Raw genomic sequence first — 72,089 nt, 5'->3', positions numbered from 1 at the left:
AACACTATATGCACTGAAATGAGATGATAAATGATGTCAAATCATTTAAATAGCTCAAGGATAGCATGCGTGAATCACCGCAACACGAAGCTTGCAAGGCCAATTACACTACAGCTATACGAAGCATGAAGGATATGGTAAAGGCAACCCAAAACAGTCCTAGTACATGTTGATATGAGACTAAAACATGCAAGGAAGTAAGCCAAAGCAAGCTAGCATACAATGCTAAAACACAGGACATGCAAGGCTACGAAAGAGGCAATGCACTGCACCTATTAGAACCAATCATGGCACGACTTGGACAAACAGAAATAGAGTTACATCATGGTATATTAGGACCCAGAATGTACTGAAATGATGAGCCAAAGACTTAGGCTAAGTGGCATGCGCAAAAGTCCATTCTTGAGGCATAAAGCACAAGCTATACAAAGCATTCAAGGCATGTCAAATGCAAGTGTATGACAACATTTCATGGACTGAAATGGCATATGGAATGAGGGCAAAGCATGCAAACATCACATGTATGGCATGGTAGGGGCCTCAAAACCCACGACTAGCCTAAGCATTTACACTATAGCTATACAAAGCATGAGTGATATGGCCATGGCAGCCCAAAATAGTCCTCGAGTAGCCCAAAATAAGCATAAAATCATGTTAGAGCAAAGCCAAAATATGCTAAGATGATGAGTCAAAGCATCATGCACAAGAGGCTAGTAAACAAGATTTGTTCTACACCTATATGGAGCAAGCAAAGAATGATCAAACCAACTATGGATAGGGTCATGACATGCCAAATGATGACCAAATACATGCTAAAATGTAAACCAAACAAGCTAAAATGACATGGCAAAGCATGGAGCATATGAAGCTAGTTTAGGGGATTTACACTACAAGTGTATCATGCAAGCATGGGGTAACAAAACCAACCCAAAACAGGTTCATGGAATGGTAAAAAATCACCAAAAATGGACTGAAATGGACTCAACAAAAGCCAAGCACACATGCTACTTTGATGAGCTATGGATGGAGTTACACTACACATGCTATATGCAAGTAAGACATGACCAAACCAGCCTTGGACAGGGCCAAGGCAGGTCCTAGAAGTCACAAAAATAGGCCTGAACCAAATCTCAAAGATTCATGGAGGGATGGTCCTTTGGAAGGCCAAAAATGCAAGTAAAAAGGAACACAAAGAGAGGGGACTCCCCCCTCTGATTTGGGACCTCAAAACCACACCTTTACCACCGAAAATCCACTGGATTTCAGTGGTAGGAAGGCCAAACCAGGGCTAGCTCGGAGGCCTCAAGATATGGCTTAAAACTAAGCCAAACAAAGCATGCAAGGGGGCTACACACCCCAAACAGCAAAGTGACCTTAACCAAACTTAAAAAAGCACTTAAAAACAAGACTTTTTCCAGTTATAAGAAAAGCCTAAATCAATATGCAAAGAGGGCTAAAGCAAGGTGCAAGAAAGTGCAAAAATGGGGGAAATTCTCACACTTGAAGACCCTCTTCGAAACCAGCAATTTCAGGGGGTGGAAGCTCACTTTTAGACCTCAAGAAGACCTCCCAAGAAGCTTGGTTCAATGGTGGTGGTGTATATCTAGGTGTTGTAGTGTAAAAGTGCAAGGAAATCCAATTTCTAAGCACTAAACTCAAGCAATATAGAGAGAAAGGGAGTTTTTCCTCTCCAAATGTTCAGAACCCCTGGCTAAGGAAGAGGTTTCTTCCTTATATAGAGGAATGAAAAGCCAAAGCTTCTTCAAGAAGCTTTGCAAGGCCTCCATCCCTCCATACACGTGTATGGAGGGGAGCAAACAAAAATCCAGCTGGCTCAAAAGAACTGGAGGAAAACTAGCTGAGATAAGGGGGGTGCCGGCCATTGCACTGATGGCCGGCAAGAACCAAGACATAGCCGGCAGTGCCATGCCATGGCCGGCAGTGCACCAAAAGGTCCACTCTGACAGGACCTAGTCAAGGTCCAAAAAAAGGGCAGAAAGGATACAGGGTCCGGGAAGCCTGAACCGGTGATGTTCCGCCGTGATAGTCGAGTACTCAGCGAGCAATCGAACTAGTTGTTGGGTGTACCTGAAAGCACAACCAAGTCTCAAGGACGGTCAAAAATGGGGTGTCTACAGTTGCCCCTCTTTGACAGAACTCAACAGTCACAAAGTGACGGGAGTGAGTGTCAAAGCCCAGAGACGAACCATTTCTGACAAGGCCGAAGACTCAGACAATCAATCAATATAGGCATGCAGGGATGCGCCCGGAGGCTGGGGCAAAATGCAAACGACATGCAAGATGCAAGAGCAAGACTTATAATCATGCAAAGAAAGCTGTAACGAAGCATAATAATGCAACAGTTTTAAGCAAGTAGAAACCAAGCTACATTACAATGCAGAAAGGATGTAAGAGAATTATTGCAATTCTCATTGCGAATACAGTGTACATGTGTGATAGATACACAAAGCGAATGTGTGTGATGGATACACAAAGTGAATGTGTGTGATTGATACACAAAGCGAATGTGTGTGATTGATATACAAAGTGAGCGTGTGTGATTGATACACAAAGTAGGCATAGTGTGATAGATACAAAGCGAGTGTGTGATAGATACACTATATGAACAAAGTGTGATTGCTACACAAAGTGTGAAGTGACCAAAGTGTGATGGATACACAAAAGGTAAACACAAAGTGTGATAGATGCACTAAGTGAACAAGTGTGATGGATACATAATAGGTGAACACAAAGTGTGATCGATGCACTTAGTGAACAAGTGTGATGGATACACTAAAGGTGAACACAAAGTGTGATAGATGCACTTAGTGAACAAGTGTGATGGATACATAGTAGGTGAACACGAAGTGTGATAGATGCACTTAGTGAACAAGTGTGATGGATACACTAAAGGTGAACACAAAGTGTGATAGATGCACTTAGTGAACAAGTGTGATGGATGCACTTAGTGAACAAGTGTGATGGATACACTAAAGGTGAACACGAAGTGTGATAGATGCACTTAGTGAACAAGTGTGATGGATGCATAATAGGTGAACACGAAGTGTGATAGATGCACTTAGTGAACAAGTGTGATGGATACACTAAAGGTGAACACAAAGTGTGATAGATGCACTTAGTGAACAAGTGTGATTGATACATAATAGGTGAAAACGAAGTGTGATAGATGCACTTAGTGAACAAGTGTGATGGATACACTAAAGGTGAACACAAAGTGTGATAGATGCACTTAGTGAACAAGTGTGACGGATACACTAAAGGTGAACACAAAGTGTGATAGATGCACTTAGTGAACAAGTGTGATGGATACACTAAAGGTGAACACAAAGTGTGATAGATGCACTTAGTGAACAAGTATGATTGATATACTAAATGTGAACACGAAGTGTGATAGATGCACTTAGTGAACAAGTACGATTGATATACTAAATGTGAACACGAAGTGTGATAGATGCACTTAGTGAACAAAGTATGATTGATATACTAAATGTGAACACGAAGTGTGATAGATGCACTTAGTGAACAAAGTATGATTGATATACTAAATATGAACACGAAGTGTGATAGATGCACTTAGTGAACAAAGTATGATTGATATACTAAAGGTGAACACGAAGTGTGATAGATGCACTTAGTGAACAAAGTATGATTGATATACTAAATGTGAACACAAAGTGTGATAGATGCACTTAGTGAACAAAGTATGATTGATATACTAAATGTGAACACGAAGTGTGATAGATGCACTTAGTGAACAAGTGTGATGGATACACAAAAGATAATGAAGTGAATATGTGCATGATAGATACACAAAATAAGGATGTGTGTGATAGATACAGAAAATGAGAATATGTGTGATAGATACAGAAAATGAGAATGTGTGTGATAGATATACAAAGTGAGAATGTGTGATTGATACACTAAGTGAGAATGTGTGATTGATACACTAAGTGAAGAGAGTGTGATTGATACACTAAATAAATGAAGTGTGATTGATACACTAACTGAATGAAGTGTGATTGATACACTAAATAAATGAAGAAAGTGTGATAGATACACTAATGGTGAATGAGGTGTGATTGATACACTAAATAAATGAAGTGTGATTGATACACTAAGCGAATGAAGAAAGTGTGATTGATACACTAAGGGTGAATGAGGTGTGATTGATACACTAAATAAATGAAGTGTGATTGATACACTAAGCAAATGAAGAAAGTGTGATTGATACACTAAGGGTGAATGAGGTGTGATTGATACACTAAATAAATGAAGTGTGATTGATACACTAACTGAATGGAGTGTGATAGATACAGAAAATGAGAATGTGTGTGATAGATACATAAAGTGAGAATATGTGTGATTGATACACTAAGTGAAGAGAGTGTGATTGATACACTAAATAAATAATTTTAAATGGAACTTCTTTGAATGAACCGTACATACAATATCGTGCATGAATGAGAAAGAAACTTGATAGGTACAATGCAATACAATGCATGATGTTTAAGGAACGCAATAAACAAGCGTAGCGGCACTTTAGAAAGCACCTCATGGGGTGAGTGGCGGTGAACCGCTCTTCTCCGACGGGGATCTCCCCTTGTGCTCTTCGAACACTTACCTTTCTTACAGTACAAAGGCTCTGAAATACTGACAAGGGTTCTTCACGTAGAACACTTTGGATGCTGCCTTTTTTCCTGATCATATTCACTACTTTCCCTATTCTCTAACGGGGTGACAGACTAGATTGGTTCAGTATCCAGAATTGAGGTGCATAGACGCTATCTTAACCTATGGGGCTTCCATACAAATTTCAAGCCGGGGATACACCCCTGGGTATTTAAACCAGACTTTAGTCCCGGAAATCCCGAACCTTTACGTTCTAGGCCTTAGCCATTCGAACTCTAGTTTCCACCGTCGCAGTTGGTCTCCTAGGAACTCATTACAAACACGGCCAAGATTTCCCTAGCACAAAACGGTACTCGAGGAGAGCACTTCTGATCGCCATTCTAGCTTGAAGCAGACTTGATCTTGAGCTTGAGGTAGAGGCACACTCATACTTCGGAGCATTGGCAAGACTTGAAGAGGTACACACGAAATGTAGTCTCAGAACTTACTGAAGTTGAAACAAACTCAGATACCCAACATTTTCCCTCTTTTCTTTTGCTTTGTAGTCTGGAACCCATATAGCTTCAGATAGGTCCTGGTTTTACTGTTCCCACATGACCCAGGTTGAACCCTGCGGTTTTTGAAAGAACAAAATCTTGTTTTGCACAAATGTGGAGAACGGCATGGCACTCTGAGCACAAAACAATTTTTTTAAAATTGAGAGTGAGAATAAGTTCTCAACTAGGTATTGAGCCTACGACTGAACACAGCATACCACGACTCAACAACAAAGAGAAAGGCAAGGTAAGACGACCTAAACATAAACACAGACACTTGAAAACGACTCAAGACAAGAATCGAGATAAAACAAAAAGACACGACACTCAGACGTGCACAGGGAGCCTATTTTTCTGGGTATTGTTTCCCATCCTTTCTCATTTGTGATTCTTACATCACTCGGCCCTCAAGCTCTATTTTTCTGAAAAAGCCCTTTTCCTCACTTTTTCTCTTAGCGCACATCTCTCTATTCTTCAATCTCTCATTTTTTTATCCCTCCCCTGGGTGGTTGATGGATAAACTGGAAGTCACGGGCTCTTGCCCCTAGCATTCTGCTAGATTCTTTTTGTTCCACTCACAGTCAGTGAGTTCCTCCCACAGAGGGGTTGCACTAAGACTGGGTGTGTAGCAAATCTGCAACTGACATCGGTTGGTGATGCTTTGCTGGGGAGTTTGGACGTGATCAGATCTGTCCAGATGAGGGAGTGGAATACCTTGCTCCAATCCCATTCGTGCTTCACACTTGGCTTAATACCTCGCTGCTCGGAGGATGTGAGAGCTTTCAGCCCTTTTATGTTAGCTTTAGTGGTGCCCTTTCTGTCGAACAAGGTGTCCTTCTGGGCAAGTATGGTGCCCATTCTGCCAAATGCATTGATAACAGGGAAAAGACAGGAAGTCTGACTTAACTGTGCCCCTAGTTCATCATTTTGATCAATTTTTGTTTTGGTTTTCTACGAAAACAAATTTGACCGACATGAGAGTTAGATTAACATGCTTGTTCGATTTTCTGATTTGAAATCATGTAAGTTAGGTTATAAGCACTGAAAATTTTCCTTTTTGGGTCCAAGAAATGGTCCAGTTTTGGAAAAATGAAATAATTTTCGGGAGAATCAGTCAACCTTAGTAAAAATTCTTAAAAACTATTTTTGCAAACGGCCACTGCTTAACGAGCACGGAACCTACTCTTGAGATGCACAGCCTCAAATTCGAAGGAAAATTGCCCCTTGCTTGAGGGGAGCTGCATGGCAATGGAAAGTTGCCCCTTGTTTGAACGACACTGCAGCGCATTGAATGGCAACGGAAAGTTGCCCCTTGTTTGAACGGCACCGCAGCGCATTGTAGTCAGTCCTCAGAGCGACGAACACAACCAGACTCTTGGATATAGAGAAGGCAAAGATGATCAAAACCATTACATGGACACAATCGATTTGGAAGTGTTTATGGCTGGACTTCAGAATGAAGTTGCCTACATATCCCAAAGATGGGAATCAAGCCTTACGTAGTTCGGGGTTATGGTACACTCGTGTATTAACCCTCACCTTTTGCGCTCTAACTTTTGCCAAGGCCGCCCTTTCTGGGTTTTCAACCTTGCGAGCTTTGTTTTTCTTTTCTTTTCAATTCTTCTCTTTTTTTTTTTGCATTTTTTTTTGTCCTTTCTTTTTCAAATCTTTTCATCTTTTCTCTTCTCTTTTCTTTTGCATTTTTTCTCTTTTTTTTTTTTTTTTTTTGTATTTGTCTCTTGCTCTAACTTTTGCCTGGGTCACCCTTCCTGGTTTTTGGCCCAGCGAGCCTCTCAAAGGGTAAAAGTGTAACAAGTCCATGCCAAATGGTTTTAGGGTTTTGAAGCCATCTGTATCCAGGAGTGTGGCCACTGTTCGCTGATGATGTAAGAGTCCATCCCATGGGGGCTGAATTTGCCCCTAGTGTTGTGGATAGGAACTCAGTTGTTCTTCAGCAATACTTTCTTCTTTCCTCCCTTTTGGGATTTGGCATTCTTGCCGTTCTTCATCTTTGACTCTTTGAGCACATTTGAAATTCTTTTGCCCCTAGGTCGAGGGCTGCTTTGAATCTGGCCACACAGGCCTCACATTGCGGTTGACCATTGAACATTCTGAATCCAAGTTCAAGGTTTGAAAGTAAAGGGGTCGAGTTTCGAGGCTGAGAGCGATACTAAGCTGCACAATCTCAAGAGCGATTCCACATAGGTCTTCGCAGGACTGCGCAAAATATTTTTTGAAATCTTTTAAGAAAGCGACTAATCGCTCGCGCGGAAGACAATGTGAAACCAATCTAGATTAAGCCAGGATCCTTCTCAGTACTCACATTAACAAACATGATTTCATTCATTAAGGGCTTAACACGCCTCTCTTTCTCTCAATTGATCAAATTTTTGCAAATCCCGAGGAATTCCTTCCTCTTTGTTTTCATCACAATGTTCAAAAAGTTTTGAAAAAAACTTAGGTCAATGCAATGATTTCAAGGCACAGAAAAGCAGGTGAAAAGCACCGCCATCTCATTTGGAACTTCCGGCACAACTGGCACAAGGCAGAAGCAAACACAAGGGTGTGAAAATCACTGCTGTTTCATTCAGATCTGTTGGCACAACTGGCTCCCCGGCAGAAACAGACTCAAAAGAAAACAAAAGGACAAACACAAAACAAAATAGTGATATCCGAAGTAACACCCCCGGAATCACCCGACTTCTGTACAACAGGATTGACTCGATACAACAAGATAGACCCTTAATCAAAAAGACTGACTCAAAATAAAGAGACAGACTCAAAACAAAACCACAGAACTGACTCAACACTCAAGTCAGAGGCTACAAAAACCAGTATTCACAAATGCTCAAAACAGTGCGTACCACACACCACATCTGAAATATACTGAGCGCCGCTCGCAGGTGGTCCAACCCCTGATCACATACTCATGGTATCCTCGAAGTCCAAAAGCTTAGTGGTGACAGACTTCGCTGAGGGAGGTGGGAGGATGACCTTATTGTCGATCAAGTCCTGTACTTCATGGCGAAGACAGAAGCAGTTGTCAGTGGCGTGACCGGTTTGCTGATGGTACGTGCAGTACTGAGTAGCGTCATGGCCTGCTGGAAGATGACTAGGGAGAGGCCTACGCTCGAGGGGTTTAAGATGCCCCTTTTCAGCCAGGATTTGAAGTGCCTTAGACAGAGGCATGTAGAGAGCGTGAAAGAGTATGCGCCCTCGGGGCAGATACTTCGAAGTCTGTGGATTCTTGCTAGACGCACTAGCGAAAGGGTCGGCAGGCACTGCCTTGGCTTTCTGATCTCTTCCAGGTGCAGGGTTATGAGTGGAAGGAACTGTTTTGGCATAACGGGGCTTATCCCGATTTTTCGTCTGGCTTGAACTGCCCTCGATTGGAGTGGGGAAAGCATCATCTACAGTCTTGGCCACAACTGCGAATACCTGCTGCTTATTCATCCCCCCAGTTTTCAAAGCCTCGACTGCCCACAGCAGTTATTCAATGGGATCGGTGTCTGCCTTCATTTTGTTCTTACCTCTGGCCTCATCCTGATCAAGGGTTTGGGTTGCTGTTGACATGTCATTGCAATAGCTCGAGACAACCTCAGGTTGGCTGAGCTCGATCACAATTCGCCCCAGTAGCGAGGGCTCCTGCGGTACAAAATTTCCGGCATATGATGCAGTTGGTGGCGAAGCTGACATTCCGTAAGCGAGGTCCGCCACGGACCTCTGAAGGTCACCAATCATTCCCATTAATTCAAACGTGGTAGGTTCACGAGCCTGAAACAACTGGGGCTCCCAGATCGGGCGCGCAGCAGGTGACCTGGGTGAATGTGGTACATCGACATTGGTCTTGCTTTGCAGGATGATTCCTTGGTTTAATGCGGCTGCCATAACCACGATTTCCTCTGAATTTTGCATCATCATAGATCCGCTGACCTAAACGGAGGTGGTGCAACTGGTGACTGACGGATCAGATACCTGTCTTGCCTCAGCAAGGGGGAACACTAGCTATTCTGAACTAACTTTCTGAACCCCCGCCTCTGAAAGAGAAAACACACAGCATTTCAGCCCAATCAAAACAGACGTAAGCATAGCTGAATCACTGTACTCTACTATTGATCACTGTTCTGCAAAGTCGCTGCCCCAAAACTGAATCTGATACTCGCAGATATAACTGATTCCTAGATACTGATAGTGGTGCCCTCAGGCCTGGTTCTCAGATTTGCAAATTGATACGTGCATTCCCTGTAGAGGCCAACTCTAAAGCACATAACAAACAGGTGAGAGCTAAAACACCCCTATGTTGGGGTAGGGTTTTCTTGTTCTATTTTGTCAGGAGCTAGGGTTTCACTACGCACGCAGCGGTTTCAAACAACCTAAACTCGGGTAAGTAACCTGTCCTAGCTTGGAATGGTCACTATGGATTCTGAATATGCACTAGGTCGAATGGTCAAAAGGGGTGCCCCGGTAAAATCGGGGTTTGTGTTCCTGTCGTGGCAGAGCCCGCAACCGGTCTGCCTTATGGCACGCTTCGCAAAGCGAGCCTCTGGCAAATCGTTTAGGAATAGCATACGGCAAACACGGTGTCCTAGGCACACCAATGCAAATGCAATGCAAAGAAACACATAAGTGTCATCCAAACCAGATATCATGAGTTCGAGTTAAGTTCTCTAAGTCCCCAGCAGAGTCGCCAGAAACTGTAGACGTCCCCGAATGTCCCGGGAGGGAAATCCTGTTTTGTTCATTTGAGGCTCACTACAGTTCAGGACTCAAAGTCACGGTCTTGTATCTAATCTCGCAGAGTACAATGCAAGACCGATGAATCATCAAAGAGTCCAAATCTGGCAAATCGTTTTTGAAAACAGATTTTTTTTTAAAGAAGTGCCAAACGTGGACTGCTTTACCAGATACCGAGTCACCACCTAAATATTTTATTTCGGGAAATTTAGGAAACCCTGACTCGTTGCCTAAGGCCACGTGTCCCTCATCACCAAAATTGCCTCGGCTCGGGAACTTAGGTACGATTGGGGAATGTCACTTTGTGAGCACCCCGCTCGCCCGATCAAAGATCGGCCTCTACTAACCATGATATCGGGTTTTGAAAACATTATGCGTTCTTATTCCGGTTTTTAGCCTAGATTTACTATGTGATGCGCACAGCATACAAGTATAGACTGGATCGCCTGAATTGGAACAAAACATTGCATATCCGTTTGTTTGAAAATGTTTGAAGTTTGCTACTCGCAAGTAGGCTAAAATGCGGATTTCAATGAATTATCCCAATTCAAGTAATCCAACCTTCACCCACAGGCATTCAGGCAGTTTATCACATAAGCATATAGCCACATGATAAGCATGCTGTCATGTTAACAATCACACTCATGCGAGATGTTAAAGCATAAATACTTAAATCGTACTCCCCGCCAAAACAGAGAAGTCGTTAGCAATCATGCATGATCCAAGTCCATGTTAGAATGGCTAATGCATCGCAGGCAAAATGCAACTAGAATAGGCTCGGCTAATCTATGGATGACATGTGAAATGCAACAGACAACACGTATTCAAGTTAGATTTGAAATACTATGCAGTTAGTATGATGTGCCGAGCCCGGTGCATGCAATACAGATGAATGAATGCACACATGTATAGCATAAGGTGTGCTAATTGAAATATGCCCTAAATCTAACCATTATAAGCGGTTAAATAAAAGGGAGAAAGAAATGGGGTTGGAAGACATGCACACACACACCCACACTTATTACAATTGCACCCTCACTCGGAGGGACCGAATAAATAATACAAGCCACCTAATTAACTAGGTAACAAACTACTTAATTATTACATAACCAAATTGAATAACTAGCTACAACTAATTATTACACAACTTAATTAATTAACAAATCAATTAACTAATTAATGAATGAAAACAAGCAGGTAGGGAAAGCAGTAAACGGTGCTATTCCAGCTCTGTTTGAAGAAGGGAGGCATGCATGCTCGCTTCGGTTCTTCGCCTCAAAACGCCTTCCGGTTGCTCTTTAGAGGCTCTGTTTGCAGGGTGTTTTCCAGTGCTTGTTGCTGGACCTTACCAAAACACTGCAGGGGAAGTTACCAGTGGCCTGCCGGCCATGGAAGGATCACTGCCGACCAAAGGTGGTCCATTGCCGGCCAAGGATGGCACACTGCCGGCCACTGGTGTGCTGTGACACCAAACTGCAACGAAGCACAAAATAGAGGAAAGGGAGGGTCTCCTAAAGACATGTATGCACCATGGCACTCCAAATCACCTCAAAACATCAAGGGAGAGGCCTAGTCAGATCCACGACCATCAATCACGCATCCCGATGCATGATGGCCAAAGATCCAACTTGTGCAAATCAATATGAAAATGAATGCACAAATAAAGCAAGTAAAGGCTAGAACTCTATCATGAATCATCAAGAGCTTCGGCGACCGAGAATTGAGACACGTTCCATCACTTGAAGCATGAAACGTCCCTCGTTCCTCGTTCTCAGATTAACACTTAATCCAAGCAATGCAACACATAAGCATGGCAAACATGCAACATGACCTAAATGTGCAAACATGCAACTAAACCAAGCATGCAACAAGCATATAAGCATGATGTGAGGTGATGACCTTGGACAACATGACAAAATGCAACATGAACATGTGAGCATGCAAGGTATGCAAAGCTAAACAAGTATGCGACAACATACAAAATGAAACAAGCATGCGACAACATGGTAAAATGGGTTTACACCAAAGATGGACGGCTCTCAACTAGGTCCAAATCAGTAGCCAAAGCGATGAATTAAGCCAAACAACACACTCAAGCATGCGAAATGCGAAAGGTTCATCAAAGGGGCCTAAAAGGGCAACTCTCAAAAGTGCCTAAGAAGTGACAAATGTGCAAGTGTAACAACACTATATGCACTGAAATGAGATGATAAATGATGCCAAATCATTTAAATAGCTCAAGGATAGCATGGGTGAATCACCGAAACACGAAACTTGCAAGGCCAATTACACTACAGCTATACGAAACATGAAAGATATGGCAAAGGCAACCCAAAACAGTCCTAGTACATGTTGATATGAGGCTAAAACATGCAAGGAAGTAAGCCAAAGCAAGCTAGCATACAATGCTAAAACACAGGACATGCAAGGCTACGAAAGAGGCAATGCATTGCACCTATTAGAACCAATCATGGCATGACTTGGACAACCAAAAATAGAGTTACATCATGGTATATTAGGACCCAGAATGTACTGAAATGATGAGCCAAAGACTTAGGCTAAGTGGCATGCACAAAAGTCCATTCTTGAGGCATAAAGCACAAGCTATACAAAGCATTCAAGGCATGTCAAATGCAAGTGTATGACAACATTTTATGGACTGAAATGGCATATGGAATGAGGGCAAAGCATGCAAACATCACATGTATGGCATGGTAGGGGCCTCAAAACCCAAGACTAGCCTAAGCATTTACACTATAGCTATACAAAGCATGAGTGATATGGCCATGGCAGTCCAAAACAGTCCTGGAGCAGCCCAAAATAAGCTTAAAATCATGTTAGAGCAAAGCCAAAATATGCTAAGATGATGAGTCAAAGCATCATGCACAAGAGGCTAGTAAGCAAGATTTGTTCTACACCTATATGGAGCATGCAAAGAATGATCAAACCAACTATGGATAGGGTCATGACATGCCAAATGATGACCAAATACAAGTTAAAATGTAAACCAAACAAGCTAAAATGACATGGCAAAGCATGGAGCATATGAAGCTAGTTTAGGGGATTTACACTACAAATGCATCATGCAAGCAAGGGGTAACAAAACCAACCCAAAACAGGTTCATGGAATGGTAAAACATCACCAAAAATGGACTGAAATGGACTCAACAAAAGCCAAGCACACATGCTACTTTGATGAGCTATGGATGGAGTTACACTACACATGCTAGATGCAAGCAAGACATGACCAAACCAACCTTGGACAGGGCCAAGGCAGGTCCTAGAAGTCACAAAAATAGGCCTGAACCAAGCCTTAAAGATGCATGGAGGGATGGTCCTTTGGAAGGCTAAAAATGCAAGTAAAGAGGAACACAAAGAAAGGGGACTACCCCCTCTGATTTGGGACCTCAAAACCACACCTTTACCATTGAAAATCCACTGGATTTCAGTGGTAGGAAGGCCAAACCAAGGCTAGCTCGGAGGCCTCAAGATATGGCTTAAAACAAAGCCAAACAAAGCATGCAAGGGGGCTTCACACCCCAAACAACAATGTGACCTTAACCAAACTTAAAAAGCACTTAAAAAAAGACTTTTTCCAGTTATAAGAAAAGCCTAAATCAATATGGAAAGAGGGCTAAAGCAAGGTGCAAGAAAGTGCAAAAATGGGAAAAATGCTCACCCTTGAAGACCCTCTTCGAAACCAGCAATTTTAGGGGGTGGAAGCTCACTTTCAGACCTCAAGAAGACCTCCCAAGAAGCTTGGTTCAATGGTGGTGGTGTATATCTAGGTGTTGTAGTGTAAAAGTGCAAGGAAATCCAATTTCTAAGCACTAAACTCAAGCAATATAGAGAGAAAGAGAGTTTTTCCTCTTCAAAAGTTCAGAACCCCTGGCTAAGGAAAGGGTTTCTTCCTTATATAGAGGAATGAAAAGCCAAAGCTTCTTCAAGAAGCTTTGCAAGGCCTCCATCCCTCCATACACGTGTATGGAGGGGAGCAAACAAAAATCCAGCTGGCTCAAAAGATCTGGAGGAAAATCAGCTGAGATAGGGGTGTGCCGGCCATCAGAAATGGCCGGCAGTGGCCCACTGATGGTGGGCAGGGCATCACCAATGGCCGGCAAGAACCAAGACATAGCCGGCAATGCCATGCCATGGCCGGCAGTGCACCAAAAGGTCCATTCTGACAGGACCTAGTCAAGGTCCAAAAAAAGGGCAGAAAGGATACAGGGTCCGGGAAGCTCGAACCAGTGATGTGCCACCGCGACAGTCGAGTACTCAGCGAGCAATCGAACTAGTTGTTGGGTGTACTTGCAAGCACAACCAAGTCTCGAGGACGGTAAAAAATGGGGTGTCTACACAAGCCCATCTAACACTTAACCAGCTCATGCGGAGACCTGTATATTTGCAAGCCAATCCCGATGAGGATTTCTTATTCTGGAGACTTAGCCGAGGTAGCACTCGTGAGAGGTACATAAGGTCGACCCACGTTGTTGGTCTTGCTCCAGACCTAGAGCCACCGCATTTTCTGGTTGCACCTCTACCCGTAGGTTTTGCAGAGAGGAGGGGACACGCATACCCTAGCAACCACATCCGCACCACGACACCTTCTCCACAGCAGATTGCCTATACCCCAGCTGTGGACTTCACTAATAGTGCATCATATTTGGAGATACCGATATGGATTACCGGACGGGAATTTTGGGGTTATGATCATGGTGTTCCTGTCTACATAGTCCAGGTGGTATGGAGTTGTTTTGGAATAAAGTACAGTAGGTGGGAGTTCGAGTCCCTCATGAAGAGTGAGTTCGCGGGGTTATTTCATAGGCCAGTTTTCTGGGACCAGTTCTCATGGTGGTGGCCTAACGGTCCCTTCTAGATATCCGACCAGGAGATCCTTTTTGTGACCTGACCATGATTAGTCTAATCCTTATATTTTTGTATCAGTAGGATTAGACATTAATTTTTGACGACTGGACTAATGCCTTATGTATAGTAACAATGATGTATATATGAAGTTTTTATGTGGTATTAATGTGATAATATTAATGTGATAGTAAAACTAATATGTTATATATGATGTTGTATCAAAGTTGTATCAATGTGATGTCACGCTTATATTATTTTACCTTGTAGTAATGGCTAATAATGGAAATGGAATTGGATCGTCGGTCAGCGGTACTGATCCAACGGAGCAAATTATGGAAAGAGCAGTTACTAGTTTTCTGCGAGCCCTACAAACCAACATTAATAACGGATTGCCTGAACGACGAGAAGAACCAACTACAATAAAACAGTTCCAGGACTTGAAACCTACCATATTCACTGGCAGTACAAACCCACTAGTGGAAGAAGCCTGGGTCAGGGATATGGAGAAAATTTTTCGCGCACTACCGTGCACAAAAAGGCAGAAGGTGACTTTTGCCACATTCACCTTCAAAGATGATGCATAAGAATGTTGGCTTCTTACCCTGGAGAAAGAAGATATTGTGACTTGGGCAAGATTTTTGTAGGTATTCTATGAAAAATACTTTCCAGGTTCAGTACGGAAACAAAAGAAGCCAGAATTTATACATCTAAGGCAAGGAACCATGATAGTGGCCAAATACGAAAGCAAGTTCACGCAACTGGCCCGATTCGCGACATACGTCATCCCCACCGAAGCTCAAAATACCAAGAAATTTGAAGCGAGATTACATTCTAAAATCAAGGATAGACTGGAGGTTTTGAAACTACCAACCTATGCGGCGGTGGTAGATCGAGCTTACATTGCAGAAAAAAGGGATTAAAGCCTTGCGCTCCGGGAACCAAGCCAGAGGAAGTGGTTTTGGAAAAGAGATAATAGAAGACCCGGTGTCGTGCCTCCCAAGAGAGTAAATACGGGCACAACCAGTTCAAGCAACTCAAGCAATCAAGGTCCTACAAATCCCAGAGGTGGCACCATTCCAGTTTGCACTACCTGTGGAAGGACTCATTGGGGACAATGCCGTCGAGATACGACCAAATTACTGAGAGATTGTCCAAAGCTTACCAATCCTACAGCAAGCCTCTTTACACCAGTCCAGAAACCCCGCGGTACCTGGAGAAGTGAGGAAGGACCAAAAACGCCAAGGAAGAGCTTTTGCCCTAGTGCTTGGAAACCCAGAGGTTACTGAGAATGTTGTGTTAGGTACACTTTTTGTTTGTGGTCACTTAGCTCATGTTCTCTTTGACTTTGGTTCAACTCATTCTTTTGTTACACCACACTTTGCTACCAAGTTGGCATCAACACCCGAACCCTTAGGATACGTACTATCTGTGCCTTTTCCTTCTGGAAACTCCGCCCTTAGTATTGATGTATACAAATCTTGTATTGTATCCTTAAAAGGTGAAACCTTACACATAGACTTGATTCCCCTTTGCATTAGTACCTTTGATGTGATCTTAGGAATGGATTGGTTAGCCGCCAACCATGCCTCTATCGATTGTGAAGCCAAAAAGGTCTTCCTCCGATCACCAAACCAACTTGAGCTTGTCTTCGAAGGAACTGGAGCCTCTCCCCCTCCATGTGTTATATCCTTCATGACAGCTCAACGGCTACTAAGAAAGGGTTGTTGTAGTTGTATCTGTTATGTGAATGACACTCAACAAGAGACCCCCACACTTGATGCAATCCCTGTGGTTCGTGAAATTCCAGATGTATTTCCTGAAGACCTGCCTGGTACCCCAGTTGTCGAGAAATCGAATTCACCATTGAAACCCAACCTAGTACACAACCAATCTCAAAGACCCCTTACCGCATGTCCATGACAGAATTGAAAGAACCAAAAACCCAACTCCCAGAACTACTAGACAAAGGCTTCATCCGACCAAGTACCTCACCATGGGAAGCTCCAGTACTATTCGTAAAGAAAAAGGATGGTACGATGAGGTTATGCATCGACTATCGAGAGCTAAACAAAGTCACCATCAAAAATCGGTACCCCTTGCCACGAATCGATGACTTGTTCGATCAACTGCAAGGCGCTCAAGTGTTCTCAAAAATTGACTTGCATTCTGGCTACCATAAACTAAAAGTCAAAACAGAAAGTATCGAAAAGACTGCCTTCAGAACTCGTTACGAGCATTACGAGTTTCTTGTCATGCCATTTGGCGTCACAAACGCTCCAGCAGCCTTCATGGACCTCATGAATCAAGTGTTCAAACCCTATCTTGACGAGTCCGTCATTGTCTTCATTGATGACATTCTTATATACTCCAAATCACCAGAAGATCATGGGCACCACTTGCGAAGCGTTCTACAAACATTACGTGATCACAAACTGTATGCTAAGTTGAAGAAATGCGAATTCTGGATCACTAGTGTACACTTCCTCGATCACATCATTAACAAAGATGGCATCTCAGTCGACCCCCAAAAGGTTGCAACAATCGTGGATTGGCCACGACCTACCAATGTGTCCGAGATTTGAAGTTTCTTGGGTCTAGCTAGCTATTACCGACGCTTTGTGCAAGATTTCTCGAAAATAGTTTCACCCTTGACCTAGTTAACTCAGAAGAACACACCATTTGAATGGACAGACAAGCAGGAACATTGCTTCCAAGAATTGAAGAACAAACTCGTGACGGCTCCTATACTAGCACTCCCCGCGGAAACAGAAGGGTTTGAATTTATAGCGATGCCTCATACAATGGTTTGGGTTGCGTTCTTATGCAAAATAGGAAGGTCATTGCTTATGTCTCCCGCCAACTAAAAACACACGAAAGGAACTACCCAACTCATGATCTAGAATTGGCTGCGGTAATCTTTGCCCTCAAAATCTGGCGTCATTATCTCTACGGAGTAGCCTGCGAAATTTGCACAGATCACAGCAGTCTCAAATATCTGTTTACACAGAAGGAGCTAAACGTGAGGCAACGACGATGGCTAGAATTTATGAAAGATTACGATGTAGAGATCCATCACCATCCTAATAAAGCTAACATAGTAGCAGATGCATTAAGTCGAAAGACAACCAAAATTTTGGCATGTACTCTCATTCCCTACAAGATCAATGGACTGCTTACCAACATAATCGTGGAACCCGAGTTGATTGAAGAAACTAGAATCCGCCAATGTGAAGATAAACTTTTGAAGAAAAAGTACGAGAAACAAGGAAGCATACCCGATCCTGACTTCACGATAAGCAATGGGATGCTAAAATTTCGGAATCGAATTTGCGTACCCGACCTTCCAGAACTCAGGAAAAGGGTATTGGTAGAAGTTCATAGCTCGAGGTTTGCAATCCACCCTGGTAATACGAAAATGTATCACGATCTGAAGGAACACTTATGGTGGATAGGAATGAAGAAAGACATAGCAAGCTATGTCTCCAAATGCCTACGTTGTCAACAAATTAAAGCAGAACATCAGAGACCTGCAGGAATGTTGCAACCACTCCCTATTCCCGAATGGAAATGGGAGCACATTACTATGGACTTCGTAGTCGAGCTTCCGCAATCAGTCTCGAAGAATGATGCAATATGGGTTATCGTAGATCAATTGACGAAGTCGATGCATTTCTACCAATCAGAATCATGTACTCCCTTTTCTAAGTTCGCCATTCTATACATTAAGGAAATCATTCGTTTGCAAGGCACTCCAGTTTCAATCGTATCTGATAGAGACCCCCGCTTTGTGTCTCACTTATGGAACAAATTACAAGAAGCTTGGGGAATCACTCTAAAGTTTAGCATGGCTTATCACCCGCAGACTGATGGACAATTTGAAAGGACGATCCAGACCTTGGAAGATATGTTACGTTTGTGTGTGCTAGACCTCAAAGGTAACTGGGATGATCATCTACCTTTGGTGGAGTTCACGTATAATAATAGCAACCATACAAGTATTGGAATGGCACCGTACGAGGCACCGTATGGAAGGAGATGTCGATCCTCTCTGTGTTGGATGGAAGTCGGAGACAGAAAATTATTAGGCCCCGAGATCGTGCAAATAACGAGCGATAAAATCCAACTCATCCAGAAGCGAATTCGCACTGCCCAGAGTCACCAGAAAAGCTATACAGATACACGGAGATGAGACTTAGAATTTCAAGTGAGCGATCATGTGTTCCTAAAGATCTCACCAACGAGAGGAGTTTTCCGATTTGGAAGGCGAGGAAAGTTAAACCCACGTTACATCGGCCCATTCGAGATACTCGAAAGTTAAACCCTTGCACTTCCACTCGAACTATCCAATGTCCACAATGTGTTTCACGTTTCGATGCTTCGACGATATTTTCGGGATCCAGAGTATGTTGTCGATTATGAGAACTTGGAAGTTTAAGAAGACCTCCCTTAAGAGGAACAACCGGTACAAATTCTTGATCACCGTAATCAGGTCCTTCGAAACAAGACTATACCTCTTGTAAAAGTCTTATGGAGAAACCATCGCATCGAAGAAGCGACATGGGAAACTGAAAGCCAAATGCAGGCCAAATACCCTCACCTCTTCGAAGACCAAGGTAGGTCAAGTTTGGGGACAAACTTCTTTTAAGGAGGGGAGAAATGTGACACTCGAGTTTTCTTTTTTACATTTAAAATTGCAATAAATAGAACTCAAAATAAATAAATAAATAAACCAATCAATCAATAAATAATAATAATGAATAAATAAATAAATAAAGGCATAGGAAATTAGGAATTTATTGATTAAATTGTTAAGTAAATAAATTGTGAGACACCACACGTTAAATATTTTAGTAAGTGGTAAGTGATGTTTTATAGTTGAGTGGTGAGATTTTTAGACGTGAACCTAACGTATAATCATAAGTAATTTTAGGACTCATAAAAGGAATCATAACCTTTAGAATTGAATTTTGAATCAAAAAAGAAAAAGAAAAAAGCATGGTGATTTGTCACCATCCTAATGCATAGGATGGTGACTAAGTGCCTTGGCCACGTAACAAGGCATACAGGATGCCACCTGTTGCATAGGTGGCCAAACCAAAACCTACCCACCTGGTACAAGCCATGCAACATGGCTATAAATAGAATATGTGTTAGCATCCAAGTAAGGAAAACACACTGCTAGAGTAAAGAGCATTTGAGCAAGAAACAGGGAGCGAGCTTAGAGTAATTTAGGAGTAATTTTAAGGTGAGTTATATTATACCTTGAGTTATCATAACATGTTTTCTATATGTCTTGAGTTACCATAATATATTTTACGAATGTTTTGAGTTATCATAATTTATTCTATATAATTTATGTTTTATGGTTATGTTAATGTTTCAATTACGTGGATTATTTCCTGAACTCCGTTTTCTTAAATTAAAACCTATGGATATATTTGTTTAAATTTTAGAAATTATTTTACAATGATCTTGTAAACAATTATTTTCTGTAAGTACCACCACGAGAGTCCCATGCCTTCGGGGACTTAAATAACCATTGCCCCCCGGTTTGACCACTTTGTGGTCCCCTATTTGTCATGGATCCATTGATCCCTATTCTGATTGTCACTTTAGTGACCCCTATTTTGTTCTGTTTTGCACCGTGGTTATAGTTATTTATTTCAGTTTCTACCACTTAATTAATTTGTGTATTCAACTCAAATTATGTTAATGTTTTGGCTTAAATAACTATCCATGGCTATTTTGTGCCCTTATACTCACAGTATAATATTTCTCACTCTGCTATGTGCTTATAGCTGTTACCCCTTTCAAGTGACAAGGTTTAACGGGATCAAGATGGAAAATGAATCGCTGTGTTGTTTTTTTTAATTTCTTTTTTAAAGATTTTTATCTTTTTTTTTTTTTTTTTTTTTATCGAACTCTTGTAATACAATAAAGCTCAAATGACTATGTTTTGTTTCCTTTTAATAAACATTTGGTATCCAATTATTTTATTTTAATTTATTTAATTTATCCGCTTGCGCTACGACTACAAAATTATTTGAATTATTTTATTTTTATCTTGTTATGACACCGAGCCTTTGGGTACCGGGCTTGGGTTGCGACAATGGAGAGGTTGAACACTTCGAAGGTTGAAGAGAAAGCTATAGATTGATGATTATTCTTCTTCTCTAACTTCTAGCCATCTTCTGTAGGGTTTCAACTCTCTTGCCTGTTGTGCCTCCCTCTGATATCTCAAGAATCATACTTCTTTTTATGAAGTCTAGGTTATCCTTTTATACTCCCATAACTATTACATTGGAATGGGCTTAAAAAGAGTATAAAAATATATTTTTCATCACAAAGGCTCATATAACTTGCACAACACACAAACTCATAAAAATCATTAAATAATAATTGTTATGGACTTAACTAATGTAGTTTAGGAGGCCTCAATGTATATATTTAGACACTTATGAATAAGTAAAGAGCTAGTTATTACTATAATTTAGTAATGAATAGTGTTAAAATATTTAATTTTAGCAATTTTGCTCCAATGATACAATGTAAAATTTTTTAACTTTTCACACAATACTATATGTGAATACCCAGAGGAAAGAGAGAGACACAAAGATTCTAACTATAGGTAAAACTTGTGCTCTATTTGACACAATGTTTATCTACAAGTAATATAGCGTTTCGAGTTTAGACCCGACCTATTTTGTGTTTCGGACTCAGATTCAATAACCATGAATGGTTGTTCATGTCTTTTCTCTCTTGTTCTTTCTTAAATTTGGTTATTGGATTGTAGTTGTGTGTTTGGAACAGGTTGGTTGCTTGATTTTCCAAACCTTTGTTGCCCAAATTTTTGCTTCTCCGCTCGAGCGGCCATTCCTGCGCTCGAGCGGGCTTTGCAATTTTTGCTCCTCCTCTCGAGTGGCCATTCTTCCACTCAAGTGGGATTTGCAAACTCTCAGTATTTTTGCAAACTTGCAAATACTGGAAGAGAGTGTATTCTACGCTTGAGTGTCACTTCTTGCACTCGAGCGGAACAATGTGTTTGATGCTTGAGCGTCACTTTTCACGCTCGAGTGGACTGTGTGTATAACAGATCGCGAAAATGACATTTTTCATCACTTTTTCATCCCTCTCTCTCTCTCTCTAAAACTTTTTAAAAACCTAGATCTTGAGTTTCTCTCTCTAAAACTCATCTTCTCTCTACTATTTTACCTAGATCCATTGGGCTCTTCACCCTAGTGCCTTTGAGAAAAATGTAGAGCATCTCAAGATTTTCATTTTGATTCGAACAAAGTTAGGTTTGAGCATCTTTGGAGTTTCATCCTTGCCTCTCATCCTTGCCTTGCTCATCTTTTCTCTTCGAGGTAGGGATTTTCTACACCTTTATATGGTTTTTAACTTAGTTATTCGTTGTTGTGTAACAATGGTGGGATATGAGAGTGTTATGGACAAACCTAGGGTTTGGTTTAAAATCAAACAAGGGGTTTTTAAGTGAGTATGATACAAAGGGGTTATGGGGTTTGAATATGAGGTATCTTGTGGCAAAGTAGTTGATTTTGGCCATTGGGTTGATATTTGGGAAAATAGAGAGTTTGCCCTAAAACGATTCAAATATTTATTTTGTATAAATAAATGAAATTAGTGTTGTAATTATGAAATTGAGTGAATATTGAAATGAATGGTGGAGTTGCATATGTATTACCTCACACCCTTTGGAAATTTTGAATAAATTATCTGTCTTGAGATTGAATATCTATTTAAAAATATCTATATTGGGCTATCGGTAGAGGATATCTATGATTGTTGTAGAAATTACATTAGGATTATGTGAATTAAAACTAATTTATTGTTGGTTGTCATTGAATATGACTATGTTTTAAATACATTGTATATGTATGATTGTTTGAGATGAAAAAAGGGATGTACTCTATGTTTGGGAGAAGATAGGGGATGGACTCCATTTAAATTAAGTTCGCTTGAGTGTTCTGGGTGAAAGTCTTGAAACCACACGTATACATGGGTACCGATCTTGCGGACGAAATTTTCGTAAAATGGCAGATTGAAGTGTTTGTGTGGTAATTGTGTTGATTAGAGAATCACTTGTAGTCTTAGTTGGGTTGTTGAAAAATAATGAAATTTGTAACACCCTGCAAATACATCCTGCAATGCATACCCAATATATGATCATACAATCCCCAAAAGGTTATCTTCCCATTGAACTAGAAGTTGAGTGTTTACACTTCATACATAATATTTTCCAAGAAGTTCTAAATCTTCCCGCAATTCAGTGAGTTAAATATTTTTAACAAAACATAAGCCCTTAGGCATACAATATTACAATTACAAAAGATGGTTTTGTTACATAAGCCCCAAAATAAATATAAAACACCTAAAAGCCCAAGACTTCAATTAGCTCCCCAAAAGAAAGAGGGTTGGTGCTTGCGCCAATCCTTCAATGAGGTTGACTCTCTTTAACTCCTGAAAAACAGATTAGGGTTGAGCTATATGCCCAGTAGGAATACATTTACCCAAGTATTTAATCATCTAAATAAGATTATGGTACCCATGTGAAATGACAACATAACAAAAGTGGTTTAACAAACATGCATATATTCTATGTCTCACAAGAACCTTTATAATCTAACTTAGATAAACACAGATAGCGTCATTGAGTTAGATAATTGAGCATTCATAATCAAGAAGTCAATCCACATACATTCCGTCATATGTACCCAACCGAGAACGCCACTTTCTTTTAAAGACAACCCCTATATTCGCCGACTACAATACAGTGGGGAGTGGGCACCCTAAGAAAATCATCCATTTTTTCACTTTTGCTGGCTACTTTTCCCACATTCGTCCAGCGATAAGCCTAGACAGGGCAATTGGGCACCTTTTAAGACTCCTCGCGCGGGTACAACACCATACCACCTTCACACACACTATAGACTCACACATGGACTCATGCATGCTTAATAATTTAATCACACTTCGATTCCGCAATCAACATCATGTATCATCATCACATATAAACATCACATAAAACTCAAGGTTAATAGCATTCCAGCCATCATCTCTTTAATGACATCAAAACCCATATGTTATCTCTTCATCAAAGTCATGAATCAATTAGGTATTTCATAAGCTAGGAAATTTTCTAACCAATTGGGAGACATAGGGTTTCTCTAAATTTTGGGGGTTTCTTCCCCTAATCACAAATCTAGTTCTTTAACCACATCTTCATCCATATTAGAGAGAGAAATTTAAGGATTTCAAACAAAATGTTAAGTAAAAGAGTAATTACATGAAAATGGGTTTTATTCAACAAAACTTCAATTAGGTTCTCAATCACACATAATACCATGAAATTTCTTCAAGAAGGAAGAGATACAAGAATAAAGATATCCCTACCTCAAATGACAAGCCAAAACCCAAGCTCCTTCACGGTTCTATCACAAACCCACAATCCAATTGGTTGATAATGACATCCAACAAGTGTTCTTCGCCCCTAGCAACGATCTTGGGTGGATTTCAAGTTTTTGTGAGGTATTTGATGATAGAAATTTAGGGTTTCAAAGAGAGGGAAAAGAGGAGATCAAGAATAGAAAAAAAGGTGGTGTAAGGATGTTCTAGAATTGTTGCGTTTAAAAAGCTGTCATCGCGTTCTCCACTCGAGCGTGCCTTTCCACACTCGAGCGTCCAAACACGATTAGGAAGGCCCCGCTCGAGCAACAACTTCCACGCTTGAGTGTAGAAAGAAAAGTCCCAGAAGTTTTACAGTGCTACAGTGGAATTACTGGATGCCAACATTTCACGCTCGAGCACGACATGCCACACTCGAGCGGACATGCCTAAATTGTAACAAAGTGCTGGGAGCAACAAATTCATGCTCGAGCGACGGATTCCCCGCTCGAGCAGACCCAGAAACAGAATGTCACAAAATTGGCTCATGAATTGGAATAAATTGAAGGAAAATGAATTAAGATGTGAACTTGGTATTTTATGATTATATAACATGTGAATGTTTTGTCATAGGCATTGTATATGCACATTGTACTTATGTCTTCAATAAATCTCATATATTGTGTTAGATTATTCCTACTGGGCTTTGGTTCACCCTATTTGGGAAAAACCATTTTCAGGTATTGGTGATATGTCTTTGCCAAGACAATAGTTTGGAGGGACATCTGGGAGTAAGAGCTTCTTTCTTTTGTTGTATTCTTTTGTATAGACAAGGGCTTTAACTGTATTGAGCTAGGCTCACTTTTGTTGTGACAAAACAATGACCTGGAAAGATGTAAGCCTATAAGGCATATGATTACCTGTTTAGTTTTTCAGTTCTCTTATCACTGTAACACATGTTGCGGATTCAGGATGAATAGTTTGTGAATGTATATCGCATGCGTTATCTTTTGTATACGGATTCTGATGAATGAAAGTGCATTATTTCTATTATCTTTCCGCTTGTGGGTTGAATTCATTGTATTTATTTCTTGGGGGCAGTACAAGTAATGTACAACAAGTCATATGTCTTACCATTAGAGTGAAAAGCCGGAAGATGAGACGGCCTTGGTGAGTCCTAACTAACGGAAGGACGTGTGCCATTAGCAAAATGTGTGGTTTTAGGAGGGCTAGGTTATGAAAGCTTAGCTTAGGGCGGTACGCATTGCGATCCGCCCGTTACGGTACATTTTTGCTTAACACACATGCTATACTTGATGCAACGTCGGCTCCATTATAGGCGTCTTTACTACTTTAGCCAAATCATACTTACTAGACTTCGCTCTTCACTTTAGTTTCAGAAGGAAGACAAGATGAACTTCACTATTGACTATTTACAAGTTTAACAAGCCATATAACACAGCATTGGAGATGCTCATTTTCTTAGAGGTGCTGCCATCCACCATCAGTTCAAATTTAGGCTGACTGAAAAAAAAATCATATCAGTCCATTCAGACCATTAAAATCATTCATTATTCGATTTTAACTTGCCTAGCTCTAGCGATAAACTTCGAATATTATCTCCAATATGAGTAATGCTAGAGACTCATACATTTATACCTATAAATTTATTTATAATGATATGGTTAGGGAGTTGGGCCTTCTATTGCACATATTTAACAATTAATCCATTTGTGATTATGTTCATAAATACATGAATCGTAATGAGCTCCATGTAGCTAACTTGTTTAGTTGTAAATTGACTAGTGTAAATCAAGTATGTTATCAAAGTGAACCTCACTTCCTTGAGTTGAGGCATAGTATTGCAAAAAAATGGGAATATATATATATATACATAAGATGCAAACAATAGAAAATCTAACAATAGAAAGATTTTTTTTTTTTTTTTTAAACATGTGGATTTTCATAATCAAAATTATTAGAAGAGTTTGGAACAATGGTGCTGAACCAGTGTGCTCCATCCAGAACTTAGTAGCCGGAAAATAATATTAGGAACTTGTTTGCCAAAAAAAAAAAAAAAAATTTGCAAAATGATTTCGAAAAAAAAAATATATATATATATATATTTGTTCGGAAGAATAATGCCCAATATTACAAACATTTTCGGTACTACCGTGTCGGACAATACCACAACTTTTGACCCTAGTTTATCGAATGGCACTCACTAATGCACATATTTAACAATTAATCCATTTGTGATTATGTTCAATTTTTGATAATTTTTCAATTTTAACTTAAATATATTCTTTGTTGGGTTGCGTAACAAGTTGTATTTGTACTTAAGAAGTTGTATTTGTACGTAAAATATATTCTTTGTGCGTAACAAGTTGCGTAACAACATGGTCTGATCATTTTTTTGATCACTTTCACATTAAAAGATCAAATTATTTTTGTGGCTATCTTTTGTGAAAAAAGGTTTGTAACTTCAATTTCTGTTATGAGTTTGTATATGATTGGTTTGTTTTGATTTATTGAATTTGATTATTGAGTTTCATTGTTATGCATGATTGTTTGTGAATCGAAACATATCTTCTTCCCAATGATATTTACACTATAGGTGCTAAAATGTAAATAGGTGAGGGGGTAAATTGACAGTATCAAAAGATTAGGAATGAAATTAATTTTTAGGGAATAATTTGGGGGACATGTTTGATTTTATTCTCTGAAAAAAATTTCAGATTTTTTTTTTTGAAAAAATGAAAGCTTGTTTGACAAAAATAAACATCAAAAATATAATTTTAAATTTTTAATAATTATTTTTGACCTCCAAAAGGATAACATTATATAAAAATGATAAGTGCTTTTATTTTGTTCCCATGTTTTGCATGGATGACCTTCATTTTGGGCCTACAAGATAGACTCGGATCATCAGTGTGGGTTCGAAATTGTCACGCCCCCAAACCGCCCCTAGTAGTTTGGTGCCGTGATGGCCAGTAATCCGTGATTACCGAAGGCCGACTTACAAAATTCACACACAATCAGAGTACAATATACGGGGCTCACAAGTGCGGAAGCAATAATCTAAAATACAAGTGGTCCATAAGAGCAGTGCATAGTCAAATGGAATGGCATACATCTTTACATAACTTATAACTTGATTACAAAAGTACATGTTACATCTTGGCAAAGGGCTTCTCAAGCCGACATAAATATAACACATGAAATACAAAACATGGAACATGATCTTCAGGATTGCCGACATCCTTACAGCCGACCAAACAAGCATACAAAACACACATCTTGGCGAAGCCGACCTCTTGCTTATTACCTACATATATACATAGGGAGGGTGAGCTTGGATACTCAGTGAATGGTACAAGTAATAAAGGGGTTGCATGAATGATTCCCGAGGTCTTTACAAAACGATACATAATATATCAAGTCAAAACCATACTTGTCATAATTTGTACAAAACATGAAATAAATCTTGCTCATCAAACTTGGTCTTGCAAAACTCACATACTTAACACGTGTCAAATCTCATAACATAACCTCGGCATAACCTTGGTCCTTCAAAACATACTTGTGTCACTTAGGCCCGTAGCCCGCTTTGACCATTACTTGTGCCACTTAGGCCCGTAGCCCGCTTTGACCATTACTTGTGTCACTTAGGCCCGTAGCCCGCTTTGACCATTACTTGTGTCACTTAGGCCCGTAGCCCGCTTTGACCATTACTTGTGTCACTTAGGCCCGTAGCCCGCTTTGACCATTACTTGTGTCACTTAGGCCCGTAGCCCGCTTTGACCATTACTTGTGTCACTTAGGCCCGTAGCCCGCTTTGACCATTACTTGTGTCACTTAGGCCCGTAGCCCGCTTTGACCATTACTTGTGTCACTTAGGCCCGTAGCCCGCTTTGACCATTACTTGTGTCACTTAGGCCCGTAGCCCGCTTTGACAAGGACCGTATCCTTTTATACTTAGTACTGCGAAAGTTTAGAGTCCTCCAGCACAAGGGACTATGTTACATAGGCTTAACGTCCCCTAACACGAAAAGACGGTGTTACTTAGGCTTAGCGTCCCCTAACACGGAAGGACGGTTCCAAGAATGCCATTCAAAACAAACTTATACTTGATACACAAAATAGGGGTGATCATTCGTGCTTAACAAATACTTTTATCAAAACAAGGCAAAGCTTTATCAAAACTTTAAGAACATAACTTTATTAAAAATACCACTCACCCTAGTTCTTGGGACGTCGGGGTCAAGGCAAAGGTCCAAGTCCTACAAACACATGGCAAAGCATACTGAACATACTTCTCAAAACAAGTCTCACATGCATGCAAATGATCTCGGGAAAACATGCTGAAAACACCTAGGGAAAACATGCTGGGTACCAACCAGGTCCTGGAATGGATGCACAGAAATGATCTAGGCAAAAATGACCTAGCTGAGTGAACTCAGGAGGTCTTGGCCGAGGTCCCACACCTCTTGGCCGAGGTGTGGTTACCTAGGCTTCAGTATGCAGCTGCCTGCCGAGGTGTTACAAGGTGCTGGCATGGGTGTACCATGGTCGGCCTAGGTGTGCAGTGGTTAGCCTAGGTGTGCATGCAAGATAAACTAACGTGCAAGTGATCATGCAAGGTAGGCCAAGGTGAGATACGATGCTTGGCCTAGGTGTGTGATCTAGGCAAGAGTGGTGTCAGTGATCACACCTAGGGAAATGAAGTCTGGAAATCTGGGTTTCCTCCTTGAAGAACATGAAGAACATGAGCATGAAGAACATGAAGAATATGAATGCTAAAATCATAACTTGTTATTACAAGATCTGGGATTTCATGACATGAGTTCGAAAACATGGACCTGGGTACCCATACTTTGAAAATCATGCAAGAACAAACACAAAAACATGGATCTAGGCATGAGCCTTCGGATCAAAACATGACTTTTCTTGAAGAACACATGAATGCCATTTTCTCTTTCTAAAACCGAACTTCAAAGCAATGCATGGCTTACAAATCATTTTCAATCATGCAATGCAATAACATAAACATAAAGAACATCATGAGTAGATCAAGAATCTAACCTTAGAACGCGGATCTAACGGTTGGATCTCTAGGAATCAAGCTTGGAAATCTACTCTCTCTCAAGAACTCTTCTCCCTCTTCTAGAGCTTCTCTCTCTACTCTTCAAAACAATATACAACAAATGAGGGGTTTCTCTCTCTGCCGGCTGACTTAACTCTCATCTCGGACACGTGGCAACGGTTGGTTGGTTCTCTTCAAAAAGGTGATAGATTGACAAGACAAGGTTCTGACAAGGCGTATCTAGCAAGCTACTCAGAATGGCACTCCGGCAAGAGGTGACATCGGCCAACCACAAGACTTCGGCAACTAGGGGTGACAATGACCTCGGCTAGGAAGGACAACACTTGACTAAGCTGTGCCACACCTCGGCCTAGATGTGCCACACCTCGGTCTAGGTCATTCCAGTCCCAGAACAAGATCACTAGGTGCAAGGATTAAGGATCTCGGATGCCTAGGTGATAACATCTCGGCCAATATGCCTAGGTGATGATCGAGGTCACAAAAGCGGTTCCAGGATGGTCCAAGGTGTAAGAGGTTCAAAGGTGTGACCTAGGCTTAAGATGACCTCGGCTTGGCATGACCTAGGCTTGGCATGACCTAGGCTTGGCATGACCTAGGCTTAACATGACCTAGGCTTGGCATGACCTAGGCTTAACATGACCTAGGCTTGGCATGACCTAGGCTTGGCATGACCTAGGCTTAACATGACCTAGGCTTGGCATGACCTAGGCTTGGCATGACCTAGGCTTGGCATGACCTAGGCTTGGCATGACCTAGGCTTAACATAACAGGAAAGGGACAAAGCATGCATACAATACTTGGACATAACTCATAACCACCAGGCAAGACAAGATTCATGAATGCAAACTTAACAAGACAAAGCTATGTAAATGAACATGAACATGACTACAACATGAATATGGATTGTTATAGCAACTTAACATGGCAGAACATATAAATGCATGCAAGCATGACTAGGACATGAAATGTGGGTTGTCACAGAAATAAAACCCATAAAAAGAATAAAGAGGTATGGAAAAATGAGATATGGAGGGGAGTTTATCCAACTTACCCTTCCTACATTTAGAGGGAATGAAATCATTTCCTAAACATAAACTACTACTACTGAGTATGTTTACAATTCAAGTTTGTAAAATTAAAAATAAATAATAAAAAAATTAGAATTATATGTGTGTTATTAAAGTGATAAGACTATTATTATTAGTATTATTATATATATATATATATATATATTTTTTTTTTTTTTCAGACAGAAGGTAAGATACGTAGCATAAGAACAAACAAATAAAGGTTTGGACATTAAGTTTAGCCTTCACTTTATATAATAGCATAATTTTTTATTTTTTATTTTCATTTGCAAAACATAAATATATTATATATCTTTAGCCTTCTTAAAATAAGGAATAAAAAATAATATTTAATTAATAAAAACAGAAACTCACTTTAATTAATCGAGAACATTGTTGGAAGGGATAACTCTCTAAAATACAGAAACTCACTTTTTCACAATATTTTAGGGTAAAAATAAGTAATATTATTGGAGATGCAATAATGTGGGTGCTTAATTTTTTTTTTTTTTTTTTTATGAGTAATTCTACTTGTACATTATAAAAAATTTAATATACATTACTTGTGTTGTTCATATATAAACTTTCAACAAAAGTCAAATGTTTACATATAAATTATTAAATAAAAATGAATTTACATATATTTTATTTAATAACTTATATCCTAGCAATTATTTTTTATTTAAAAATTTATATTTGAATATTTTACTTTATTCAAAAGTTTATATTTGAAGATTTTTATTTATTTATTTATTAATGTGGTTTGAATTAATTTTCCAACCTTTTCTTTTCCAAATAAAAGTCACAGCCATTTCTTGCTTTTTCATATTTATTTTTGGAAAAGTTACACACCGGTGAACTTTCAAAATAACTATTTACAAAATCATTGAAAAATTTAGGGCAAATTTCACTTTACCTGTATGATTTGGGTCATGTACGATTTACATTGAAAAATTTAGGGTAAATTTCACTTCACCCTGTATGATTTGGGTCATGTACGATTTACCCTCCTAACATTTGAAAATAATCACATAACCCCACGTAGTTTGTGACTTGAAATGCACTGTTAAATATTCCGTCCAACTTAAAAGGAAATGGAAACACATGGCAGACATAAAGGGGGTCATATACTCATTTTCAAATTTCAATAGGGTAAATAGCATATGGAATAAAACACAGGAGAATAAAGTGCACTTTGCTTTCCAAACGAATGACAAAAATATCCGTAGTTCGCACATTTAAGTTACTTATATACAAGGATATTTTAGTATTTTTAATTAAACCGTTAACGAGCCTAACGGTGTACTTCAACAACGTGAGAATTATGTGGTCATTTGCAAAGGTTAGGGGGATAAAGTGTATATAACCCAAACCATAAGGGATAAAGTAAAATTTGTCTAAAAATTTGTGATTTTAATTATTAATATTGATAGTAAATTTTTTCATTGATTTGTCCTTATTTCAGAGAGATACATTGATATGTAATTTTCCCTTTATTTTTCAGTACGTACTGGCAATTAGAGGGTTGTTCAGTCAATTAATTTTCAATTTACAAAACAATATCTACCAAACATGCCCTAAAAGAGGGTCATTTTATGGTACAAAATTTCGTCCAGCTTATTGTTGGGAACTTTTTGAAAAAACAGTAACGAGAAATTCAACTCTATTTTTATAGATTTCATTTCAGACTCACACTAATATTTTGTATTCCTCACAATAAAATTTATGCTAGAGTGGGATTTAGACTAAACTTATTTCAATTCAAGTCTTATTTTAATAATTTTAATTATTTATTTTTTTTAAATATCAAAAACATATATATAAAAAATAACAATGCTAAGTGACCCGAAAAATCATAATTCAAATGTCTCGAAATATTCAAAACGACATCGTTTTGACAAATTCGAACTATTCGAACCACAAAAATTCGAGCCACCAAACATTTTTTCATAAAAAATCAGATCAAACATTGATAATCTATTCATCAAATCACATATTTTTTAAATGAATAATTCATATGAGTCCCACTATCCGTGCATTGTACACAGCAATGACTCAGTTGGATGTTTTTGAATTTTGGGTCCTTGAAACAGGGAAAAAGATAGATTTAGGGTGTTAGTTGGGATACTCTTGGAATTGAAAAGGTCATCATTAGGGTGTTAATTGGGATACTCTTAGAATTGAAAAGGTCATCAAAGTTAAAAGATATGACATAAACAAAAGACTCTCAACTCCAAACGGTTGTTTTTGAATCACAATTACAAGGACGCCATATAATAAAAGAGCTTTTCACTGTAAAAATCTACATCAAACTCGGCAGAAGCTGGGATCAACCTCAGAAACCCTTTCTCTTTTATTTGGTATGTTATGTGTGGCTCATTATTTATTTATTTATTTTTTAATTTTTCCCTTTCCTTTTAGCATGATTTTGATTGTTGAGTAAGTAGTGATAGATTTTATCCTGTTTGAAATTAGGAATATGTTTTCATTGGCAAGTGAAATTGATAGATTTTTAATTGTTTGCAAGGTGTTTGTTGAATTGCCGGAATGAATAGGCTGATTAATTAGAATCCTGCGAATTTGCCACAATCAATCATCCGTAGCCCCTTCGTTTCGGTGAAAAATACTCTTTGGCATGACACTTTAAAAATATATATATGATTTTATACATAAAATGGCCTCAGCCCCAGTATGAATATATATATATATATATAATTTTTTCTCATTTTTTATTGTCTTTCTATTTTGCAGTAGAAAAACTTCTTGGTCCTATTAGAAATTACTTCTATGGTATTTAAAACACTTTCTATGTATTTGTTGTCTATTTTTTTTTAAAAAAAAGAAGACAAATGTAATTCAAACATATAGCTATTGATGTTCAATCATTTTAATTTTTTGCATAAATATTCTACCCAACAAGTCTTAACAATGAATGGTTTGGATCACCGAAATCAGTCCTAAAATAAGCCTACTAAGTCTAAACACTCTTTCAAGTTGAGATGACAACTTGAGATAATTTATATATCATATTGTACATACATGTGTGTTTGTGTATATCGTGAAAAAATTTTATTCGTCTTTTGGATTCTCCAGTAATGAATCCCGGTTCCGTCCCTGGTCATCCCATTATTTGTTATGTGTGTTATGATGGGTTTCCTTGATGTCTTTGGACAAATAAACGAACAAGAAAAATGAACTTCCATTAATGAATTATAATCAGTGTGTTTGGTCTGAGTTTTTGGAATCAAGTTTTTTGAAAATAGAGTTTTTTTATTTTTGTATTTTTTTGTTTTTAATGAATATTTTTAAAATTTTAAATATATTTTTTTTTTACTTTTTTAGATGCACTTTACTTAGATGTATCTAAAAAGTAAAAAATTTGTGAAAAAATATTTTAAAAAATTAGTAAATACATAAAAATATAAAAAATGTACTGAATTCTCGTATTTTATTTATTTTTATTATTTTTGTGTTTTTGGTATTTAGTGAATTTTTAAAAGGTTTTTCATAATTTTTTATTTTTTAGGTATACTTATGTTAGGTATGTCTTAAAAGTAAAAAAAATTGTTTAAAATATTAAAAAAATTCAGTAAAAACAAAAAACACGGAAAACAAGAAAGTAAAATTTTCTGAAAAGTGTTTTTAAAAAATTCTAACAAAGCAAAGTGAATAGTAACTTGATAGAAAGGAATTCTAGTTGTGGCATTAATTTGTAGTTTTTTTAACTAAAATTTGGCTAAAGTTTTAAGTTTGTTAGATGGAGATTAGAATTCTCCGTTCTTATTGTGGGTTATGCAGAGGCAAAAATGACCATGAAAGTGCACAGCAGAAGAAGAAAATTAATTATCGGCAGTACATCGTCAGAGCATTCATTTGCGGCAGAAGTAATTGCCGGCAATGCAGATCTCTTAACAGAGATTCTTATACGCATGCCAGCAAAGTCCCTCATCAGATTCAAGTGCGTGTCTAAGAATTGGCTGTTTCTAATCTCCGATTCACAATTTTCCCGCAACCATTCTCGCCAAGATCACAATCCCTTGTTCTCAGGATTATACATCAGCACTTCGTCATCAAACGATGAACAAGTAAAGTCTGTCTCACTTGATAACCACAACCCAAATCTTCCGACACTGTCATTCCTTGCTGGTATTGGAGATGGTTCTGCTACAACTAGGATTAAGCACTCTTGCAATGGCTTACTGTTATGCTTGAATGGCCTAACGCGGTTCATTGTTTGTAACCCGACCACCCAGAAATTCACAGTACTTCCATATCCTGGTGGCCCTTCAACATCTTCTGGACCATTTCGTGACAAGTTTGGTGTTTACTTCACTTCATCTAGATCACTTCGCCATGTGTTTGGTGCTTATTTGGCTTTTACTCCCTCAAAATCACCTCACTACAAAGTTATATTGATAAGTTACTCTAGCAATTTTGATGAAGGCTTTTACTTAATTGACTTGTACTCTTCGGAGAGTGCGTCTTGGGAACACATAAGTGCCACCGCACCACCAGGTTACTCCTTCAGGAAAAGGGTCTTTTGGAATGGTGCAATTCATTGGATGAGTTACAAGAACTTTCACATTCAATTTGATGTTGATGCACCAAAGCTAATAGCAACTCCAATGCCTCCAAACCCTAAAATTCTTTCTGAAGATGATATTCGGTATTTTGGAGAATGTGGTGGCCATCTGCTTCTTATTCAGACTCCTGAGCACTCTGCTGTGAGATTTAGAATCCTTGAAATGGACAAGGACCACTATCTTTGGATTGTGAAGTATTGGGTCGATCTTAGACCCATAATATCTGTATTCCCTGAAATAATTCACAGAAGCACGTTTGACACGACCAAAATCTGTAAATTTTCTGTGCTATGTGTTGTGAAGGGAGCAAATGAAAAAGATTTTACTCTGGTGTTAGCCATTCCGGGAAAAATTGTTTTGTACAATCGGAAGTGCAAGACACTGAAGGTGCTTTGTGATTTGCCGCCACAACGGGACTATGAAGACCGAGAATCAACTTGGTATTATACTGACCAATTCATTGAAAGCCTATCTCCTATTTGATCAATGCCTACATGCTTGAGCAGGTACACTTTCTGGACACTCTATCCTAATCGTTTTATATGAATTAGTTTCAGTGTTAGAAACATTGAATATTGTTCTGTCTCAAATGGCAGTATGGTGTTTTTCTAAAACGTTTGTGCATGTGGCTCTACTTTGTTTTGTTTTTAGGCAAATGTTAATCAATCTGCTTGGAGCATTGTTTAATGCATTATAATTTGTGTAAACAGTGCTTTGAAATGAAGATTTTTTTTTTTTCATTCAATGAAAATTATTACAGTTAGTGGAAAGAATATTTGTGTTAAAATGAATATTTTGTAAGATAGTGTTGCTGCATCCTTAAAATAAAATGAATATCCTCAACTACTTTCAAATGAAAAAGAGAATTCAAGTTTTAAGTCAAAGATTATTGAGTATAGCTTGTGGCAATGTCACAAATATATCTTCACGTCCAGGGATAAAGTTGGAAATTTATTTTAAGGGGGACCAAAATAAATTTAGCAAGAAAAATCTCTTAGCAAAGAGGAAATTTTAACATGTACTTTTAAGAAAAAGAAAACTAATAATGAGAAAAACTAATAAATTTATATTAATCAATAATGGAATCAATAGTATGTACTATTATAATAAATTATTTGAGATCATCTTATATGCATTATAAGAATACTTCTGCGATATAGGGAACTAATGACAAAATTTATCAAAAAATTAGAAATTATTCTATATACAATATAAAATTATTCATATGGGGATAATAATTTCAAAAAGTTTGGGGGCATGGCCACCCCTAACATCATCCTTGCTTATGCCACAAATTCATCCTCAAGTCAATGGTGAGGATATGTTTGTGACATTGTCATAAAATAGTAGTTTGTGTTAAGTAACGTAGAAACCAACAATTGTGTTTAAAGTTTATCACATTTTTATATTACATTTTGTTTGATGTTTCATGTGTCATCATTATATCTTTTCATCTTACATTTCATTTAAGAAAAGACTTTGCCTCCCGTTCAAATCTAAACTAGAAGGTGATGTTTGGGCTTGTCACAAGTCCCGTTTTGGTGATATGAACTATTCATTTTTATAAAGTTCTTAGTGTATATCATCCATGTAAAAAATTAGGTTAATATAATTATAGCCTATTCAATTTATTGCATTTGCCTCCTAAAAATTGACAATCAATTTTAAAAATAAAATAAAATAAAATAAAATATTAGTGGTCTTTTTTTATTTTTTATTTTATTTTAACTGAATGGTCTCTTTTGTTTACTATCTCACAAATCATCATTTCATAGGCTAGAATGGTCTCTTTTGTCCCTATCGCCATTATTTCCAAAAATGACAACATTCCCTTTTGGCAATCGCACAATGGGGATTGTACAATCTCAGCAGCCTACTCCTTTCTTAGCAACCATTCTTCTCCAGAAAATTGGTCTTGGCTTTGGAAGAATAAATGTCTTACAAAAGTAAATTACTTCTCGTGGCATTGTGCTTAAAATCGCTGACCGGTTAAAACTTGCCTAAACTGGATCGCCATGCCTCTTCTTTGTCATCGTTGTCAACTTGTGACTGAAAGCCCGATACATGCTTTAAGAGACTGTATTTGGGCCAAGGCTGTGTGGATCAGGCTTCATCCTCCCTTTGATCAACAAAGCTACTTTAATCTATCCATTAAAGAGTGGCTCATCGTAAATCTCACTGCTCCCCATAAAGTCCCTAATCTTAACCTGCCATGGACACTTCTTTTTTCCTTGCTATTTGGCAAATTTGGCTATCTCGCAATTCGACCCTATTTACAACATCCATTAGCTCTCTCAATTTCCAAATCAAAACTATCTGGAGGCAATCTGTTGAATACTTCCATTTAGTCTACAAAAATCATATTCCCACCATCACTCATACTCTATGGCCATGTTTGTTTGGGCGGACTGGATTAGCATTCCCATGACTAATAGTTCTAGAATTACGAATCCGTTGGATTATGTATCCTATCTTAACTAATAATCAAGTTTAAAATAATTAGTCCCTACTTCAATTGTTTAACCAAACATCGGATTAATAATTTTATTGGACTATTAGTCTAATCCCAAGCTCATGTCCACCCAAACAAACATGGCCTATGGGTAAAATGGAAACTGCCCTCAACTTGCTATGTCAAACTAAACAGGGATGGATGTGCTCTAGGACAACCGGGTCCAGCAAGCATTGTGCGACTGGTTGTGAGGTTTTAGCCAAAATATAGGAAATGCTACAAGTATGGTTGCTGAATTAAGGGGTATCCGCACAGGATTAATACTTGCATGGCAACAAGGACACTGTTTGCTTGACTTAGAAGTAGATTCATTTGTCATTTATTCTCTCCTTACTTCTAATCCTGTTACTTCACCGTAGATTCAATCTTTGGTTGGTGATTGCAGGTTACTCCTGGGGCGTAAATGGACTGTTCAACTTCATCATGTCTACCAAGAGAAGAATTTGTTACTGATGGGTTGGCCAAGCAAGCTGTTTTGTATCCGCATAGCCCCTGTTTTGTACTACCTATGGTACTTTTTGACAAACATGGGATGGCTACCCACATTGTGTAGCCAACACCTCTTTATAAATAAATAATGCTCGCCTTTTGGATAAATATATATATATATATATATATATATATATATATATATGTTGGATAACATAATATAAATTTTGTGTTGTTGAAAACAAGAATATAAACCTAGAGAGATAGAGAAACACAATAACCGGGTAGACATAATTTGATTTAAAACCATGCCTTTCAAACTGAAAAGTTGAAATGCCTTATAATTTATCTTAAGTGTTTCTTTTGTTTTGATGTATAGTTTTTTTTTTTTTCAAAGGTAAGTTATATTTTTAAACCTTATACTTTGACTCAAAAATAAATAAATAATTTTGGTAAAACCATTTTTAGTTTCTCCATTAGAATTTCTTGTTAAAAAATAACATGAATCTCAGTTATGAGTACTTCAATAATTAGTAATTTTTGATGTTATATTTTAATATTACACGAAATTTAGCTATAGTTAAAATTTGACAAACTAATTTGTTTTTACATTTTACAATGGAATTCATATAAGAAATTTTATGTGATACTTTCTAAAAATAAAATAAATAACATTTGCATGAGTCTAACAATATTAAATAAAACCGACAGAGCTTGGTTGAGTTGGTAATGATCGGATTTTTCGCCTTTAAGACTTAGGTTTGATTTCTATTGCCAACGGTCCTCATTGATAGGCAATTTATAAGTTCAATGTAAGTCCTCGCCGAGACTTGTATTAGGGTAGCCACTACAAAAAATTTGCTTTTTTGCGACGGCAAAATACCGTCGCAAATACCCAAAACCCCGTCGCAAAAGTTTTTTTGCGACGGCATATGGCTTTTAGCGACGGTAAGAGGGGGGTCGCAACAAAAGGGGTTGCTAAAGGCCTTTAGCTACGGTGTGAAACCGTCGCAAAATATAGGCGGCGACAAAAATGCCTTTTAGCGACGGCAAAATACTGTCGCTATTAATATGTAGAAATTTCAAGTTTTTGAGACGGCATTGTGGTGCCGTCGCTAAAATGGCTATTTGTGACGGGGTTTATACCATCGCAAAAAATATTTATTTGAGACAGCAAATATACCGTAGCTAAAATGGTTATTTGCGACAGTAAAAATACCGTCTCTAAAAACATTATTTGCGACGGTGAAGAATACCGTCGCTAAATCCCTTTTGTTTCAACTAATTAATAATGCCAATATCTTTGGCGACGGCTACACTACCGTCGCAAAAAACCTGGTTCTAAATTTTTTTGAGACAGTATGGTGCCGTCTCAAAAAAAAAAAAAAAAAAAAAACTGTAATAAAATTATTAAAAATATGAAAATTACCTGTATTAAATGAAAATAACTAAAAAAAAATCGATAATTATATAATAATATAAAATTCCTATATATAAATAAAAATTCATCCATAATTAAAGTATTTTTCCATTTATAATAACACATCATCAAAATTATCCCACCACATAATGTTGCATAATACATACATAATGTTGTTCACAAATCTAAATAACGTAAATCAAAAATAAAAGTTTTCGTCATGATTCTTCCGTGGGTTACAAAAACAAAAGTTTGTCGCAATCTTCACATGCCTGTATTCCACAAGAAGCAAACTGCTACTCAAGAAATATCTGAAAATAAAAAATAAAAATAATTAATGACAATATAATTATGTGTTCATATTTTAATTACAAAAAAACATAAAAAATTAATTACTATATAATTACAAACATAGTTAAGTAAATAATTTTAGCTAGACAGAAATCCGACCCTAACTCCCAAACCGGGAACCTGATTCGAGTCCCATCTTCTCCCACAAGTCTCTCGTGCCTAGGCGGTCGTGTGTGCCAAGTTTCGTGCCAATCCGACCCCATTTGGTGATTTTGGGGCGTCAACACCTCGAATTCAAGTTTCTTAAAGAACTAGTTTGCCTAGACCGAAATACAGCTCTAACTCCCAAACCGGGAACCCCATTGGAGTCCCGTCTACTCCCACAAGTCTCTCGTGCCTAGGCGGTCATGTGTGCCAAGTTTCGTGCTAAACCGACCCCTTTTGGTGATTTTGGAGCGTTAACATCTCGAATTCAAGTTTCTTAAGGAACTAGTTTGCCTAGACCGAAATACGGGTCTAACTCCCAAACCGGGAACCCGATTGGAGTCCTGTCTTCTCCTATAAGTCTCTCGTGCCTAAGCGGTCGTGTGTGCCAAGTTTCGTGCTAAACCGACCCCTTTTGGTGATTTTGGGGCGTTAACACCTCGAATTCAAGTTTCTTAAGGAACTAGTTTGCCTAGACCGAAATACGGGTTTAACTCCCAAACCGGGAACCCGATTGGAGTCCCGTCTTCTCCCACAAGTCTCTCGTGCCTAGGCGGTCGTGTGTGCCAAGTTTCATGCCAATCCAACCCCGTTTCGTGATTTTGGGGCGTCAACACCTCGAATTCAAATTTCTTAAGGAACTAGTTTGCCTAGATCGAAATATGGCTCTAACTCCCAAACCGGGAACCCCATTGGAGTCCCATCTTCTCCCACAAGTCTCTCGTGCCTAGGCGGTCGTGTGTGCCAAGTTTCGTGCTAAACCAACCCGTTTTGATGATTTTGGGGCGTTAACACCTCGAATTCAAGTTTCTTAAGGAACTAGTTTGCCTTGACCGAAATACGGCTCTAACTCCCAAACCGGGAACCCGATTGGAGTCCCGTCTTCTCCCACAATTCTCTCGTGCCTAGGCGGTCGTGTGTGCCAAGTTTCATGCCAATCCGACCCCGTTTGGTGATTTTGGGACGTTAACACCTCAAATTCAAGTTTCTTAAGGAACCAGTTTGCCTAGAGCGAAATACGGCTCTAACTCCCAAACCGGGAACCCAATAGGAGTCCCGTCTTCTCCCACAAGTCTCTCGTGCCTAGGCGGTTGTGTGTGCCAAGTTTCGTGCCAATCCGACCCCGTTTCGTGATTTTGGGGCGTCAACACCTCGAATTCAAGTTTCTTAAGGAACTAGTTTGCCTAGACCGAAATATGGCTCTAACTCCCAAACCGGGAACCCCATTGGAGTCCCATCTTCTCCCACAAGTCTCTTGTGCGTAGGCAGTCGTGTGTGCCAAATTTCGTGCTAAACCGACCCCTTTTGGTGATTTTGGGGCGTTAACACCTCGAATTCAAGTTTCTTAAGGAACTAGTTTGCCTAGACCGAAATACGGCTCTAACTCCCAAACCGGGAACCCGATTGGAGTCCCGTCTTCTCTCACAAGTCTCTCGTGCCTAGGCGGTCGTGTGTGCCAAGTTTCATGCTAAATCGACCCCTTTTGGTGATTTTGGGACGTTAACACCTCGAATTCTAGTTTCTTAAGGAACTAGTTTGCTTAGACCGAAATACGGCTCTAACTCCCAAACCGGGAACCCGATTGGACTCCTGTCTTCTCCCACAAGTCTCTCGAGCCTAGGCGGTCGTGTGTGCCAAGTTTCGTGCCAATCCGACCCTGTTTGGTGATTTTGAGGCGTCAAAACCTCGAATTCAAGTTTCTTAAGAAACTAGTTTGCCTAGACCGAAATACGGCTCTAACTCCCAAACCGGGAACCCGATTGGAGTCCCGTCTTCTCCCACAAGTCTCTCGTGCCTAGGCAGTCGTGTGTGCCAAGTTTCGTGCCAATCCGACCCCGTTTGGTGATTTTGAGGCGTCAAAACCTCGAATTCAAGTTTCTTAAGAAACTAGTTTGCCTAGACCGAAATACGGCTCTAACTCCCAAACCGGGAACCCGATTGGAGTCTTGTCTTCTCTCACAAGTCTCTCGTGTCTAGGCGGTCGTGTGTGCCAAGTTTCATGCTAAACCGACCCCTTTTGGTGATTTTGGGGCGTTAACACCTCGAATTCAAGTTTCTTAAGGAACTAGTTTGCCTAGACCGAAATACGGGTTTAACTCCCAAACCGGGAACCCGATTGGAGTCCCGTCTTCTCCCACAAGTCTCTCGTGCCTAGGCGGTCGTGTGTGCCAAGTTTCATGCCAATCCAACCCCGTTTCGTGATTTTGGGGCGTCAACACCTCGAATTCAAATTGTTAAGGAACTAGTTTGCCTAGATCGAAATATGGCTCTAACTCCCAAACCGGGAACCCCATTGGAGTCCCATCTTCTCCCACAAGTCTCTCGTGCCTAGGCGGTCGTGTGTGCCAAGTTTCGTGCTAAACCAACCCGTTTTGATGATTTTGGGGCGTTAACACCTCGAATTCAAGTTTCTTAAGGAACTAGTTTGCCTTGACCGAAATACGGCTCTAACTCCCAAACCGGGAACCCGATTGGAGTCCCGTCTTCTCCCACAATTCTCTCGTGCCTAGGCGGTCGTGTGTGCCAAGTTTCATGCCAATCCGACCCCGTTTGGTGATTTTGGGACGTTAACACCTCAAATTCAAGTTTCTTAAGGAACCAGTTTGCCTAGAGCGAAATACGGCTCTAACTCCCAAACCGGGAACCCAATAGGAGTCCCGTCTTCTCCCACAAGTCTCTCGTGCCTAGGCGGTTGTGTGTGCCAAGTTTCGTGCCAATCCGACCCCGTTTCGTGATTTTGGGGCGTCAACACCTCGAATTCAAGTTTCTTAAGGAACTAGTTTGCCTAGACCGAAATATGGCTCTAACTCCCAAACCGGGAACCCCATTGGAGTCCCATCTTCTCCCACAAGTCTCTTGTGCGTAGGCAGTCGTATGTGCCAAGTTTCGTGCTAAACCGACCCCTTTTGGTGATTTTGGGGCGTTAACACCTCGAATTCAAGTTTCTTAAGGAACTAGTTTGCCTAGACCGAAATACGGCTCTAACTCCCAAACCGGGAACCCGATTGGAGTCCCGTCTTCTCTCACAAGTCTCTCGTGCCTAGGCGGTCGTGTGTGCCAAGTTTCATGCTAAATCGACCCCTTTTGGTGATTTTGGGACGTTAACACCTCGAATTCAAGTTTCTTAAGGAACTAGTTTGCTTAGACCGAAATACGGCTCTAACTCCCAAACCGGGAACCCGATTGGACTCCTGTCTTCTCCCACAAGTCTCTCGAGCCTAGGCGGTCGTGTGTGCCAAGTTTCGTGCCAATCCGACCCTGTTTGGTGATTTTGAGGCGTCAAAACCTCGAATTCAAGTTTCTTAAGAAACTAGTTTTCCTAGACCGAAATACGGCTCTAACTCCCAAACCGGGAACCCGATTGGAGTCCCGTCTTCTCCCACAAGTCTCTCGTGCCTAGGCAGTCGTGTGTGCCAAGTTTCGTGCCAATCCGACCCCGTTTGGTGATTTTGAGGCGTCAAAACCTCGAATTCAAGTTTCTTAAGAAACTAGTTTGCCTAGACCGAAATACGGCTCTAACTCCCAAACCGGGAACCCGATTGGAGTCTTGTCTTCTCTCACAAGTCTCTCGTGTCTAGGCGGTCGTGTGTGCCAAGTTTCATGCTAAACCGACCCCTTTTGGTGATTTTGGGGCGTTAACACCTCGAATTCAAGTTTCTTAAGGAACTAGTTTGCTTAGACCGAAATACGGCTTTAACTCCCAAACCGGGAACCCGATTGGAGTCCCGTTTTCTTCCACAAGTCTCTCGTGCCTAGGCGGTCGTGTGTGCCAAGTTTCGTGCCAATCCGACCCCGTTTGGTGATTTTGGGGCGTCAAAATCTCGAACTCAAGTTTCTTAAGAAACTAGTTTGCCTAGACCAAAATACGGCTCTAACTCCCAAACCGGGAACCCGATTGGAGTCCTGTCTTCTCCCACAAGTCTCTCGTGCCTAGGCAGTCGTGTGTGCCAAGTTTCATGCCAATCCATCTCTAAAATTAGAATATCCCTCAAAGGCAAAGAAGGCAATGATGACATTGGGAATGATAATATGCAAGATTGTAAAACCAGCAAGTATAAAATTAAATTCATTCTCTATTCTCCTATGTGGCTAAATAACTGTACTGATTCTAATAAAAAATTCCCTTTAAAAAGATAATATCAAGTTTGAAAACTTAATTGGTATTATTCTATGGATTCACATGCTCCAATTAATAAAACCCCACTGCAACTCTTTCGCTAATAGTTTATCTGATATTATAAAAATGGACTATTTCTACTTCAAGAGCAATCTTTCAGTAAAGGAATAGGAGAGATATTGTAATACATATTTGCTCCTGGGTTCAGTAGCCAAATGATAATAGACAAGCCAAATGGTACCATCAACAAAGACGAAGTGCTTGAAATTGTAGTACTTAGTTTTACATTTGAAATACCATTTACATAAATGACCATCCATGCATTTGGTTTTTAATTTGCCTTGGTCTATAAGAAACGGCTCCAATAAGTAAATAAATAACTCCATGATCTATTGGTTTGAAGCCACTTGAACAAAATTTTGAAAAGAGTAATGATAGAATGAATTGAAGAGAATCATGTACTTCTCCTAATATGCAGCAAAGGAGTGTAGTTATGAAGTACTCCTTGATTCTATTTATACTAAAGTGAATCATGTACTTCTCATTTCCTTAATTTAGGTTTTCTGGTGGGTTCATTAACTAAAAGAAAATGGCAAAGAAAGTGCATTGGTATGGTTGTTGATGTAAAGGAGAAATCGGGTCCTGAATAGTTTAGAGAGCCTCATTCATTTTGTGTGAGGAGTGCTTTTGTCTTCGAGTTCCAAACGGAAGTATCAAATATTACCTGCAGCATAGTTTTCTCCGTTGATTTGGTCTGCCAATTTTCTAACATAAGTCTATTTTCAACACATTCACGTTTATTTTTCCTTTAGCTACTGTGCAAGTTCAAAAGAAAGAAAAAACAAAATAAAAATAAAGAAGGAAAATCATCAAGCCATTGAGATTTTCCCACTGTTTTAATTTGCAGCAACCAAACATGGAAGAGGAAGATAAATTATTTTGCACAACAGTTAAATCAAGAGATGGAATGAGAAGAAATGCACTGACCTTCATACAAGTAAAAAGCACAAGTAAAAACCACAAGAAATGTAGAAGATACTGACAGGAACACCCATACCTTGTAGCTTGAAAGATTAGTTTGAGAGAGTGAGAGAAGCTATAGAGCGAGAGAGAGACTCTGAAATGTTTGTATATGCATTAATTTACAAAGAGAATGAAGTCTCTCTTTATAGAGAGAAAATATGGGCATTGGATACCAAAGAACCCACTACCACCGAAAGCATAAAGTGAAGTTATACAATTAACAATTACACCGAAAGTATAAAGTAAAGCTATACATTTAATAATGATAAAGCTAAAGCTATTCTAATTAACAAGTATATACTAACCCACTACCACCGAAAGCATAAAGTGAAGTTATACAATTAACAATTACACCGAAAGTATAAAGTAAAGCTATACATTTAATAATGATAAAGCTAAAGCTATTCTAATTAACAAGTATTTACTAACATAGCTAATGCATCAATTTCATCAATAAAAATTACTGATGGTTTGTTTACCTGCAAGGGAAATCTAGGTAATCGTAAATCTAGGTAATCTTAAATAATGACTTCAAAATTAAGTATATCAATTACCGAACAGCTTATGCATCAAAGAATTCTAATAATCTCCTTATATCTCATTTAATTGTAGATAGAAGGGAAAAATAATATAGGTATTCTTTTTCTTAGATAATCTTCTGTTGACAAAAATACCACAATATGGAAAATGACTGGAACATAGTTAATGGGCAATCAAACAGAGTTAATTAAAAACAATTTAAGCAATCTATCATATGAATAAGATTCGGAGGATAACAAGAAGTCCAAGTGCAAAGTTTAAACTCCCATACCATACTTATCAGCGATCATTCACCATGAAAAATATTGGGGCTACATTTAAAACCCCCAAACAAACCTTTCAACCAAAGTAAAAAACATACAGAGAACACTTCTATCCACGGAGAATTACCAAGTGGTGTGACTTGTGTTTTAATATATAGGAAAATTGGTTGAGAAAGTTTTTAATACGATTTTGAAGACGTTTTCTTTTGGAGCTTGTGCTACTAATGAGACTACCATTAACTTCTTATTTTTTGGTACCCTGTTTCTTTATTGCTGAAATTTTTGGGACATTGTGATACTGTGTAGTATTGGTCCATAGATATACTTTTCTGAATATGTAGCACAATGTGTTTCAAAGCTCATCACTCGGTCTGATGATACTGAAGCTGTAGTACAGGAACGACTCCGCATTTACAATGAAAAGGTAGTGCTTCATTCTCCCAAAATTTTCTTCACAAATGACACTAATATTGTCACAGTTTTCCTGTTGTTGGAAAAGTAAACATCCATTTATGTCTTTGTTGCTAGAAAAATGTGAAGACACCTAACATTTTTGCAGGTGTGATTTTTCTTGTGTTAGTTTGAAGTTATGCTTCGGTAGAAATAAGAACCATAATAGTTGATTTGATGCAAGGATTTCTAATGGCTGCAAAGTGGGGCTTCTCACTTGTACTAAACTTATTCCTGTTTTCCATTTTGGTTTATGGCTCATAAAAGTTCAATTATATTAAAGGTCTCTGTGATGGGGATTTATTACATGCTGCTCAAAAAAGTTCAATAATATGAATACCGTGTATGGAAATTATTGACTAATGGGTCTATAGTTATTACTTTTAAATACTTAAGGAAGTTAAGATGGATGAAAACACTTATGAGATTGTGTTTGTTGAAAATTGAAACTGTGATTTTGTGATTTCAACTGATAATATCAATCTTGTTACAGATGAGTCTGCTGAAAAGAAAATGAGGAGGTATATCAAAGCCTCACTCCCAGTTATAGCATACATAGATAAGCTGTATGTTTCAAGGAATATAAGCTGTATGTTTCAAGGAATATCAGCTTAGATTGGTAATTTTTTATCCATTCTGGGGAACTGTTAGATGAGAGGCAGACCTCTTGTGTGCACAGCAGCTGCCAAGTTCTAGATTCATCCTGAAGAAACTCGAATTCAAGGTGTTGATGCCCCAAAATCACCAAACGGCGTCGGTTTAGCACGAAACTTGGCACACACGACCGCCTAGGCACTAGAGACTTGTGGGAGATTGTGCGTAGAAAAATGTAAACGGTAATTCTTATTCTATGAAATTTTGTAAACAACACAAGCAGACACACCTTACTTAGTTTCTATGAAATCTGGTTCAAACTTTCTCAAATATCAAATGAAATAAAGTTTGTTATTCCCTTGAACTTGTTCATAGCACTTGTTTCCTCATATATGTCTCCTTGTGCGTGGCTTCCAAATGATATTACAAATCTAGAGAAAGGTGTTCTCTCGTTTGGATCCCTAAGAAGAAAGGTTATTTTTTAATATGGAGTTGTAACGATATGGTATTGAAATTAAGGCATATAAGATTATTACTTCGGATCAAGGGTTAAAATTCAGCATGTCACAGTTGAGGTTGTGGGCTCAAAGTTAAGGTCAGACACTTAGTGCAAATAATGCTAAAAGTTACTTCTCTACCCAATCTACCCGTCCCTAACATCCAATGGGTACTGAACTGGGCGTATTATAGTCCATTTGGGTCTTTTTTTATTTTTAAAAAAATAAAAATAAAAAAAATCCAAGATTATAACCATAAATTAACATGTCCACAGCAAAAGCTGATAATCAGAAATAAGGGGTGAACAACTTCTTAGAATCAACTTTTTTTTGACTTGAAATAAATTGTTAGAATCAGAAGCTGTTTGAAATAAGTTTAACCAAACAGTTCAAAATAGTTTTTCAAAAGCCATGAGCCATAAGTTGGCTCTAAAAAGCCCAAACAAACACCCCAAAACACATTTATTAATCAAACTTGAATGGGTTGTAAATTGTAATGCAACAGACTCGTACTGCCAAAGAATAGATTAATTTATTTAATAAAATATTAACTACAATTGTGTTTTTAAAAATAAATCATTTTTTTTTGGCAAAAATAATAAATTAAATAGGTTACAATTATCAACTAATCTGATTTTTTGTATGGATAATATACACAAAGTGCTTGACAAAATGAACGATTTGAATTATTGAAACGGTATCCATGACGAACCCCACTGACCAAAACAACACCCTCCTAGACTGAAGGGAACCTAACTCCAAAATTTGGAACACTTTTTCACAGTTCATAGCATTTTTTAAATCAATAAAATATCAAGTTAAGACGTCATATAAATTTGCCCAAAATTATTAAATAATTTTGAATAAATATGGAGTAATTTGTATCGATGGAACAGGGACCGAAGAATCAAGGTAAAACTGTCCTTTTAAGTAACATATGCTTGAAATAATAGTGTCTGTATAGTTTGATTTTTCAAAAACTACTTTAGATGGGTTATCGTTTATTTGTAGTGAATTTTTATTTTATTTTATATTTTAATCAATTTGTATGAATTTTTATTTATTTTTAGTGAATTCTTTTCTTATTTCAGTTAAATTGTTTTACTTTTTAAATGTAATCTAATCTTGATACATTTAAATATCAAAAGAAAAAAAAAATGAACAAAATATGAAAAACAAATTCAATAAAAACAAATTAAAACTGAAAACTTAAACCAAACAAAACTATAATTTTTCTGTCGTGCCATTAACTGCTCATGCTTACATTGTTAATATTTTATTTTATATAATTTGATCCTATTAAATAAGAATCTACACCTATTAAAAATTCATTATTTTGAGAAGTTTAAATCATTTTGTTTGGTAATAATTTTTAAAAACAGTTTTTGAATTTTTTTAAAGCAAATTCCTTTACTTTTAAATTCACTTACTCTAAATATAATTAAAAATAAAATAAATTTTATTTTTTTTATAAAAAAAATACTAAATACAAATATATATATATATATATTGAATACATTTTTATTTTTTTAATTTCTTTAATTTGTTGAATTTTTAAAAAAATTTACCGTTTAGGTGTATTTAAAAAATAAAAAATGACTAAATTATGAAAAAATTCCATGAAACACAACGACGCACGAAAAATAAAAGTTGAAACTATTTTTGAAAATTTAAAATCATACACACCGAAGGTTGTTTAGTGCAAAAAAAATGGTTTTTCTTATAAAATTTGTGAAATTTAAATTTGTGAAGTGACTTTATTTATAATTTTTTTTTAAGTGGTCACTGGGAGTCAAGTCTATTTGTTTTATATCCTTAATAATTAGATTTCGTTTGAAAATTAATTAGTTTAATAATTTTTAATGACTTCTTAACTTTTTATTTAAAATAGTCAATTGACAAATAAGGTGTTACTTGAAAGTTTGAACCCGTTTGGCATTTTTATAGGGTCATCAATGGAACGGGTCGGACTTACTCGGCCCATAACTATTATATTCATGTTCCGTATATTAATGAGTTTTTCAAATTTTAATCAATCAACGGGTTAGTACGGACCGGACTTATCTAAAAAAATCTAAAACCATATCCCACCCTTAAGTCCAAATCTTATGATCCAAAATCAAACTGAATCGGGTTACACATTTTTTATTAGACTTATACTATTAAGTTATACACATTTTTATTTTTATTTTTTTTAATAATTCATCATATCAAATAAATTAATACTATTAAAATAATCAAATTAAAGTATAAATTCACCAAATTAACACATTATGACAATGTTATATGTAAAAAGTTGAGAGTTAGAAAGGTATTACCGGTCACTATCAAATTTAATTTTAACAAATTGAATTTTGTGTATTTTTTTTTTTAAATTACAATTTACAAGGATAATATTGTTTGTCAAGTGTTATTATTATTTTTTTTAACGGAACAATATTGATTTTAAGGGATTAAAATTAAATTTAATAGTGGAGTAGTCTTTTAGATAATATTATTTTTTTTTTGGACCGAATAGTTTGAGTCGGGTTAATGAGATGGTCGAGTTAGATTTACTCCTACAGACTTGTGTGGGCCAAGTTTTTGAGAGGACTCGAATTTCAAACCTTTATCCAAAACTCTAAATGATTTTTTCTAGGATAGGAGTCATAAAATGATTTGGACAAATTAAATAATATCAATTTTTTTTTTTTAATGACCCAATAGATTGGCTATGGAGTCAAGTACACCTCCCTTGAGCCCATTTGGCATTTTTATGAGAGTAAATATCATTTCCCCCCCAAACCCCCCCCTCCCCCCTCAAAAAAAAAAAGAAAAAAAAAAAAAAAACTATCACCCGTTTTTTACGTTGACCCCCATACTTTGATTTATTTCAATTTAGTACCTGAACTTTTTATAAATTGATCAATTAGACCTCTGCCGTCACCTTTCGTATATAATTGGATGGTATGTGCTGAGGTGGCATTTAAAATTTCATTTTACCCCCCAAACTATTCCTTAAAATCAATTTACCCCCCCAAATTAAAAATCAATTTGCCCCTCAAACTATACTTTAAAAATCAATTTGCCCCCCCTCCACATCAGCACATTCCGTTCAATTGTGGACGAAAAGGTGACGGTAGGGGTCTAATTGATCAATTTGTGAAAAGTTTAGATGCTAAATTAAAATAAATCGAAGTATGGGGGTCAACGTGAAAAACACGCGATAGTTTGGGGAAAAAATGATATTTACTCTTTTTATGAAGTCATTGAAGTGAATTACAAGCCATGGCTCTCCTTCCAAGTTTCTCCCCACAACTGTTGTACTTAATTTTGGTTGACATTTATATGCATTTATAATGCCTGCAGCATAGAAAAGGTTTACTTCTCTTTTTCCATTTATTGTTGCTTCGTTCAATTTTCTCAGCCAATAATAATGGTGTTTGTGTTGTACTTAATTTCAGTTGACATTTATATGCATCTATAACGTCTGCAACATAGACTTTTAATATGAATTAAATGCACCTTTCTTGAATGGTGAACTTGTATTAGAGTAGATCAGAAGGTAGCTGCAAAGTTGCACTAATTTAAAGTGAATCTTTAAATGTTTATTCTGATTTATGACTTCAATTGATGTTTAATTCAGTTTCATTTTGCATGAAACTGGTTCAAATTTCCAACTCATCCAGAAATGGTAGTCAGCAGAAATTGGAGAAATCGTCTTGTTTGCCATTATATGACAGATCTACAACATGCCTGGAATAGGGATTATTTGCCATGTTCTATAGCACGTCTGCCTGTGAAGTCATCTTGTTTAACCAACTAACTTTGTTTTGTTAAAAGATCTTGAAGAACATCTAAATGTGTGCTTTTCTTTCTTGGGTTCCACTTACCAGTTTGTTAGATTTTTGTGGAATAATTGTCCTTGTTTAGGGTTGATTTTGAAGCACGTTTATGACATATTTGTGCATGATGGAGCATAAATCTTTGGCAGGCGCTTAATGTCTTGCCGCTGAGAGGTGGACCATCGCCAAGGTTCACTTTATTATTTTTTTTATGAGAAATGTAGACAAGTAGTGAATAATAAAAAATAAAAGTTAATTGAAAAAGCTACTTCACAACTTATTTAACAAACGCTACTAAGCAACTTAAATTTCTAATCCAACAGTTACACCAAACAGATTAACAGTTTCGGATTAAAGTCATAATCTATAATCTATTTTAATATAACTATACCAAACGGGGCCTTTGACTCGAGATTTGATTAATTATAAACAAAATAAAAAAAATGATTAATTTAAATTTATAAATTATAACAAAAAATACAAATCAATGTAAAAGATCAAAAATCATTATAAATACGTGGAGTTGTATTTTTCTATGCAACATTTTAATAAATAATTTTTTGACATCCCACTATGTTGTAATTTTTTCAATTTTATATTACAAATTGTATTATTCTCACTTAAAATTATAAATACTTTTATTTCAAACCAATCAAAACTTATGTTTTGTTCACACTTTTGTAGTGTGTAAACAAAATGAAAATATAATGTGCGGGCATTCTATTTTTTGCACTCCCCACCACCTTTTGAGATAAGGGCTTCCATACCCCCACCCACATTCAAAAGAATTTAATGCAAGTCTTATGAAGAATATGGACCAGTATTGTTAGAATTTAAGAATTTAGATACAGAAAACTATTTAAAAAATAAGGAGTGTAGTCTGTATTCAACTCTTATATGGTGAAATTAAAATTTAGAATGAATTGAAACTACAAACTATTTTATTTATTTTTTGATATTTTTCTATGTCTGAAGATCCTTAACATTACTTGATATAGTATGCATGGCCTCCCAATTCTTGTAGTAAATACACAAGCAAACAAAAAAATGGGTCGGATTTGGAATTGAGTAAAATTTGGTGGGTTGGTGGAAAATACAATTCACGGCATGATCCATCAAATTTTCATGGTCCCTAGCAAATTTTGGAAAAATTTCATCGTTAGGCCTTCAATTTTGAGAATTTGTGGTTTTTGAAAATATTCGTAACTTCCATTACTCCTAGCGTAGACCTTGGAATTCGATTTCGTCAATTCTGCCATTATCGTATTGGCATATATTAGTAGTTTTTTTTGTTATTTATTGTAATATTTTTATTTATGATAATTTTTGTTATATTTTCTTATTTTTATTTTGCTTGCTACAAAATTACTAATTCTAATTGTTTCTTACTAGGTTAGGTTTGCTTTTACTTATAAATACAATTTTGTAAGCTTTAGGGTTCTTCAAGTTTTTTATGCTCTGTGTTCCAACTTTAAGTATTTTTTTGAAAATCAATCATTATTGAGTTTTTATTCTAAATATTCTTCATGAATTAACGAATTTAGAAACAAATCTTACTTTTGATATTTTTCATTGAACCAACAATTTTTAAATTTGTTATTATTTCACATTTCTCACTTTATTATTACTACAAATAGATGTTTCCATTGAACTATTAACCAAATAGTAATATTATGAAAAATATAATTATGTATATGTCCTTTCTTGTGTCACTCTATATTGATTTATTTTTTTTCACTTTTTCTAGCCACTCAATATTGATTTAATGAGTCCTATTACTCATGTTTAGGCTACTAAAAAAAGGTGCGTGCTTGAAAAAAAGTGTACTATCTTTATATGTTGGCCAAATTGGGTGGAGTGGGTTTTTGATTCCCAACCCGGCAAGGATTTGGGGTGGTTGTTGTACGGTCAAATGTGCCTATTTCGATGCCCATTTCGATAATATGAACTGTTTATATTTTAGAATATATCGAGTAGAAGATACCTGCAAAAAATCAAGTAAATCGGATATCGTTAACCCTTTCATCCACTCACATTTGTATCTATAAAAATAAATAACAATTGTATTTAAAGTATTAAAATGAATACAAATGTGAGTGGATGAAAGGGTTAACGATATCCGATTAACTTGAGTTTTTACAAGTATGTTCTACTCGATATATTCTAAAATGTGAACGGTTCGGATTATCGAAATGGGCTTCAAAATGGGGTCATTTGGCCGCACAAGAACCACCCCAAATTTGACCCGACACTCAATCATTACAAGAAAAAACACATTTGGCGACTAAATTTTTAGTTGCTAAAAGTCGGTTTTTAAGTTTCCCTGACTAAACTTTTTAGTCGCCGGTTTGGTCGCTGGAAAACAGTCGGGAAAGGTATTGGCGACTAAAAAACTTTTAGTTGCCAAAAAGCAAGTCTTGAGCGACCAAAACTTTGGTCACCAGTAGTCAATTATATATTTTTAAATTATACATTTACCGACTAATGTTTTAGTCGCCAATACTCAAGGAATCGGCGACCAAACCTTTTAGTCGCCAAAAGCTCATTCCTGAAAAAAAAAAAAAAAAAATTGCACTCTGTTCTTGTGGAGATTCAAACCATCAACCTCAAACACCATAAAACTTATACAACACACTCTTTCCACTACGCCTCCATAACACCATATGATTATGAGTAATGATTCATCCCCCTTTTCCCTCCATCCCCTTTGACCCCCTCTCTCTCTCATTGGTTACCTTTTCTTTTTCCTTTTCTTTTTTTTCCTGCTCCTCCAATCACCCCCTGCCACGTGGCAAAGGGGGGTGAGGGGGTGACCCCCAAAAGGGGGTCCCAAGCATTATTCTATGATTATATATGCAACATATATTATTTATATAGTACCTAGACCCGTATTAATATAAAAGTATATATATAAACATAATTATTTTTTATTGAACATAATTTATGTAAAAAAAATTATTTAGTAGAAAAAAAAAGGAGACCACTTTTGGCGACTAAACATAATTTTAGTCGCCAATTCTATACTTTTGGCTACTAATTATTTTTTAGTCGTTAAAAAAAAATTTCCCGCGCTAAAATTACCACTTTTGGCGACTAAACTTGTGACGCCCCGAATCTACACTATTGGTTGCAGTCAAGAGGAAGTCACTAATGAGTCCTATGGTCAATAACCAAGTAAGATCCCAGATCGCCGGAGGAGTCAAATTAGCCTCCCTTCTAAGTCCGACTTTTTTAGGCAACGCACTACCCTTTTGATAGATCTTAAAAGGTATTGACACAAGGCCTCATAAGCAACGATAAGGTGTATACATATAAATATAGAATGAAAGTACATAACAACCACGAATATCTTTAATTTTAAAAGCGTGTTCCATTACATTACATCCCAAAAGAAAGTTTAAAACTTCATATGAGTCTTACAAAATATCAAAAGGAATTTCTAACTTTCCTAAGATAGCCAAAAGTCTTCGAAGATTTCAGCCTCGTTGTCTCCAACTATAAACTCCTCTTCGGCACCTGGCATGATACGTCGTGAGCTTTGAATGCTCAGTAAACACACACATACCCCGTCCCTTTTTCCCAGTCCAATACACAATCACAATTATAACATGACGTAGTAAAGCATGATACTAAATAAATAAAGGGTTACAAGTTAGATGTTAGTAAACTAGAAATCCCCCAAAGAGATTTCGTCCTCCTAACCACAAGAATCGAACGCGGATTATTCGGTATGCCGCCTCTTTTGCTGCTTTGTTGCAGAACTAACCTCGAATGCCTAGCAACGATTATATACCGCATAGCGCCAGCCGCAGGGCCTCAAAAGAGACGGTAATAATGGGCCTTGCCCAAATCCCTCCTTACACCAAACCACCTAGGGTCCAAATACAACCGCTCCGTTCAAGGGTTCCGAAAATCACTTGCGCAAGACTTTAACTTCCAAATACGAAACCCATCCCAACAATCCATACATCACATATTATCATCTTTTCACTCCTCAAGTGATCGAAAACTCAATACCATCCCAATTAAGTTTTCCGTTGAGTTAAATGTTTTAAATCAAGTTTAGATCAACTTAACAAGATACTAATATCCACAAAAGCATGCATCATTAAGATGAAAAAGATAAAGAATATAACCATAACACATGTAATATCATGCCAAGATATGATCATAAGCTAATAAACATTATCATGAATACTAGAGCATAAAACATCCATGCACAACAGAATTTCCAGATTCAATATCACATAAGGATTAGAACGAAAACGGCTATTCTAGAATTTTTACTGGACTTGTCCTTCCTATGGTTCGTAGCTTCGTAGAGAATTTAATCTAGTTTCCAGAACATATTTTGGAAATGGGATAGCTTTTCTAGATTTTATGTTATTTAGAAAACACTCCAGCGCTGTCCAGATTCGTCGACCGTTATGAAAATTTGATTTTCTTGCAAACCGCTCACTATTTTTCAATGAAACCAATTTTAGTTGAAAGCTAACTCCTTAAGAAAGATTTTGACATAAAATATAGGTTCAGAATAATTTTCTACATTTTTCTAGAAATTTTGAAAGTTGGCTGCAAAAACAGATTTTAAGGCACAATGCCCAAAACAAGAGGATTTGTGAGAAAAGAGATCCACTATGGGAAAATTTTCATTTCTTTTGTGATGAAAACATGCTAAATAACATATATTAAACTCAGAAATTTTTCTTGAAGGTGTGCCTTTGGAAATTTTTAGAGATTGGGGTAAAAACAATAGTTTTGTACCGAAATGAGGGAAACTACAAGAGAGATAGAATCATGGCTCAACCCTTATCATTTTTAACACAGGTAGCTCATCAATAACACATCTGAAAACAATATTTAGAACCCTTAAGAACATGTATTTGAAAAAGAAAAATGAAAGAGAAGGTTGTGTTGTGGCTTACTTGCTAGGCTTTGAACAAGATGGCTCTCCTCTTCCTTCCTCTCCCTCTCAAGACTTCTCTCTTGATCTCCTTTCTCTCCTTTAGGCTGAATGTGTGTGTGAGTGTGTTGTTTATGCTTGCCAAGCTAGGGGATGGAGGTATTTTTAGGCAAATTTTGGTGTAAAAAGACATAAAGGCCCACTAGTTGGAATTGGATGGAAAAGTTAGGATTTACTTGGAGTCTAATGGAATAGGAGTGATTAGGGAGCTTAATCATAGGATTAGACAATATCTAATTGGTCCCTATTTGAAATGAAACTAGCATTGGAAACAAAGCCCTAGGTTTAGGGGTACTAGGTGTTAGGGTTTCTAGAAGACCATGATTACAATTCTTGAAAATAGGCTCCTCACATCTTCCTAGGGTGGCCGGCCATTGGGAAGGGTGATTGGGACATTTTTTTTTATTCAATCTAGGTACTAGGGACACATTCCCCAATGTATATATATATATATATATAGATCTCAATTTGATTGATGGTACCTATAATATAAAAGTACATGTACTAGTTTTGAGGAAATTTTTGAATTTAAATAAAGAAGTGAGGGCTTGGAATTAAATTCATGTATTGGACCCTTACTTATGTAGAATTAAATTAAATTAGGCTAAGGAACCTAATTCGGCTAGGATATTCCTGTTTTGATAAAAATAAAAATAAAATGTTAACTGACAAGATTTGAAATAATTCAAGGAATTGAGGGGCTTTAAGAAAATAATTCAAACATTAGGGTTTTAAAGAGAATACAATTTTCAGGGGCTTCACAACCTATTCCCCTTAAAACAATTTTGTCCCCGAAATTCAACTATATACTGCCTTCGAAAAGCTCGGGGTAGTTTGCCTTCACCCAATCCTGACATTCCCAAGTAGATTCCTCAATTCCCCGATGACGCCATAGCACCTTTACCAAGTGAACCATTTTGCCTCTAAGGTTCTTCTCTCGACTATCTTGTATTGCCACCGGTCCTTCTTTAAATGTAACATCTTTGTCAAGACTGATTTCTTCCCATTTGAGAACATGTGATGGGTCGGCGATGTATTTTCTCAACATAGATACATGGAAGACGTTGTGTATCCCTGCTAACTGCGGGGGTAGAGCTAGTCTATATGCTAGTTCGCCCACTCTTTCCAATACCTCAAAAGGCCCAACATATCGTGGTGATAGCTTCCCCTTTCTCCCAAAACGTACGATTCCACGCCTAGGTTGCACCTTTAGGAACACGCGGCTGCTTACTTCAAACATCAAGGGCCTTTTTCTTCTATCAGCATAATTCTTTTGACGGTCTTGAGCAGTCCTTAACCGTTGTCGGCTCAATTTGACCTTCTAAGTAGTTTCTAGAACAAGTTCAGGTCCTATCAGATTTGCATCACCCACTTCAGTCCAACAAATTGGTGATCTACAAGGTCGTCCATATAATGCTTCAAAAGGCACCATACCAATGCTAGCTTGAAAGCTGTTGTTATAGGCGAATTCAATTAGAGGTAGGTGTCGTTCCCAACTTCCTTGAAAATCCATAGCGCAAGCTCTCAACATATCTTCAAGTGTCTGGATGGTGCGTTCAGATTGTCCATCTGTTTACGGGTGAAAGGCGGTGCTAAAACATAACTCAGTACCAAGAGTTTCCTGCAGACTTCCCCAAAATCAAGAGGTGAACCGTGGATCACGATCTGACACAATAGATATCGGAATTCCATGTAGTTGAATGATCTCTCCAATGTAAAGCCTGCACATAGACTCTAAAGTGTCGATCATCTTATAGGGTAAGAAATGTGCTGACTTAGTGAGGTGATCCACTATTACCCATATAGCATCGCGCCCACTAGGTGACTTAGGCAACCCTTACACAAAGTCCATCGTCACATACTCTCACTTCCATTCGGCTATTGGTAGAGGTTGCAACATTTCCCCTGGTTTTTGGTGTTCCGCCTTCACTTGTTGGCATGTTAGACATTTTGCTACAAATTTAGCCATTTCCTTCTTCATTCCATTCCACCAATACTGCCTCTTCAAATCTTGGTACATTTTAGTCCCTCCTGGATGTACTGCAAATGCAGAATGATGACATTCCTTAAGTACCTTTTCTCTAAACAACTCGTCACTTGGTACAAACAATCTACCTTGGTATCTTAAACTCCCATCAGGGTGAATTACCCAATCGGGCATTGGTTCTCCTGATTCCAGACGTCCCTTGATATAGGCTACCTTTTGATCGTGTTTCTAGGCCTCCATGATTTCATTCATCATCTTAGGCATCACCTTCTGTGCACTAAGATATGCGTTTGTATCTTGAGATTCTACTTGGATCCTGAATTCATTGAGTGTCTTAACCATATCCCATTCCTTGATGGAGATCTTAGCCATCATCCCTCTACTCTTGCGATGGAGATCTTAGCCATCATCCCTCTGCTCTTGTGACTTAGAGCATCTGCTACTACATTGGCTTTACTGGGATGATATGAGAGAGTGAACTAGAAATCCTCAAGATACTCTATCCATCGTCTCTGTCTCAAGTTAAGGTCCTTTTGAGTACATAGATACTTTAAACTCTTGTGATCTGTAAAAATCTCAAATTGTTCCCCATACAGGTAATGTCGCTATTGCTTTAGGGCAAAAACTACAGCCGCTAACTCCAAGTCATGTGTTGGGTAGTTACATCATGAGGTTTCAACTGCCTGGATCCATACGCGACTACCTTTTCATTTTGCATGAGCACACAACCTAATCCTTCTTTAGACGCATCGCAATACACAGTGTACCCTACTTCTCGTTCTGGGATGGTCAAAATTGGCGCACTAGTTAGCCTCTTCTTTAGTTCTTGGAAGGATTTTTCGCAAGCTTCGTCCTACTCATACTTTACTCTTTTTTTGCCTGAAACGAGTCATTGGTTTAGCTAGTTTGGAGAAATTGGATGAACCTCCGGTAATAACCGGCCAATCCTAAGAAGCTGCGAATTTCTAACGCGGTTTTCGGTTGTCTCCAATCTAATACTACCTCCACCTTGGTTGGATCCATCGCAATCTCATTCTCCGATACTACATGCCTTAAGAATTTTATATCATTCAACCAGAACTCACATTTACTTGCCTTGGCATATAACCGATTATCCCTAAGAACTTGAAGGACAATCCTTAAATGTTGCTCATGCTCTTCTTCAGACCTTGAATATACCAAGATGTCATCAATGAACACTACTACAAACTGCTCAAGATATGGTCTAAAAATCTTATTCATTAGGCTCATGAATACTGCCGGTGCATTGGTTAGTCCGAAGGGTATTACTACAAACTCATAGTGGCCATATCTAGTACAAAAGGCAGTTTTTGGTATATCCTCTTCCTTGACTCGTAGTTGATGGTAACTTGACCTAAGATCGATCTTTGAATAGCACCTTGAGCCTCTAAGTTGGTCAAAAAGGTCATCAATCCTTGGGAGTGGGTATCGGTTCTTAATCGTGACTCGATTGAGTTGACGGTAATCGATGCATAGCCTTAACGACCCATCCTTCTTTTTAGCAAACAACACGGGTGCTCCCCAAGGCGAAATACTTGGCCTAATGAATCCCCTCTTGAGCAACTCCTGTAGTTGTGTCTTTAATTCTCGTAGTTCTGCTCGTGCCATGCAATACGGGGCCATGGATGTTAGGGTAGTCCCAGGTTGTAGCTTAATACTAAAGTCTACCTCCCAGGTTGGTAGCAATCCCGGTAATTCCGTATGAAATACATCTTCATATTCGCATACTACACATGGAAGTTCTAATTCTCCTTGGCCCTCCTCATTTAAAATTAGACTTGCTATCCTACCCGCAAGTTGATCGTGCCACTGCGTCCGACGTTTCGTTGAAGCCATGGGGTCTTGTCTATCCCCTTAAACTGGAAATGTGTCCCGTCATGCGCGTGAGCTATTACTTTTTTCTGACGACAGTCGATCACCGCTCGGTGGGCAGACAACCAGTCCATGCCCAAAATGATATCGAAGTCCGACATTTCCATGAACAAAGGTTGCAAGTTAAGTATAGGTCCGACATTCCTATCTTACAGTCCTTACAGATCAATCCTATCCGAACGCATCCTCCCATAGGTGACATTATATTTAAGGCAGTTTCTAAAGGTTCACATACAAATTCTAATGACTTAGCACAAGCAGAGGATATAAAAGAATGTGATGCACTAGTATCAAATAAAACATGCACCCAAGAATTGTATAGCACTAAATTGCCCTCAATTATGGACAGGTCTACTTCTTTCTCTTGCAAGGAAAAGATTCTGCCGGTTGCCTTCTGGTTGCCACTGGTCTTGGCGTTCTGAGTTCCCCCACTCTTCTGGTGCTGCTGCCCGGTAGATCCTGTCTTGTTTGTCCAAGGCTTCTGCCCACCTAATGCCTGGGCATTTACTCCGGAACCTCCTCCTTGGTACCCAGATGGAGGGAGTTGGGGGCATTTGCTCTTTTTGTGCCCTAATTGTTGGCAATGAAAGCACTGGATTTGTCTCGTCGACCTTTGTTGATAGCCTCCTCTCTGGATTTGTTGCTGCGGTTGCTGTTATGGTTGTGGTCTGGAGTAGGGCTTTGAGGCCATATTTCCCTTCTGGTTCCTCTGAGGTCCAATAGACACCTAACTCCCTCTCCTTTTGTTCCAAGCCTTCCTGACGTTGGTTACTTCCCTTTCAGATTCTAATGCCGTTTCCAGCGCCTCGGCATATAAGTGGAGTCGTTGCGGAAGAACTCTTCCCCTGATTGTAAGGTCCAACCCCCATGTCACGACCCGAACCCGCCCCCATGGGTTAAGGACGTAACCGGCCAGTAATCCTAAGATTACCTACGGCCTCAAACCAAAACAGACTTAACACATCAGAGTAAAGGGGCCAAAAAGGAAGCAAAATTTAAAACTTTGTCCATAGAGCTGTGCTTACATGGCACATCAAAACAAACCATACATATGCACGTTAATAACTCACAACAGAAACATAGCGACATAGGTTCTGTACAGACAGGATCATCCAAAACTAAGTCAACCCATAAAAACTATAAGCACACATATACAAAACTTCGCCAACCTGACAAAATGTAAATACATAACAAAAGGGCGAAGACGGGTCTCGTGCGTGAGACACAAGGGCTGACTCTCTCAAAACCTTAGTTGTTTCATACAGACTTCACTGAGATTGGGTCTGGACTTCTCTTGGCTCACCTACAAACACATGAATGAGCGTGAGCGATAGCCCAGTGAATAATATCAAATCAAATACAGAAGTTACATAACAATGTAGAACAACATGTTCCAAACGGCCTTAGGCCCAATTCATATTTCCATTCAATAGATATATAACTATACGAGATTCAAATCAAGTGACTGTAGTTCCAAACATTCTGGCCTTTGGCCCATTCAGATTTCCATTCATGTCAAAACGGTCTTCGGCCCGTTCATTTACGTCAAAACGGCCTTCGGCCCATTCATTTCTATCAAAACGACCTTCGGTCCATTCATTTACATCAAAACGGCCTTCGGCCCATACATTTATGTCAAAACGGCCTTCGGCCCACTCATTTCTATCAAATCGACCTTCGGTCCATTCATTTCTGTCAAAACGGCCTTCGGCCCACTCATTCATGTCAAAACGACCTTCGGTCCACTCATTCCTATCAGAACGACCTTCGGTCCATACATTTCTGTCAAAACGGCCTTCGGCCCACTCATTCATGTCAAAACGACCTTCGGTCCACTCATTTCTATCAGAACGACCTTTGGTCCGTTTATGTTTATCAGAACGACCTTTGGTCCATTTATGTTCATCAAAACGACCTTTGGTCCATTTATGTTTATCAGAACGACCTTTGGTCCATTTATGTTTATCAAAACGACCTTGGGTCCATTTATGTTTATTCATATCAGTTCATAAAGCGTATAAGGGAATAGACAATTGGACATTCACAAGCATTCAAATATCGATATTACTCACAGTGATCGGCTTGTGGATTCGCCCTGGAGCTTGACCCTACACATTCCATGAACACAAAAGGGTCATTAACCATTCAATCCGTTCCTTAATTCACATACTCCTCTTTAGGCTTTATTCTTATCCTATCAACTCATTTACAATGCTTAACATATGCCTAAGAGTGCTTATAAGTGAAAGAGAACGGGAAACGAAACACAGAACGCATGAACAAAATTTCAGAAAACAGGGTACCCGCTCGAGCGTGTACTTACCCGCTCGAGCGGACCCTTAAGGCCTGCAAAAGTACTGGTTGCATGAAAAATGCGCTCGAGCGTGGAATAGAGCGCTCGAGCTGAAGGCCTGTCTACAAAACTCCACGCTCGAGCGTGAGGTTTCCCGCTCGAGCGGACATCCAACTCTGCAAAAGTGCTGGGAGCACGATTTTCCCGCTTGAGCGGCCATTGCCCCGCTCGAGCGGACATCAAAATTCTGGGTTTCCCAGATCGTGTTCTTGAGCTCCAAATCGGTTTTCCAGCTACATTACTTGCATGCAATGGCTCAAATTACACATTTACACATGCTAACATGCTACTAATACAGAATTACAACATCAGGAAGCTCAATTTCATGATTTATCTACATGCATGTCCCATAATATCTCAAACCCATTATCAACATGCTCAAATTCAAACATTCAAGACTTATACTCCCATGATTTGTACATGCATGTGGGAGATGCTCATCATTCTCAACTTAGATAACACAAATGGTGATCAAAACATGAGTTTGCTTTAACATTTCACATGGACTACACACGTTTGTGCTCAAACATGCAATTTCAAAGTAATTTCTTACATGCATGCACATATTAAGCTTCAATTCAACAATTCCAACACAATTTCATTTCAATCTTATTCTTGATCACCAAATTAGCTTGAACACACAAAATTACGAACTATAATCCAAGAATTACTCACCTAGAAGCTTTGATCTTCTAAGCTCTAGTCAATTCTTGAGCTAAATCCCCAAAATTTCCAAGCTTTAAGCCAAATTGCACAATTTCTCTCCCTTTCTCTCACTAAGGCCGGCCTTCACTCTCTCACAATTGAATCCCTCATATTCTTGAGTTCATAAGAGTTAAAGGGGAGTGTAATGCTATCATACAATAAGCCCCACTAACAAATATTTATATATAAAATAATGGGGTACTTAATTTATCAATTTAATTAGTTTAAATTGACCAGAATCAATTTTCAATTAAATTTCACCGTAGGCTCTAAAAATTATGCCAATCACAATGGCGTAATCAATTTCGGGTTCTGTGGCCGATAAGGCCCTCAATTTAATTTCCAGAGCAGATTATTCAAACAGATATTCCTACCGTGAACAGGTAGAATTCCAAAGTCGCATATATTCACATAATGGCACACAAAAAAATCATATCAAAACATATAGTCACATACGTATTAGGGACCAATTAGCATATTACGGAACAGGGGTGTTACACCCCACTTGAACATCCTTGCCTTCTCTTCATCATTTGCTACATATCTAGTTGCGTAACGGGCTAACTTTTCAAATTTTGCAACATACTGGGTCACGGTCATATTTCCTTGTTCCAGGTTTTGAAATTCCTTGACTCGTTCTCGGGGGATTGTATTTGGGAAATATTTATTTAGGAACAGTTCCCTGAACTGGTTCCATGATAGGCTCGTTACGTCACGAGTATTCTTGATTAACTCCCACTAGTGGTCAGCCTTATCATTAAGCTCAAATACTGCCAAAGTTATTCTATCAGCGCCCTCGGTTATGCCCATGGTGTCTAGCATTTTCTCCATCTGTTGAAACCAATTTTCAGCTACCTTTGGGTCCGATACACCTGTGAACTTTGGTGGCCTCTGTTTTCGAAACTCAGAAAAGAATCGAGTCTTCTCATTCTGCCGATTATTCCTTACTTGCCCTAGTTCTTCCAAAATTTAATGACCTAGGTTATTAGGGATATCAGTCCCTGCGGGGACGGGTCCGTGTTGATTCCTGGGATGGTTTTGTGCATTGTTGCTGGTTTTGGTATAGCCATTAGCTCGCGTGTCCACCATTCTGTTCATGGCACGTGGTGAGTTGGTTTCCAATTTTAGAGAATCTTACTACTTAGATTTGAAATAAAGGTTCAGTTTCCTTAAGGTATACTAAAGCAAGTAACAGTCAACAACATAGATTAACACATCATTTATATATTATAATAGGCATCATTACAAAAGGGCTCCTAAATTGGAGTTACATTCAAAGGGCATCTATGCATTACAAAGTTCAAGCTATCTTATTCTAAGGATCCCCATCAGTGGATCTTACAAAAGTCTAGTTTTACTATTCCTTGAACTAGTTCTCGTTTCCTGACCAATCAAAGTCTTCTTCTGGGTCTTCATCAACGGAGTCAGTTGCTTGATCCGGAGAGCCGGGAGTGTACATTGGTGAGAGGGGATTGTGTTCAGATGACACCTCTATAGGGTAGGCTTGGGTTGCCCCTTGCTGTTCGGGTGGCTGCTCCATATCCATTGGTTAATTGTTGCCTGGCACCTGATAACAAGATTCGTAGCTTTCAGCCTGAGCCGGTGGTCGGTGGTATGCTATGGTGGTCAAGGCTCGGTGTATCAAGGAGTCCATCCTCTGATCACCTTGCTCCATTCGGATCGCCTTATTCACTGCCCGGCTTAAAAATTGTTGGTGGCGCCGTACCAGAGACCTCTTCTCCTCCCTCGTATAGTGGGAGTACTCCGTTTCCACCTTACGTATCTCTGTTTTGATAATTTCCTCGGCGGCACTCATACAGCGTTATCGGCTAAAGTAGGGGCTGACAAACATGACCCTCCTTCCTTGCATACGGAAAGTACCCCACGAGTCGAGACTGACGCCGCGTCCTGGATAGTCTCCTGATGACATCCTAAGGTGGAAAAGATTTTTATTTGTTAGTCTTCTTTAAATATAATAGCATGATAGAATAAAATAAGATAAGGGGTAAGGGTTTCTAGAGTCGCATATTGGATTGCGCGGGTTAAGGGTTGAACCTAGGCTCTGATACCAAGTTGTGACGCCCTGAATCTACACTATTGGTTGCAGTCAAGGGGAAGTCACTAATGAGTCCTATGGTCAATAACCAAGTAAGATCTCAGATCGCTGGAGAAGTCAAATTAGCCTCCCTTCTAAGTCCGACTTTCTTAGGCAGTGCACTACCCTTTTGACAGATCTTAAAAGGTATTGACACAAGGTCTCATAAGCAACGATAAGGTATGTACATATAAATATAGAATGAAAGAACATAACAACCACGAACATCCCTAATTTCAAAAGCTTGTTCCATTACATTACATCCCAAAAGAAAGTTTAAAACTTCATATGAGTCTTAAAAAATACCAAAAGGAATTTTTAACTTTCCTAAGATAGCCAAAAGTCTTCGAAGATTTCAGGCTCGTCGTCTCCAACTATAAACTCCTCTTCGGCACCTGGCATGATACGCCGTGAGTTTTGAATGCCCAGTAAACACACACACACCCCATCCCTTTTTCCCAGTTCAATACACAATCACAATTATAACATCAAGTAGTAAAGCATGATACTAAATAAATAAAGGGTTACAAGTTAGATGTTAGTAAACTAGAAATCTCCCAAAGAAATTTCGTCCTCCCAACCACAAGAATCGGACGCGGATTATTCAATATGCCCCATCTTTTGCTGCTTTGTTGCAAAACTAACCTTAGATGCCTAGCAACGGTTATATACCATGTAGTGCCAGCCGCAGGGCCTCAAAAGAGACGGTAATAATGGGCCTTGCCCAAATCCCTCCTCACACTAAACCACCTAGGGTCCGAATACAACCGCTCCGTTCAAGGGTTCCGAAAACCACTTGCGCAAGACTTTAACTTCCAAATAGGAAACGCATCCCAACAATCCATACATCACATATTATCATCTTTTCACTACTCAAGTGATCAAAAATCCAATACCATCCTAATTAAGTTTTCCGTTGAGTTAAATGTTTTAAATCAAAGTTAGACCAACTTAACAAGATAATAATATCCACAAAAGCATGCATCATTAAGATGAAGAAGATAAAGAACATAACCATAACACATATAATATCATGCCAAGATATGATCATAAGCTAATAAGCATTATCATGAATACTAGAGCATAAAGCATCCATGCACAATAGAATTTCCAGATTCAATATCACATAAGGATTAGAACGAAAAGGGCAATTCTAGAATTTTTACCAGACTTGGCCTTCCTATGGTTCGTAGAGAATTTAATCTAGTTTCCAGAACATATTTCGGAAATGGGATAGCTTTTCTAGATTTTAAGTTATTTAGAAAACACTCCAGCGCTGTCCAGATTCGTCGACCGTTATGAAAATTTGATTTTCTTGCAAACCGCTCACTATTTTTCAATGAAACCAATTTTAGTTGAAAGCTAACTCCTTAAGGAATATTTTGACATAAAATATAGGCCTAGAATAATTTTCTACATTTTTCTAGAAATTTTGAAAGTTGGCTGCGAAAACAGATTTTAAGGCACAATACCCAAAACAAGAGGATTTGTGAGAAAAGAGATCCACTATGGGAAAGTTTTCATTTATTTTGTGATGAAAACATGCTAACTAACATATATTAAACTCATAAAGTTTGCTTGAAGGTGTGCCTTTGGAAAGTTTGAGAGATTGGGGTAAAAACAATAGTTTTGTACCGAAATGAGGGAAACTACAAGAGAGGTAGAATCATGGCTCAACCCTTATCATTTTTAACACTGGTAGCTCATCAATAACACATCTGAAAACAATATTTAGAACCCTTAAGAACATGTATTTGAAAAAGGAAAATGAAAGAGAAGGTTGTGTTGTGGCTTACTTGCTAGACTTTGAACAAGATGGCTCTCCTCTTCCTTCCTCTCCCTCTCAAGACTTCTCTCTTGCTCTCCTTTATCTCCTCTAGGCCGAATGTGTGTGTGAGTGTGTTGTTTGTGCTTGCCAAGCTAGGGGATAGAGGTATTTTTAGGCAAATTTTGGCGTAAAAAGACATAAAGGCCCACTAGTTGAAATTGGATGGAAAAGTTAGGATTTACTTGGAATCTAATGGAATAGGAGTGATTAGGGAGCTTAATCTTAGGATTAGACAATATCTAGTTGGTCCCTAGTTGAAATGAAACTAGCATTGGAAACAAAACCCTAGGTTTAGGGGTACTAGGTGTTAGGGTTTCTAGAAGACCATGATTACAATTCTTGAAAATAGGCTCCTTACATCTTCCTAGGGTGGCCGGCCGTTGGGAAGGATGATTGGGGCATTTTTTTTATTCAATCTAGGTACTAGGGACACATTCCCCAATATATATATATATATGTATAGATCTCAATTTGATTGATGGTACCTATAATATAAAAGTACATGTACTAGTTTTTGGGAAATTTTTGAATTTAAATAAAGAAGTGAGTGCTTGGAATTAAATTAATGTATTATACCCTTACTTATGTAGAATTAAATTAAATTAGGCTAAGGAACCTAATTCGGCTAGGATATTCCTGTTTTGACAAAAATAAAAATAAAATGCTAACCGACAAGATTTGAAATAATTCAAGGAATTGAGGGGCTTTAAGAGAATAATTCAAACATTAGGATTTTAAGGAGAATACAACTTTCAGGGGCTTCACAAAACTTCTTTTTAGTCGCCAAAAGCCTCACTTTTGGCTACTAAACATGTTTTTAGTCGCTGAATGCTTCACTTTTGGCTACTAATTTTTTTTCAGTCACCAAAGGGCCTTACTTTTGGCTACTAAAATTTTTTTAGTCGGTAAAAGCCTCACTTTTGGCTACCAAACAGATTTTTAGTCGGCGAATGCCTCACTTTTGGCTACTAAATGTTTTTTAGTCGCCAAAAGGCCTTTCTTTTGGCTACTAAATTTTTTTTAGTCGCTAAAAGCCATATTTCGGCGACCAAACAGATTTTTAGTCGCCAAAACCTATGCTTTTGGCTACTAAATTTTTTTAGTCGTCAAAAATCTTTACTTTTGGCTACTAATGCATTTTTAGTCGCCAAAACTTTAACTTTCAGTGACCAAATGTGATTTTTTAGTCGCAAAAAGTGCTTTTTCTTGTAGTGATTCAATTTGACCAACTAAATAACTTCAACTTGCTGCTAATCGAAATGGCTACGAAATCGCCAATGTGCAAAAATCAAAATCCAAATTTGTTTGGTTATTTAGTTTTTAAAATGAGTTTTTATTTAGTATTTTATTTTTTAAAATTTTTGGTGAATTTTTTTAATACTTTGTGAATTTTTTATTTATTTATTATTTTTAATAAACTTTTTTCAAATGCCGAATACACACATATGTATATGTTAGAAGAATATACTAATAGCTATGTTTCTGTATAATGGGATTTAGTGTTTAGTTTTAATAATATCAGTTATTCCAGTTTTAATGAGAATCATTACAAATAATATTTGCATTATTTGTCTAATATTCTGCATGTGTGTCTTTTGTTCTACGAAGAATGTGATTTGGTGTGTAGAGTATGGCTTACACATGGAAGATCAGATCACTAATTCTTGTAGAATATAAGTGGCCAATCTAAGATGGATTTGCACACACCATACGTACGACTGTAACATGGTGTTTGAATAAGTCTGTCTTGACTACAGAAAATGGTAAAGTTCAACTCATTGTGCTAGTATGCTTTGTATGTATTGAGCATGACCGTCTTGGGATAATTGTTCATCTATTGATTAGATGAGACAATTTACATCACATAGTTATTATGAGTACTTATGCTCTTAATCTGAAAATAATTAATAATCACGTGCATTTAGTGTTGGTCATTTTGATTCATAAAAGAGTGAGATTCTTTGTGGGTCAATTTGGGTGATCACTTTATGTGTACGGTAGATATTGATTATTCATAGAATCCACGTCCCAGTTTAGGGATTGATAATACCCGCTTGAAAAAGCTTATATGTTTTGAATATGTCAAACCCTGCTAGTGGATTTTGTATTCGCCATATCACATAAGCTAAGTGGAAGGTCTCAAGGAAATATTATTCGATTAAATATAATCGTCAGTAATTTATTTAATTGACGAGTATTAGTAATCTTAACGTGGAGATATAAATAAGTATTTAATAATGTGGAACTCAAAATATAATTTGGAGATTAAAATGGAAATGCAATAATAATTCTTTAGTGGTATGAATTCTAATTTATGAAATTAGGAAATATAATTGAGGTTGAATTAAGTTTTTCTAATTCCGTAGGGAGTCCTAATCCTAATCTACTCCTAATGGTTCTTGTTGTAGCCTATATATATGTGTCATTGTAGCTCTCTAAAGCATAATTTTTCAGGTCTTCGAGAGAGTAAAGAGGTTCACGTTTTCCAACCTACACGGTAGAAGATCGCAAGGTGCAACTGAATTTGGAATTTATCAACTACAATCTTTTGTTCGTGATTTAAACGATATCAAACCAAACAGATCTCGAAAGTATAAACCCTAATTCTGCCTTATAGGGTTTTATAGATCACTGCAATTTTTTTTTGGTCTAATCTATGCGCGATATCATTGGGTCTTGGGAATTTGGTCCCCACATTATATACACTAAATTTAATATATATATATATATATATGTATATGTCAAACATAATTTTAAAAATATTATTTTATTTTTTGAAGATAAATATAATTAAATCAAGCGGCTAAAAATCATAAACGAAATCATTCATTCTATTTGGTTCTAAATTTTTATAAACACTTTTTTAGTTTTCAATTCATTTTTTTAGTGAACTTTTTTAATATTTTGGTCAATTTTTTTTAGATGCATCTAATTTAGATGTACTTAAAAAGTAAAATATTTGAGAAAACTATTAAAAAAAGTAAGGCGAAATTTTACCGGACTTTTGTTTTCTTTTGTATTTTATAGTTTTTAGGTAATTTTTTTAAAGATTTTTCACAAATTTTATATTTTTTAAGTGTTATTTAGATTACGTGGATCTAAAAAGTTTTTAAGAAAGAAAGAAAGAAAGAAATTCACAAAATATTTAAAAAGTTCACAAAAATATATATATATATATATATATTCACGAATTTAAAACTCAAAAACAAATTTTAAAAACTCAAAACAAAATGACTAACATTTGGACTTTTAGATATATACGTCATACATAAAAATGTATATATATATTAAAATTAAAATCCAATTGAAATCATATAAAGTCTGACAATACTATTACAAGTTATAACAATATTTTATTTTTAACAATCACCTCACTAAAAAAATAAAAATAAAAAATCAACAAGAGAAACATTTTGATAAATGTTTGAAAGGGCAACAGTTGAAACAAAGGATTAATTAGATCATGTTCTGTGCAATGTGCATGTCAAATACTTTGGATTTGAAGGAATTGCTTTTTGATCTTATTCAGCTTACCAAGGACCTTCTTAATGTCACTCCTCTCCACAGCTAACGCACTGGTGCACTCCAAACCCAACTCTAAAATAGCAAGAAGAATGCTTTGTGAGGCAACCATGTCACTGCGAGTTTGCATCCTCAATAAACCACCATCCACTATTTCCATAATTTTGTTGGGAAGTGATGTGCTTACCCATTGCCTTAAATTGATCTCTGCAGAAAACATTTCATTTGTGGGTTTCTTTCTTGTGAATGTTTCCAAAAGCATCATGCCATAACTATATATATCACCACCTGTTGAGACTCGCCTTTCAGAGCCATACTCTGTATAAAATATGAGAAATATTATATATCATTGATTCTTATTACCATTTTATATCGCTATCTACATGGATACTTATAATTGACTTTCTTGTTTGAAGATAATTATGAAGAAATTAATAAAAACAACTAATATCTTACCAAATACCTTGGTCATAAAAAAAGAAAAAAAAGAAAAAAAAAAAGAGGGACTTACTGCCTAATAGATCCTATGATAATTAATGGTATTTTTATCAAACACTATTAAAAAAGTCATTAATAGTTAATTTTAGTGACAGCTTAAAAATTTTGTCACAAATGATGTCACTAATTATAAGTTTTAGCGGCAATTTAAAAAAATTGTCACAAAAAGTCACTAATTTTCAGTAATAGTTTGAAAATTTCATCACAGAAATACATCACTAATTGTAAGTTTTAGCAAAAATTTATAAAAATCGTTGTTAGGTTTTTTAATTGGCAATCCCGTTTGACAGAACTCCTTACAGCTGTAATTTTATTCACTCTTTTGTTTTAGTAAGAATGTGAGTGTTTAAAAGCGAATCCAACTCGAATTGTGTCTATGCAGAGGAGTTTGTGATCTTGAGAGGCTTTCATGTTTACCACTTTACTGACTATGTATGGGGGTCTAACTATCTGGTCAGCTCGTGGAGGTCCAGAGGGAAGCGTCCCCGAAGCAAAAAAATGCAGTTGAAGTTATTTGACTGCTCAAGCGGTCATTTGTGCACTTGAGCAGTGAATGGCATCATCTAGTACTTTTGCAGAGCGTTCAAACTTCTGAGAGCATCTTATCTGCGCTTGAGCGGTGGAGTCTTGGCTTGAGTGATGGGCACACATTTTAGTGAGTTCGCTGAAGCGATGAAGTGGTTGCTCAAGCAATTAGTCTATATGTTCTGCACTCATTTAGTCACACCACTCGAGCGGTGAACTGTCCACTCAAGCAATCTTCGTGATCCAATTTGCTACAAAGTGTGTTGTTTGCTCGTTTTATGATTTATGCTATCCAGATTCTCAAAGAGGAGAAAAGTATAAAGTGTTCTATGTTGGGGGGTGTATTTATATGAGTTTCCTTTATGTATAAAAACTAATTGATTGATCTACGAATTACATATTGATATCATCAAGGGTTGTTTTATTTTTTACATATTGATCTACGAATTACAAATTGAAAATTTTAGGAATAAGATTGATAAAATTAAAACTTGGGCGACGAAAACAACATAACAAAACGTATATTTTGGGAACCTAGTGTATTTCATTCTAAAATGATTCATTTGCCTCGTATTTTCTTCTTCTTCTTCTTCTTCTTTTTTTTTTTTTTT

General features: G+C 37.7%; 2 protein-coding genes across 4 annotated transcripts in view; one reads left to right on the top strand and one right to left on the bottom strand.

Annotated features, from left to right (window-relative positions):
* The first annotated feature begins 32,411 nt into the window (after positions 1–32,411).
* On the top strand, positions 32,412–38,054 carry LOC114288590 (F-box protein At5g07610). The gene is made up of 3 exons (XM_082924518.1): positions 32,412–32,722; positions 34,161–35,451; positions 37,843–38,054. The coding sequence occupies exon 2, from the start codon at positions 34,169–34,171 to the stop codon at positions 35,426–35,428; it is 1,260 nt and encodes a 419-aa protein (XP_082780644.1). The 5' UTR covers positions 32,412–32,722; positions 34,161–34,168; the 3' UTR covers positions 35,429–35,451; positions 37,843–38,054.
* A 32,144-nt stretch (positions 38,055–70,198) lies between these two features.
* The window catches only part of LOC114288594 (putative LRR receptor-like serine/threonine-protein kinase At3g47570), a 9,911-nt gene continuing 8,020 nt past the window's right edge, over positions 70,199–72,089 (bottom strand). For 2 of the 3 annotated variants that reach the window (XR_014366254.1, XM_028232113.2), the window contains exon 2: positions 70,199–70,773. Coding sequence is in view for 2 of the 3 variants with exons in the window: in XM_028232113.2 (XP_028087914.2) it covers positions 70,418–70,773 (356 nt within the window). In the remaining variant the exon portion in view is untranslated. The remainder of the gene's footprint in view (positions 70,774–72,089) is intronic. The other variant, XM_082924517.1, reaches the window with a different exon arrangement.

The sequence above is a fragment of the Camellia sinensis genome, chromosome 4 (genome assembly GCF_055761805.1).
Source record: "Camellia sinensis isolate YWXY chromosome 4, ASM5576180v1, whole genome shotgun sequence".
Classification (NCBI taxonomy): Eukaryota; Viridiplantae; Streptophyta; class Magnoliopsida; order Ericales; family Theaceae; genus Camellia; species Camellia sinensis.
This window is presented reverse-complemented; position numbering and strand designations above follow the sequence as displayed.

Bases quoted from the DNA above. Each gene is read 5' to 3' on its own strand.
- LOC114288590 (XM_082924518.1), top strand. From the start codon at position 34,169: ATGACCATGAAAGTGCACAGCAGAAGAAGAAAATTAATTATCGGCAGT.